This window comes from Coregonus clupeaformis, chromosome 31 (genome assembly GCF_020615455.1).
Source record: "Coregonus clupeaformis isolate EN_2021a chromosome 31, ASM2061545v1, whole genome shotgun sequence".
In the NCBI taxonomy this organism is placed as follows: domain Eukaryota; kingdom Metazoa; phylum Chordata; class Actinopteri; order Salmoniformes; family Salmonidae; genus Coregonus; species Coregonus clupeaformis.
Window position 1 is genome coordinate 10,831,447 of NC_059222.1, and position 58,845 is coordinate 10,890,291.

Sequence of the window (58,845 nt, forward strand, 5' to 3'; positions counted from 1 at the left end):
GGAGTGCCAAGTCTAGGTCCAAAATACTTCTCAACAGCTTCTACCCCCAATCCATAAGACTCCTGAACAGCTAATCATGGCTACCCGGACCATCCTTTTTACGCTGCTGCTACTCTGTTAATTATTTATGCATAGTCACTTTAACTCTACCCACATGTACATATTACTTCAACTAGCCGGTGCCCCCGCACATTGACTCTGCACCGGTACCCCCCTGTATATATAACCTCCCTACTGTTATTTTATTTTACTTCTGCTCTTTTTTTCTCAACACTTTTTTTGTTGTTGTTTTATTTTTACTTTTTTTGTTAAAAATAAATGCACTGTTGGTTAAGGGCTGTAAGTAAGCATTTCACTGTAATGTCTGCACCTGTTGTATTCGGCGCATGTGACCAATAAAATTTGATTTGATTTAATGCCTCATCCAGTACCCAACCGACCCTTCTACAAAGTTGGAGTTGACCTTTTTGACTGCAATGGCAAAAGTCACATTGTTGTTACCGACTACTACTCAAACTACCCTGAAGTAGCAACACTACCATCTACCTTCAGCAAAGCTGTAATCACCTACCTGAAATCAGTCTTCGCAAGACATGGGGTTGCATCTGAACTGTACTCCAATAATGGCCTGCAGTTCTCAGGTTCTGAATTCCGATCGTTCGCTAACGACTGGGGATTCCGACACAACACCTCCAGCCCCAACTACCCAAGGTCCAACAGCTTAGCAGAGAGTTCAGACAAAATTGTCAAAGGTCTGATGAAAAAGGCACATGATGGAAAGGAGGACTTCCTAAAAAATCTTATGATCTACCGCAGCGCACCGCTGCAGAACGGACTTTCACCTGCACAAATGTTGATGGGATGTCGCATCAGAACCAACCTACCCATCCATGAGGTCTTGCTAATACCGAGAGGTGCTCACAAAGTCAAACTCGCAAAGGAAAAACAGAAAGACAAACACAGCGACACGACAAAAGTGCAAGACACTTACCTGAACTGAAACCTGGAGATCATGTACGACTCCGAGACATCACTACAGGAACCTGGATGCAGCAGGGTGCGTGCAGAGAGAAGTTGCACCGCGATCCTATGAGATCCAAACGGAGCATGGATCACAACTGAGACGAAACGGAGTGGATCTAAGGCTTCAGCCATTCACTCAAGGGATTGAGGATCATCAGGAGGATACTGCTGAAGCGTCAAATGCCTTTAGCAATGGACAATTCAGTCAGAACACCCTGACTGACAACGAACGCTGTCCAACTGCTTCAGTAAGGACTTCAGCAGAACGACCAAAAATGACTGTCAGAGCCCCTGAAAGGCTAATTGAGAATTGCAACAACAAAAACACAAATGGGCACCTGGACTGAATGTTTTTGTTTATGTGAAAACAAATAGAGTCACAATAGAGTATTGTTGGACAGAGACTGCATTTAGTTGAAAAAACAAACACTCAAAATATGTGTATTGCCTCTTAAGTGATGAGAGCGATGTAAAAAAAAAAAAAAAATGTATAAAAGGGAAAGAAATATGTTACTGAAAATTGCATGTTATGCAGGTTGAGAAAACAAATGTGAGATTTGATATGTGACGTTTAGTTACAGAGAAAAAGTAGTTTTCTTTTAAAGGAAGGAAGATGTGTTGTTATGTGTTAATAACATTAAGACTACGTTACCCAGCAAGCTATGCGAGGGTGGGGGAGTTGAAGTATGCCTTGCATGGCTCCACAAGGGGATTGCTAGTTGAAGTATCTGTTTATTAAAAGTAGTAAAAACCTACGCCCCGGTTAGTCATTATACAAGGAACAAACGTAACACTTGGCATTGCAAATGGTGAACTTAGGCTTGTGTGCGGCTGCTCGGCCATGAAAACCCATTTCATGAAGCTCTTGACGAACAGTTCTTGTGCTGACATTGCTTCCAGAGGCAGTTTGGAACTCGGTAGTGAGTGTTGTAACCGAGGACAGATGCTGCCTGCCTGTCTGTGTCGTCCCGACTCCCAACCCCTACACGTTCATTACTATGGGACAGCTGGAGATCGAATTTGAATATTGAAACAATGTTGCAAATGACAGACAGCAAGGTTTATACAAATCTCCGCTGTTGAAAACTAAATTTTAGTCTAAATGAAATGTGAGATAATGTCTAGATGCTTTTTATAATGGAGATCAGCACTTACAGTTGACAGGGCAGCTCTAGCAGGGCAGACATTTGACAACTGACTTGTTGGAAAGGTGGCATCCTATGACGGTGCCACGTTGAAAGTCACTGAGCTCTTCAGTAAGGCCATTCTACTGCCAATGTTTGTCTATGGAGATTGCATGGCTGGGTGCTCGATTTTATACACCTGTCAGCAACTGGTGAAAACGCTAATTTCTGCCATACCTAGAATTCTATGCAATTCAACTTCGGGTTTCCAGTAACCTAGGAATATGCTTATGATTGAATGAAGCTATGAATATGAATGTTGCATAAATGTGATTTGTTTTCTCTGATTTAGTAACTTTGACCATATCAGCCTAAAACTAACACAAAACAAAAGCAATGTAAAGGAGAAAAACAACAAGGAATGCAGTCAAAGAAGGTGAACTTACCTTAGGAAGGAGTCAAGGTAGGAAGGGGAAGTTATGACGCTGTCATGGTGAAATATGCACGTTTACTTTTCTCTTTCAACTTCCAAATATTTACAGTGGCTTGCGAAAGTATTCACCCCCCTTAGCATTTTTCCTATTTTGTTGCCTTACAACCTGGAATTAAAATAGATTTTTGGGGGGGTTTGTATCATTTGATTTACACAACATTCCTACCACTTTGAAGATGCAACATTTTTTTTTGTGTTAAACTAACAAGAAATAAGACAAACTGAACTTGAGTGTGCATAACTATTAACCCCCCAATCACAGCTGCAAGTCTCTTGGGGTATGTCTCCATAAGCTTGGCACATCAAGCCACTGGGATTCTTGCCCATTCTTCAAGGCAAAACTGCTCCAGCTCCTTCAAGTTGGATGGGTTCCGCTGGTGTACAGCAATCTTTAAGTCATACCAAAGATTCTCAATTGGATTGAGGTCTGGGCTTTGACTAGGCCATTCCAAGACATTTCAATGTTTCCCCTTAAACCACTCGATTGTTGCTTTAGCTGTATGCTTAGGGTCATTGTCCTGCTGGAAGGTGAACCTCCGTCCCAGTCTCAAATCTCTGGAAGACTGAAACAGGTTTCCCTCAAGAATGTCCCTGTATTTAGCGCCATCCATCATTCCTTCAATTCTGACCAGTTTCCCAGTCCCTGCCAATGAAAAACATCCCACAGCATGATGCTGCCACCACCATGCTTCACTGTGGGGGATGGTGTTCTCGGGGTGATGAGAGGTGTTGGGTTTGCACCAGACATAGCGTTTTCCTTGATGGCCAAAAAGCTCAATTTTAGTCTCATCTGACCAGAGTACCTTCTTCCATATGTTTGGGGAGTCTCCCACATGCCTTTTGGCGAACACCAAACGTGTTTGCTTATTTTTTTTCTTTAAGCAATGGCTTTTTTCTGGCCACTCTTCTGTAAAGCCCAGCTCTGCGGAGTGTACGGCTTAAAGTGGTCCTATGGACAGATACTCCAATCTCCGCTGTGGAGCTTTGCAGCTCCTTCAGGGTTATCTTTGGTGTCTTTGTTGCCTCTGATTAATGCCCTCCTTGCCTGGTCCGTGAGTTTTTGTGGGCGGTTCTCTCTTGGCAGGTTTGTTGTGGTGCCATATTCTTTCAATTTTTTTATAATAGATTTAATGGTGCTCCGTGGGATGTTCAAAGTTTCAGATATTTTTTCATAACCCAACCCTGATCTGTACTTCTCCACAACTTTGTCCCTGAACTGTTTGGAGAGCTCATTGGTCTTCATGGTGCCGCTTGCTTGGTGGTGCCCCTTGCTTAGTGGTGTTGCAGACTCTGGGGCCTTTCAGAACAGGTGTGTATATATACTGAGATCATGTGACACTAAGATTGCACACAGGTGGACTTTATTTAACTAATTCAATGACTTCTGAAGGTAATTGGTTGCACCAGATCTTATTTAGGGGCTTCATAGCAAAGGGGGTGAATACATATGCACGCACCACTTTTCCGTTATTTATTTTTTAGAATTATTTGAAACAAGTTAATTTTTTCATTTCACTTCACCAATTTGGACTATGTTCTGTATGTCCATTACATGAAATCCAAATAAAAATCCATTTAAATTACAGGTTGTAATGCAACAAAATAGGAAAAACGCCAAAAGGGGGATGAATACTTTTGCAAGGCACTGTACCAAACACTACATAACAATTAGCATTCATTATGGTCCAGATGAAATCAGTAGCGGCAGGGTTGACTCGTCATTTTAAGTTCTGACGAGGGCACTTTCCCTTTTGAGACTACAGAACAGCCCAGAGCTAGGTAGAACCGCCTGTCTCCCAAGCCCCGCCCATTCCGCGTGCCTTTATAAAGTAAGACTGTGAAACCTATTTGAGACTCAAAACAACACACTATTCTATTTATTTAATTACCTATATTTGCCTATGAACACAAACAATGTAGAGTTCCGTTTTTATGTCTATACATATAAGACATTGAGGTGTACACAGTTCATTAAAAGTAACTGTCCAGTTTTTCCAGATTTCTATGAAATATTACTTATAATTAATTACAATATGAGTGAATTAGTTTTCCTTCCGAAAATGTTTAATTAACTATGTTAAAAAGCAGCTTCTCTGTGTTGTAATGGTGTGGGCGTACCCCAACAACATAATGGTGTGGGCATATACCGGTCATTAAAACTATTCATGCGATTAAACTGCTGATTGGCCAGCTCAACCTGCTCAGGAGGATGACATGTTCCTCTATGAGTAAATAGCAAGTCTGTTTGAAATACAAGTTTGAGGTGCGTTTTTTTTAAAAAGAGGAACTGCACCCACTGATTTGGCCTCATTTTTTGGCTTGCTCCTCAAGAAATGCTGGCGGCCATAACAGAAGCCAAACAAACATCAGTTGGCTTGGGGGTGTGGTTTGATATGGGTGTTTCTTCTTTCTTCATCTGTCAGAACCTTGCCCGAAACTGTTTCCCCTGACTCAATCACAACAAACAAACCTCCTGCAGGTTGAGTTCAATAACTACAGGCGGTTGTATGATGAGATGCCGGAGAAAAGTCAATAGCCTACAGAGTAATATGAGAAGAATGCAATTGATGTAGATATTCTAAACTAAGTTTTTTTTATAACTTTCAAATGTAGTAACAGGTTCATGTAGAATAAACAACCCTTTACATAATACCATAGAAGCAGTGTTCTGCTAATATAACAATGTGCACCTTGCAAGTCCATGTGCTTGCTTAAAACAGTTTTTAATTGCATATCTGAAGAAGTGTAAGCTATTGTTAATCACTCCCTGTTCACAGGCACTTTCCCCACTGCACTAAAAACTGCTATGGTGAAACCCTTCTGAAGAAAAGTAATCTATTTTTTTCAGCTCTTAGCAATTTTTGGCTCATCTCCAACCTTCCATTCTTAAGCAAAATTCTGGAGAAATTGGTGTTCAAACAGCTAAATGTTTTTTTAAGTGCCAACTGTATTTTTGAAAAATTCTAATCTGGTTTTCGTGCCAAACCACAGCACAGAGACAGCCTTATTTAAAGTGGTAAATGATCTTAGAACCAACACAGATGCCAAACAGCTCTCTGTCCTTGTACTCTTAGATTTAAGTGCTGCAATCAACACTGTTGACTATGATGTCCTAAAGAAAACTGGGGAGGTGGGTTGGCCTCAGTTTAGGACCTATTTAACCGGTCAAGATATTTTTTGTCACCCTTGGTGAACATAACTCAGAGAAAATACATATCACATGTGGTGTTCCACAAGGTTAGATTTTGGGTCCGGTACTATTTGGTTTATCAGAAAGCACAGCATTGATTTTCACTGCTACGCAGACGATACACAACTTTACATTTCTGTGTCTCCAGAGGATTTCAGCGCCACGGATAAATTATTAGACTGTATTAGTGATTTAAATACTGAGGTACTTATTGTTGGAGCCAAAGCACAGAGAGAGAATATAGCCGCACATTTTAATTCACAGGCAATAAAGATAAAACACCAGGTAAAAAACCTAGGTGTTATTTTAGATTCTGAACTATATTTCGATTCACACATTAGCAATGTGACCAAAATAGCTTTTTACCACCTGAGGAACATTGCCAAGTTGTGGCCGTTTCTCTCTCAGGCTTATACAGAGAGACTCATCCATGCTTTTATTACAAGCAGGCTTGACTACTGTAATGCTCTCCTGTCTGGTCTACCCAAGAAAGCCATTGGTCAACTGCAAAACATACAGAATGCTGCAGCACTGGTACTGACCAAGACCAGAGGGAGAGCACACATTACATGGGTTTTAAGGTCTGTGCACTGGCTTCCTGTGAGTTTTAGAATTAATTTTAAGATTATTCTATTGGTTTTTAAATCAATCCACGATTGTGCACCCCAATAGATGTCACAAATGCTTTTAAGTTAAGTTATGTACCCAGTAGGTCCCTCAGGTCCTCTGGCACTGGTCTTTTAACTATCCCAAAGCCTAGGACCAAGAGGCATGGAGAGGCAGCCTTTAGTTATTATGCCCTCAGCCTCTGGAATAGCCTGCCAGAGAACCTGAGGGGGGCCAAAACTGTGGACATACTTAAAATAGATCTTAAAACACACCTTTTTAGCTTTGCTTTTCCTTGGGATGCTTTTTTAGTTGTTCAGTTTGCGTCATTCTTTTATTTTATCTTATATTTGTTGTGTAGTAAATATTTCAGCTTTTTTTTTTTTTTTGTAAAGCACATTGCATTCCATGTCTGAAATGTGCTGTATGAATAAAGCTTGATTTTAGATTTGCTTCATACAGTGGGGAAAAAAAGTATTTAGTCAGCCACCAATTGTGCAAGTTCTCCCACTTAAAAAGATGAGGCCTGTAATTTTCATCATAGGTACACGTCAACTATGACAGACAAAATGAGAAAAAAAATCCAGAAAATCACATTATAGGATTTTTAATGAATTTATTTGCAAATTATGGTGGAAAATAAGTATTTGGTCAATAACAAAAGTTTCTCAATACTTTGTTATATACCCTTTGTTGGCAATGACACAGGTCAAACGTTTTCTGTAAGTCTTCACAAGGTTTTCACACACTGTTGCTGGTATTTTGGCCCATTCCTCCATGCAGATCTCCTCTAGAGCAGTGATGTTTTGGGGCTGTCACTGGGCAACACGGACTTTCAACTCCCTCCAAAGATTTTCTATGGGGTTGAGATCTGGAGACTGGCTAGGCCACTCCAGGACCTTGAAATGCTTCTTACGAAGCCACTCCTTCGTTGCCCGGGCGGTGTGTTTGGGATCATTGTCATGCTGAAAGACCCAGCCACGTTTCATCTTCAATGCCCTTGCTGATGGAAGGAGGTTTTCACTCAAAATCTCACGATACATTCATTCTTTCCTTTACACGGATCGGTCGTCTTGGTCCCTTTGCAGAAAAACAGCCCCAAAGCATGATGTTTCCACCCCCATGCTTCACAGTAGGTATGGTGTTCTTTGGATGCAACTCAGCATTCTTTGTCCTCCAAACACAAAAAGTTATATTTTGGTTTCATCTGACCATATGACATTCTCCCAATCCTCTTCTGGATCATCCAAATGCACTCTAGCAAACTTCAGACGGGCCTGGACATGTACTGGCTTAAGCAGGGGGACACGTCTGGCACTGCAGGATTTGAGTCCCTGGCGGCGTAGTGTGTTACTGATGGTAGGCTTTGTTACTTTGGTCCCAGCTCTCTGCAGGTCATTCACTAGGTCCCCCCGTGTGGTTCTGGGATTTTTGCTCACCGTTCTTGTGATCATTTTGACCCCACGGGGTGAGATCTTGCGTGGAGCCCCAGATCGAGGGAGATTATCAGTGGTCTTGTATGTCTTCCATTTCCTAATAATTGCCCTCATAGGTGATTTCTTCAAACCAAGCTGCTTACCAATTGCAGATTCAGTCTTCCCAGCCTGGTGCAGGTCTACAATTTTGTTTCTGGTGTCCTTTGACAGCTCTTTGGTCTTGGCCATAGTGGAGTTTGGAGTGTGACTGTTTGAGGTTGTGGACAGGTGTCTTTTATACTGATAACAAGTTCAAACAGGTGCCATTAATACAGGTAACGAGTGGAGGACAGAGGAGCCTCTTAAAGAAGAAGTTACAGGTCTGTGAGAGCCAGAAATATTGCTTGTTTGTAGGTGACCAAATACTTATTTTCCACCATAATTTGCAAATAAACTCATTAAAAATCCTACAATGTGATTTTCTGGAAAAAAATGTCTCAATTTGTCTGTCATAGTTGACGTGTACCTATGATGAACATTACAGGCCTCTCTCATCTTTTTAAGTGGGAGAACTTGCACAATTGGTGGCTGACTAAATACTTTTTTCCCCCACTGTACATGTTTCTGTGAACACATACATACATAGTCACTGTTCTATTACCAAAGGCAGTTAGGATAGGTAATATTAGACACACAAACGGGTACTATGTTGATGTTTGAACAGGTCAGATAAAACCTACCCAATTATGGTCTCTCCATCAAACGACTGAGGCTGCCGTCTGGCAAAAGCATCTACAGTCCATCTGTAGAAAAAGGCAGAGTTGAGGCAGAGTTCATCAGTGACACATGGAATGAAAAGAGTGTTGCAAATACTGGACATTTCTGCTGTACTGTATTATTAGTAATCCCCTTCAGTCCCACGTTGTGGATGTGTTGAGTACAAGGTCTCTCTCCATTCAGAGACATCAGTATCAAGCCTGTCTGTTCGTCAGGACTCCATCACATCATCTTGCAAGTCTCCCAGTGCTGGCTCCATAGATGCATCTGAACACATACAGTCACTGTTCTATTACTAATGTCAGTTAGGATATGTGATATCTGACAAACAAACATATACTATGTTGAAGTTTGAACAGGTCAGACTTAACCTACCTAAATCTGGTCTCATCAACATTGGTGAGCAGGCAAGAGGTGAGGCTGGAGGTAAGGTCTTTGCCAGCGCCCCATTGATGGGCATGGCAGCATAGATCCTCCTGGCCCCTCATCAAAGATACTGGTTGGTCACAGACAAACACATACACAGAGCACTGATTAAATTATCAATGGTGGTTATGATTAGCCTGGTGGAACCAACCTGATCGCTGCATTCACCTTTCTATTTCACTTCAGATATCATGATATGTGAATTGAAATAGAATGGTAAAAACAGCGATCAGACTGGTTCCACCAGGCTAGGTTATGAAGGTGAATTGGGACAAAACTCGAAACTGTTTTGACCAGGTCAAATGTCACCAACCTGACTCAAGTGTCCTCCCTGTTCCATTTATAGTAATGCTCGCAGCGAGGCCATGTCTGCGTGATGCTGAGGGTCCCCTTACTGGTCTTCTCTATGTTGCATGTTCGGTTGCAAACTGGACATCTCTCAAACTGCAGCAGGCAATCCTCATAACCAATGTACTTCCTCATCTTATGAGGTGGTGTTGACTGGGAGGGCCTGTGACAGGGTGATACAATAGACAGCTTTTTGATAATGCACTTCACAACCAAAATGACTGTACTACTTGTATCTGCTTGGTTGGGTAATTACCCTAATAGTTTATCAAACCATGTATTTTTTAATACAACTTTTCACATAACACACATTACCGTTGTTGATAAAGCCGTCTGTGTCATCAGGGCAGTAACTCAGGTCAAGCTAATTCTAGGTTGTCACTAGTTACCACAGCCACAAAGTCATATAACCTGGCTATTTCTAAAATGTATCTTCTTAAAATGTGATTTTAAACATAACCGTTGCCCACCAAGCTAGAGTTACTGTTGCAGAGTTGGTGACCGACTGTCTTGAGCATGGTTCCACTGCATGTGCCTTTGCTAAATGTTTTTTGTAGCTGGCTTTGTGAATGGCTTTGTGAATGGCTTTTTAATTAGTCTGAATGTACAATCACATCTGTTTTAGTGCAGCAGAGGAGGCCTCTGACTCAGCATACAGGCTTCAAATGGACTTCAGTTCAGGATCCATTCAGCACTCTTCCAGGCTTGGATGGCTGTCGGTGCACAGAGAAAAAAGTGAGTGTGAACCATAGGGCCTAATTTGGTTTTATGTAACATTGCAAACTTTAACAGGGATGTCGACCTGTAACGATCTTTGACTGAAGCTCATTGTGGTGTTGTGCTCAGCTCATCTCATAATGAGACTTGTTGTGAAGGCTCTAACCTACCTGGAGTGGGTGATTCAATAGCTCTCTGTCCATCTGCTCTCAAAAAACATGTATCACTCCATTACATTAGTGCCCCTTTTCAGTGTGCAATAGCCTATATACCCTCTGTTGAGTAGGCCTACAGTATAACCTTGTAGCAGTCTCTCTTATTGAGACTCCACTCAGCTTCGATCCCCTGAGTGATATCATCCTGAAAGGCTTCTTGTGTGCTCGTTCATTCATGTTCACTGTGCACATCTCATACAGATATGGCAGTGTCTACACTGGATTTCTTATGTGTGGTTTTTCTGAATAACTTTTTCCTAAAGGCTTTTCTTTTCTCTCCATCTCTGAGGTGTTATTTTTCTATCCATAAATGATTGGCAGAAGGCAGCTGGTGCCCGCCTCACCCCATAAGTAGCTGTTGGGTGTCGACTGTGCAGTGACTAGGTGTGGAGGACAGAGGAGAGACTCATAACAGGAGTGATAATTGGTCAGCAGCCAATCCCGAGTTCCTAGAACTAGGCCTATACCTACGTGAATGTCTCTTCCTCACCTTGTGAAGCAAAGGTGTTTATGACGGACCACTGTAGCTATAGCAAGGTCCTCCTGCACTTCCTCTGCCAATCACTTCACTGTGTAATTTTCTTGATATTTTCTCAGTGCTTTTTGGCAGATAAGACATTTTATAAAATATATTTCCATTTATCGTGATATCACACTGAATACACAAGTTTGTTGAATAGAATAGCCAAACAAAAAGGAGGACATTGATAGAATACAGTTGTGTTTGAGTCAATGCAGGCTGATTGCCTGTCTTTGTCACTGATAGTTGGGAGAGTGCCTTCGGAAAGTATGCAGACCCCTTGTCTTTTTCCACATTTTGTTACGTTACAGCCTTATTCTAAAATTGATTAAATAAAACAAATCTTCAGCAATCTACACACAATACCCCATAATGACAAAGCGAAAACCGTTTTTTTGAAATGTTTGCACATTTATTTAAAATAAAAATCAGAAATACCTTATTTACAAAAGTATTCAGACCCTTTGCTATGACACTCGAAATTGAGCTCAGGTGCATTCTGTTTCCATTGATCATGCTTGAGATGTTTCTACAACTTGATTCAATTGATTGGACATGATTTGGAAAGGAACATACCTGTCTATTTAAGGTCCCACAGTTGACAGTGCATGTTAGAGCAAAAACCAAGCCATGAGGTTGAAGGAATTGTCCGTAGAGCTCCGAGACAGGATTGTGTCGAGGCACAGATCTGGGGAAGGGTACCAAAACATTTCTGCAGCATTGAAGGTCCCCAAGAACACAATGGCCTCCATCATTCTTAAATGGAAGAAGTTTCGAACCACCAAGACTCTTCCTAGAGCTGGACGCCCGGCCAAACTGAGCAATCGGGGGGAGAATGGCCTTAGTCAGGGAGGTGACCAAGAACCCGATGGTCACTCTGACAGAGCTCTAGAGTTCCTCTGTGGAGATGGGAGAACCTTCCAGAAGGACAACCATCTCTGCAGCACTCCACCAATCAGGCCTTTATGGTAGAGTGACCAGACGGAAGCCACTCCTCAGTAAAAGGCACATGACAGCCCGCTTGGAGTTTGCCAAAGGCACCTAAAGACTCTCAGACCATAAGAAACAAGATTCTCTGGTCTGATGAAACCAAGATTGAACTCTTTGGCCTGAATGCCAAGCGTCACGTCTGGAGGAAACCTGGCACCATCCCTACGGTGAAGCATGGTGGTGGCAGCATCATGCTGTGGGGATGTTTTTCAGCAGCAGGGACTGGGAGACTAGTCAGGATCGAGGCAAAAATGAACAGAGCAATGTACAGAGAGATCCTTGATGAAAACCTGCTCCAAAGCGCTCAGGACCTCAGACTGGGGCAAAGGTTCACCTTCCAACAGGACATCGACCCTAAGCACACAGCCAAGACAACGCAGGAGTGGCTTCGGGACAAGTCTCTGAATGTCCTTGAGTGGCCCAGCCAGAGCCCAGACTTGGGCTAACATCTCTGGAGAGACCTGAAAATAGCTGTGCAGCAACGCTCCCCATCCAACCTGACAGAGCTTGAGAGGATCTGCAGAGAAGAATGGGAGAAACTCCTCAAATACAGGTGTGCCAAGCTTGTAGCGTCATACCCAAGAAGACTCAAGGCTGTAATCGCTGCCAAAGGTGCTTCAACAAAGTACTGAGTAAAGGGTCTGAATACTTATGTAAATGTAATATTTCCGTTTTTTTAAATATATATTAGCAAACATTTCTAAAAACCAGTTTTTGCTTTGACATGAGGTATTGTGTGTAGATTGATGAGGGAAAAACTATTTAATCAATTTTAGAATAAGGCTGTAACCTAACAAAGTGTGGAAAAAGTCAAGGGGTCTGAATACTTTCTGAAGGCACTATATATATTGGGTGGTGGGCAGTCAACAAGAATGATGATATCTACTTCATGAGTCTGAATCACGACTGCCACAACAACTGGTGGAGTCACATTGACGGCAAGCTTTCCATGATTGAGGTGGCAACTGATGGTAGTGTCTTTACAAAAATATAAACACAACATGCAACAATTTCAAAGATTTTACTGAGTTACAGTTCTTATAAGGAAATCAGTCCATTGAAATGAATGAATTAGGCCCTAATCTATGGATTTCACATGACTGGGAATACCGATATGCATCTGTTGGTCACAGACACCTTTAAAAAAAAAAAGGTAGGAATGTGGATCAGAAAACCAGCCAATATCTGGTGTGACCACCATTTGCCTCATACAACGTGACACATCCTTCGCATAGAGTTGTTCAGGCTGTTGATTGTGGCCTGTGGAATGTTGTCCCACTCCTCTTTAAAGGCTGTGCGAAGTTGCTGGATATTGGTGGGAACTGGAACACGGTGTCGTACACGTCGATCCAGAGCATCACAAACATGCTCAATGGGTGACATGTCTGGTGAGAATGCAGAACATGGAACTGGGACATTTTCAGCTTCCAGGAATTGTGTACAGATCCTGCGACATGGGGCTGTGCATTATCATGCTGAAACATGAGGCGATGGCGGCGGATGGACGGCACGACAATGGGCCTCAGGATCTCGTCACGGTATCTCTGTGCATTCAAATTGCCATTGATAAAATGCAATTGTGTTCGTTGTCCATAGCTTATGCCTGCCCATACCATAACCCCACCGTCACCATGGGGCACTCTGTTTACACAATCCACTGGCCCACACAACGTCTGCCATCTGCCCGGTACAGTTGAAACCGTGATTAATCCATGAAGAGCAAACTTCTCCAGCGTGCCAGTGGCCATTGAAGGTGAGCATTTGCCCACTGAAGTCGGTTACGATGCTGAACTGCAGTCAGGTCAAGACCCTGTTGAGCACGACGAGAAACCCTGAAACGGTTTCTGACAGTTTGTGCAAACCCAGAGTTTCATCGGGTGGCTGGTCTCAGATGATCCCGCTGAAGAAGCCGGATGTGGAGGTCCTGGGCTGGCGTGAGTGGCCTTTTATTAGAGTGGCCTTTTATTGTCCCAAGCACAAGGTGCACCTGTGTAATGATCATGCTGTTTAATCAGCTTCTTGATATGCCACACCTGTCAGGTGGATGGATTATCTTGGCAAAGGAGAAATGCTCACTAACAGGGATGTAAACAAATTTGTGCACAAAATTTGATATAAATAATATTTTTATGTGTATGGAAAATGTCCTGGTTCTTTTATTTCAGCTTATGAAACATGGGACCAACACTTTACATGTTGTGTTTATATTTTTGTTCAGTATATTTACAAAGATATTCTATCTTCACGAGCTGAGCTCTGAGCTCTAATGTCAGTATGCCACATTAGATCACTAATTGGCTGCTTAGTGACTGTTTTGGATGCCACATCCAAAGCCAATCTCACCTGTGGTACTTAGCTTCCTGTCTTCCTGTCCGTGCTCCTCTCTTGCTGTTTAGATGCGATTGCCTTTCAGATTTCACAGTCAAACCACGCAAGTGATGCTGTTAATGGTAGTCCTGTGTAGCTCAGTTGGTAGCGTATGGCGCTTACAGAGTCAGGATTGGTGGTTCTATTCCTACAGTGGACCAGTACCAAAAGAATATTAAAATGAATGCACTCATTACTGTAAATCGCTCTTGATAAGAGCTTTTGCTAAATGACGTAATGGTTTTCCCCCACATCCTTTGTCATGAACAATGGTAGATGCCCAGTGTTCTTAAGGCAGGCTGACATAATCAGTGTGCGTGGTGGCAATGCTAAAAGAGCAACAATTTATATCCTTATATGGTCCGGTTAGACATCTGTTTCCTTGTCAACGCTACTCACCTCCTTTTACATCATTCCATCAACTTTCCTATCCTCCTTTCCATCATCTTTCCGTCAGTGTCTAGTTTTATCACACCAGGCGGTTCTTGATTTTTCCATGGGTTGTATCAAGATTATTCATAACCCTCCCACCGTGCCTGTCTGTATAACAAACTACCTATCCTTTCACCCGTGGCCCCAACAGCATGTAAGGCAAAAACTTTCCTCCAATCAGGAACTGGAAGAAGTAACCATCTATGCGCAGGTTTGATGAAACTGAACCATATGTGTGAAGCCTTTCCCTAATTTATTTAATACTATTGTTTTTCTAAGGATATAGAATTTTGGACTGTTTTAGCTCATCTATTCACATTTGCATTTTACATTTGAGTCATTTAGCAGACGCTTTTATCCAGAGCGACTTACAGGAGCAATTAGGGTTAAGTGCCTTGCTCAAGGGCACATCGACAGATTTTTCACCTAGTCGGCTCGGGGATTAGAACCAGCGACCTTTCGGTTACTGGCACAACGCTCTTAACCACTATCCAATTGATTGGTCAATGATAATCTATTACCTGGTAAACACACAACTAAAAAATGACTTGTCCATCATACAGACCCTACCTTTATGGAATGTACAGTGGGGAGAACAAGTATTTGATACACTGCCGATTTTGCAGGTTTTCCTACTTACAAAGCATGTAGAGGTCTGTAATTTTTATCATAGGTACACTTCAACTGTGAGAGACGGAATCTAAAACAAAAATCCAGAACATCACATTGTATGATTTTTAAGTAATTAATTTGCATTTTATTGCATGACATAAGTATTTGATCACCTACCAATCAGTAAGAATTCCGGCTCTCACAGACCTGTTAGTTTTTCTTTAAGAAGCCCTCCTGTTCTCCACTCATTACCTGTATTAACTGCATCTGTTTGTACTCGTTACCTGTATAAAAGACACCTGTCCACACACTCAATCAAACAGACTCCAACCTCTCCACAATGGCCAAGACCAGAGAGCTGTGTAAGGACATCAGGGATAAAATTGTAGACCTGCACAAGGCTGGGATGGGCTACAGGACAATAGGCAAGCAGCTTGGTGAGAAGGCAACAACTGTTGGCGCAATTATTAGAAAATGGAAGATGTTCAAGATGACGGTCAATCACCCTCGGTCTGGGGCTCCATGCAAGATCTCACCTCGTGGGGCATCAACGATCATGAGGAAGGTGAGGGATCATCCCAGAACTACACGGCAGGACCTGGTCAATGACCTGAAGAGAGCTGGGACCACAGTCGCAAAGAAAACCATTAGTAACACACTATGCCGTCATGGATTAAAATCCTTCAGCGCACGCAAGGTCCCCCTGCTCAAGCCAGCGCATGTCCAGGCCCGTCTGAAGGTTGCCAATGACCATCTGGATGATCCAGAGGAGGAATGGGAGAAGATCATGTGGTCTGATGAGACAAAAATAGAGCTTTTTGGTCTAAACTCCACTCGCCGTGTTTGGAGGAAGAAGAAGGATGAGTACAACCCCAAGAACACCATCCCAACCGTGAAGCATGGAGGTGGAAACATCATTCTTTGGGGATGCTTTTCTGCAAAGGGGACAGGACGACTGCACCGTATTGAGGGGAGGATGGATGGGGCCATGTTTGGCGAGATCTTGGCCAACAACCTCCTTCCCTCAGTAAGAGCATTGAAGATGGGTCGTGGCTGGGTCTTCCAGCATGACAACGACCCAAAACAGACAGCCAGGGCAACTAAGGAGTGGCTCCGTAAGAAGCATCTCAAGGTCCTGGAGTGGCCTAGCCAGTCTCCAGACCTGAACCCAATAGAAAATCTTTGGAGGGAGCTGAAAGTCCGTATTGCCCAGCGACAGCCCCGAAACCTGAAGGATCTGGAGAAGGTCTGTATGGAGGAGTGGGCCAAAATCCCTGCTGCAGTGTGTGCAAACCTGGTCAAGACCTACAGGAAACGTATGATCTCTGTAATTGCAAACAAAGCTTTCTGTACCAAATATTAAGTTCTGCTTTTCTGATGTATCAAATACTTATGTCATGCAATAAAATGCAAATGAATTACTTAAAAATCATACAATGTGATATTCTGGATTTTTGTTTTAGATTCCGTCTCTCACAGTTGAAGTGTACCTATGGTAAAAATTACAGACCTCTACATGCTTTGTAAGTAGGAAAACCTGCAAAATCGGCAGTGTATCAAATACTTGTTCTCCCCACTGTAGTTACGTCAACATGCTACAACAAATCCAATCGCGCCATACGTCTGACAGTAATCTTCTTAGCTCATGGTCGCTGTCCTTTCAGCACCAAAGTGCGTAAAGCCAGGCATACTTAGCGTTAACCCAGACTCTTAAGGTGGTTTTACCATTTCCTAAGAGTTTATTTACTTTTCAGAATTTTCTTTCGTATGGAATGAGAACGTTTTAAAACAAAATATATCGGTTAATCCGAGATTGACTATGGTATTCCGAGTAGATTATGGCTTTCTCGGTGTGCTTTACGCACCATATTTGAAAGGCTTAATCATCGGTTAGGGGCCATCCCTTATTTCACTAAAGCTTAACGACCAAAATACTGCCGCGGGTATGTTCTCTCTTTTGAGATTGTTGTGTTTTTACGCACTGGGACTGGGCTATGGGAAGCTTGTAGGCGGACAGGATGACACCCCGGGCAAGGTAGACCGGCTCCTATGCCGAGTCATCCCCGTCGGCGCCGACAAGTGTTTGGTCCCAGTAAGTACCGAACCTAACGTAGCGGCTCAGGAGGAAGAGTTGAGGAACACAGTCATGCAGCTCCGTGAAACGATTCTCCAACAGAAAGAGACGATAGTCAACCAACTTGGGACCATAAACGAGCTGACCGCAAAGCTCTCCCTTTGCGAGTCAGCCTCCGAGGGAGGGAAGTATGATAGTGGTGGATCTTGGAGTAAAGACAAAGATAATCAGAACACAATGGGAGATTTACCCAGAGATCCCAATGATACAATCGACAACCTTGGGAAGACCATGCAGAGTCTGAAGGACCGACTAGAGAACCTAGAGGTAAGGCGCAGGAGTGGATAGTAACCACATTAATATTTCGTTCCTAAATCATTGAAAGGGAGTGCTGAAAAGGATCGTTATCAGTGTGACTTAAATCCATCTGAAATAGGCCTAATGTTTGTTTTACATTGTTGGCCCTTGCTTGATTGTCTGCTTATTAAGCCATTGAATCCAAAGTGAACACCGGTTCCTGTGGTCAACGTTGAGTAGCCATTAACTTTGCTCCTATTTTGGTCTGTAGCCTATATCCATCTATTTTTGCCACCATGTGGAGGCGTACCCTAAATGGATTAGCCTTCTATCTCGTTTACCCTCCAGTGATTAAGTTCCCTATGTCACCTTAATCAACAAATGTTGTATTTCCTCTTAATAGCACAGTAACAGCTACACTGAACAAAATACATAAACGCAACATATGAAGTGTTGGTCCCATGTTTCATGAGCTGCAATAAAATATGGAAAACAGAAAGGAAAATGTCGCACAATGCTGCTCATGCTCCCAGGTGATATTTATTTGTACAGTGCCTTGCAAAAGTATTCATCCCCCTTGGCGTTTTTCCTATTTTGTTGCATTACAACCTGCAATTTAAATGGATTTTTATTTGGATTTCATGTAATGGACATACACAAAATAGTCCAAATTGGTGAAGTGAAATGAAAAAAATAACTTGTTTCAAAAAATTCTAACAAATAAATAACAGAAAAGTGGTGCATGCATATGTATTCATCCCCGTTGCTATGAAGCCCCTAAATAAGATCTGGTGCAACGAATTACCTTCAGAAGTCAGATAATTAGTTAAATAAAGTCCACCTGCGTGCAATCTAAGTGTCATATGATCTGTCACATGATCTCAATATATATACACCTGTTCTGAAAGGCCCCAGAGTCTGCAACACCACTAAGCAAGGAGCTCTCCAAACAGGTCAGGGACAAAGTTGTGGAGAAGTACAGATCAGGGTTGGGTTATAAAAATATCAGAAACTTTGAACATCCCATGTAGCACCATTAAATCCATTATTTAAAAATGGAAAGAATCTGGCACCACAACAAACCTGCCAAGAGAGGGCCGCACACCAAAACTCATGGACCAGGCAAGGAGGGCATTAATCAGAGAGGCAACAAAGAGACCAAAGATAACCCTGAAGGAGCAGCAAAGCTCCACAGCGAAGATTTGAGTATCTGTCCGTAGGACCACTAAGCCGTACACTCCACAGAGCTGGGCTTTAAGGAGGAGTGGCCAGAAAAAAGCCATTGCTTAAAGAAAAAAATAAGCAAACACGTATGGTGTTCGCCAAAAGTCATGTGGGAGACTCCCCAAACATATGGAAGGTACTCTGGTCAGATGAGACTAAAATTTAGCTTTTTGTCCATCAAGGAAAACACAATGTCTGGCACAAACCCAACACCTCTCATCACCCCGAGAACACCATCCCCACAGTGAAGCATGGTGGTGGCAGCATCATGCTGTGGGGATGTTTTTCATCGGTAGGGACTGGAAACTGGTCAGAATTGAAGGAATGATGGATGGCGCTAAATACAGGGAAATTATTGAGGGAAACCTGTTTCAGTCTTCCAGAGATTTGAGACTGGGACGGAGGTACACCTTCCAGCAGGACAATGACCCTAATCATACTGCTAAAGCAACACTCGAGTGGTTTAAGGGGAAACATTTGAATGTGTTGGAATGGCCTAGTCAAAGCCCAGACCTCAATCCAATTGAGAATCTGTGGTATGACGTATTGCTGTACACCAGCAGAACCCATCCAACTTGAAGGAGCTGGAGCAGTTTGCCTTGAAGAATGGGCAAAAATCCCAGTGGCTAGATGTGCCAAGCTTATGGAGACATACCCCAAGAGACTTGCAGCTGTAATTGCTGTTACAAACCCCCCAAAAATCCATTTTAATTCCAGGTTGTAAGGCAACAAAATAGGAAAAATGCCAAGGTGGGTGAATACATTCGCAAGCCACTGTAACAACGTTTCGATCCTTAGGTCTTCATGCATCCATATCCCAGGTGGGGGGTGGAAGGTCCTATATATATGGGCAGCACTCAGTGACATCACTTCCTGGAACAGGAGGGAAGAAATATATAATATAGGTTCACAATATTAACATTCAATGTATCATACACAAGGAATGTGATCAATATTTACAGTAATATATACAGTGGGGGAAAAAAGTATTTAGTCAGCCACCAATTGTGCAAGTTCTCCCACTTAAAAAGATGAGAGAGGCCTGTAATTTTCATCATAGGTACACGTCAACTATGACAGACAAATTGAGAATTTTTCTTCCAGAAAATCACATTGTAGGATTTTTAATGAATTTATTTGCAAATTATGGTGGAAAATAAGTATTTGGTCACCTACAAACAAGCAAGATTTCTGGCTCTCACAGACCTGTAACTTCTTATTTAAGAGGCTCCTCTGTCCTCCACTCGTTACCTGTATTAATGGCACCTGTTTGAACTTGTTATCAGTATAAAAGACACCTGTCCACAACCTCAAACAGTCACACTCCAAACTCCACTATGGCCAAGACCAAAGAGCTGTCAAAGGACACCAGAAACAAAATTGTAGACCTGTACCAGGCTGGGAAGACTGAATCTGCAATAGGTAAGCAGCTTGGTTTGAAGAAATCAACTGTGGGAGCAATTATTAGGAAATGGAAGACATACAAGACCACTGATAATCTCCCTCGATCTGGGGCTCCATGCAAGATCTCACCCCGTGGGGTCAAAATGATCACAAGAACGGTGAGCAAAAATCCCAGAACCACATGGGGGGACCTAGTGAATGACCTGCAGAGAGCTGGGACCAAAGTAACAAAACCTACCATCAGTAACACACTACGCCGCCAGGGACTCAAATCCTGCAGTGCCAGACGTGTCCCCCTGCTTAAGCCAGTACATGTCCAGGCCCGTCTGAAGTTTGCTAGAGTGCATTTGGATGATCCAGAAGAGGATTGGGAGAATTTCATATGGTCAGATGAAACCAAAATAGAACTTTTTGGTGAAAACTCAACTCGTCGTGTTTGGAGGACAAAGAATGATGAGTTGCATCCAAAGAACACCATACCTACTGTGAAGCATGGGGGTGGAAACATCATGCTTTGGGGCTGTTTTTCTGCAAAGGGACCAGGACGACTGATCCGTGTAAAGGAAAGAATGAATGGGGCTATGTATCGTGAGATTTATGGTGAAAACCTCCTTCCATCAGCAAGGGCATTGAAGATGAAACGTGGCTGGGTCTTTCAGCATGACAATGATCCCAAACACACCGCCCGGGCAACGAAGGAGTGGCTTCGTAAGAAGCATTTTGTCACGGATTCTGCCGAGGCTGCTCCTCCTCCTTGCTCGGGCAGGCTTCGGCGTTCGCCGTCCCCGGAGTACTAGCTGCCACCGTTAGATGTTTCAGTGTTTGATTGCTTTTGTCTGTCTATTGCACCTGTGTCCGTTTGTGTCTGATTATGTGTCCTATAAGTTGCCTGTTTTGTGTTGGTTAGTTTGTGTGTTGTTATTCGCCTGTCCGTTAGTGCTGCGTGTTTTCTCTGTTTGTTGTTTTTGTAGTTTACGCAGAGTGTGCGTAATCGCTCGCCTCTGGTTTATGTTGAGGCCGTTCATTTGTATTGTGCCTTGTGTTGCACTAGTAAACTTTGTTGGACTAAGCTTCGGTGTCCTGCGCCTGACTCCCACACCACATTCACCTCAGCCTTTGACACATTTCAAGGTCCTGGAGTGGTCTAGCCAGTCTCCAGATCTCAACCCCATAGAAAATCTTTGGAGGGAGTTGAAAGTCTGTGTTGCCCAGCGACAGCCCCAAAACATCACTGCTCTAGAGGAGATCTGCATGGAGGAATGGGCCAAAATACCAGCAACAGTGTGTGAAAACCTTGTGAAGACTTACAGAAAACGTTTGACCTGTGTCATTGCCAACAAAGGGTATATAACAAAGTATTGAGAAACTTTTGTTATTGACCAAATACTTATTTTCTCCAGCACCTGAGGAAAGTACCCGGATGTGCGTATGTTCTTCAGCTTTTGTAACTGAAATAAAATATCCCAGAAATTCTCCATACACACAAAAAGCTTATTTCTCTACATTTTATTTGCACAAATTTGTTTACATCCCTGTTAGTGAGCATTTCTCCTTTGCCAAGATAATCCATCTACCTGACAGGTGTGGCATGTCAAGAAGCTGAATAAACAGCATGATCATTACACAGGTGCACCTTGTGCTGGGGACAATAAAAGGCCACTCAAAATTTTACAGTTTTGTCACACAACACAATGCCACAGATGTCTCAAGTTTTGTGGGAGCGTGCAATTGGCATGCTGACTGCAGGAATGTCCATCAGAGATGTTGCCAGAGAATGTAATGTTCATTTTTCTACCATAAGTTGCCTCCAACGTCATTTTAGAGAATTTGGCAGTACGTCCAACCGGCCTCACAACCGCAGACCACGTGTAACCACGTCAGCCCAGGACCTTCACATTCGGCGTCTTCACCTGAGGGATCGTCTGAGACCAGCCACCCGGACAGCTGATGAAACTCTGGGTTTGCACAACCGAAGGATTTCTGCACAAACTGTCAGAAACTGTCACAGGGAAGCTCATCTGTGTGTTTGTTGTCCTCACCAGGGTCTTGACCTGAAGGCAGTTCGGCGTCGTAACTGACTTCAGTGGGCAAATGCTCACCTTCGATGGCCACTGGCACGCTGGAGAAGTGTGCTCTTCACGGATGAATCCCAGTTTCAACTGTACCGGGCAGATGGCAGACAGCGTGTATGGCGTTGTGTGGGCTAGCGGTTTCCTGATGTCAACGTTGTGAAAAGTGTGCCCCATGGTGGCGGTGGGGTTATGGTATGGGCAGGCATAAGCTACGGACAACAAACACAATTGCATTTTATCGATGCCAATTGGAATGCACAGAGATACCTTGACGAGATCCTGAGGCCCACTGTCGTTCCATTCATCCGCCGCCATCACCTCATGTTTCAGCATGATAATGCACGGCCCCATGTCGCAAGGATCTGTACACAATTCCTGGAAGCTGAAAATGTCCCAGTTCTTCTGGCCTGCATACTCACCAGACATGTCACCCATTGAGCATGTTTGGGATGCTCTGGTTCGATGTGTATGACAGCTTGTTCCAGTTCCTGTCAATATCCAGCAACTTCGCACAGCCATTGAAGAGGAGTGGGACAACATTCCACAGGCCACAATCAACAGCCTGATCAACTCTATGCGAAGTAGATGTGTCGAGCTGCATGAGGCAAATGGTTGTCACACCAGATACTTACTGGTTTTCTGATCCACGCCCCTACCTTTTTTTTTAAGGTGTCTGTGACCAACAGATGCATATCTGTATTCCCAGTCATGTGAAATCCATAGATTAGGGGCAAATTAATTTATTTATATTGACTGATTATGAACTGTAACTCAGTCAAATCTTTGAAATTGTTGCATATTGCGTTTATATTTTGTCAAATGACCAAGGATATAATGTGTTTCTTGGGATATTTAGCTTTCTTAGAGAGCTATGTTTCATTTCAGATAAAACGGTGTGTAAGATCATTCTGCATTAACAGACGTAGGAAACTGGTGTGAGACAATTGGAGAGATCCAATGTTCTCCATTAGTTACAACAGGGGCCCAGAGTTTTCCCTTGTCAGGTCATGTGGCCCTTCTGAAGACATACTAATCTACACATGTCACGATCGTCGTAATGAGTGGACCAAGGCGCAGCGTGAAATGCGTACATATTTTATTGAGTACTATTAACAATAACAAAACAACAAAACGATACGTGAAGTCCTCGGTCATAAACACAAACCTACACGGAACAAGATCCCACAAATGACAAGTGCACAACAGGCTGCCTAAGTATGGTTCCCAATCAGAGACAACAAGACACAGCTGCCTCCGATTGGGAACCACCCCGGCCAACACAGAAATACACGATCTAGAAAAGAACACATAGAAAACAAAACATAGACACTACACATAGAAACTAACACCCTGGCTCAACATATAAGAGTCCCCAGAGCCAGGGCGTGACAACACACAGTGCACCCGATTTCCACTCAGCCAATGATCTTTAAAAATTACACTCTTTGCGTAAACCTGTACTGATTTTATTTGACCATCTTGCGTTGCCTCCACTTATTTAATTGTTTTGTGATGTCTTCATCTCCCCCCACAGCAACAGCAGCAGAGAGCCAACACGTCGGGAGCGTTGTTCCCCAGTGAGCTGAGAGACCTCCTGCAGAGCAGGCTGGGAGACCTGGAGAAACAGCTGCTCAGTAAGGTCAACAACCTGGAGGAAGAGAAGTCTCTGCTCTACAACGAGACTGCAGATCACAGGCAAAAGACAGAGAGCACCCTCAACTCCCTGCTGACCAGGATTAACGAGCTGGAGAAAGGTAAATAACTGGAAAAATTAAGATTTGACAGAGACACACAAGGGCACACACAGACGTGCACACCCACTCACACATGCCTGGCAGCAAACCACCCTGCATCCCACTGGTGGCTTGCCCCTGAAGCTAAGCAGGATTGGTCCTGGTTGGTCCCTGGATGGGAGACCAGATGCTGATGGAAGTGGTATTGGAGGGCAAGTAGGGGACATTGCCCTGAGTAGGGTGCCGTCTTTCGGATGGGATGATAAACGGGTATCCTGACTCTCTGTGGTCACTAATGATCCCATTACACTTTTCGTAAGAGTGTCCTGTCTAAATTCCCAATCTGGCCCTCATACCATCATGACCACCGAATCATTCCCAGTTTCCAATTGGCTCATTCATTCCTCCTCTCCCCTGTAACTATTGCTCAGGTCATTGCTGTAAACGAGAATGTGTTCTCAGTCAACTTACTGGGTAAAATAAATAATAAAACGCACAAACGTCTGTGTACACTCATATGACAGTAGTACACACGTAACACAAACAGGGAGACTCACATTGTAAACACAACGAGTCATTCAATCTACTATCAACTTACCTGCTTACTAACTGTCACTCACTTACTACACTACATTGTACTAAAAGACTGAGGCTTTAGATAAAATCTGACAAACATTGGCTTATCATTTTGTTCTCTTATACCAGCATTTCCCAAACTCGGTCCCCGGGACCCCAAGGGGTGCACGTTTTGGTTTTTGCCCTAACTACACAGCTGAATTAAATTATCAAAGCATGATGACTAGTTGATTATTTGAATCAGCTGTGTAGTGCTAGGGCAAAAAACAAAACGGGGTCCCGAGGACCGAGTTTGGGAAACCCTGTCTTATACTGTCTTACTACATGCATACTGCGTATAGAGTATAGAGGTGACTTCATAGACAGCTCTCCCATTGCTTTCTCTGTAGGTGATGGTGGGTTCAAGTCCCCTGAGCAGTTTAAGTTGGTCCTCCCCCTGCGTACTAACTACTTGTATGGCCGCATGATCAAGAGCCTTCCTGAGATGTACGCCTTCACACTCTGCATGTGGCTCCGGTCCAGCGCCGGCCCTGGCATAGGCACCCCCTTCTCCTACGGAGTGCCAGGACAGGCCAATGAGATTGTACTCATCGAGTGGGGCAACAATCCCATAGAGCTGCTCATCAATGACAAGGTAAGGGCACTCTAAATGACTCAATAACTCTCTGTGTTTCTCAGTAGTGCTGATCTTTGAGGGGGAGCTTACCTTGCTTGACAGGAGTCTTGGTTCTTAGTTTTAAATTAGATCTGGCTTTAATGAGGTTGCAGATTTTTTGTTTTTGCATGCACGGCCTAAAACAGTGTCTGGTGTTTTATACCAGCTTTACCAAACCCTAACCTTCCTCCCTCTAATATGCATTTCTTCTTTCTGTTTGTAAGCATCGTTACCTTCCTTACACTCCTCTTCTATGTTGTTACCTGTCCAGGTGGCTCAGCTGCCTCTGTCGGTGCGTGACGGTAGGTGGCACCACATCTGTATCACCTGGACCACCAGGGATGGTCTGTGGGAAGCCTACCAGGATGGTCAGAGGCTGGGGGCAGGGGACAACCTGGCCCCATGGCACCCCATCAAGCCTGGAGGAGCCATCATACTGGGGCAAGAACAGGTGAGTCTGCTGGCTAGTGACCCCTATCTGTAGTATACACAATTGCATATATTATTTGTATGGAAAATATTTAAACCTATTTTACTCTTGCTTTACTAAACTGCATCATCAGGTTTTCACAGATTGTAATTGTACAGTAGCTTAGCCATGACCATGAGTACTGTGCTATAGGCTCTAGAGCAGTGGTTACCAACCGGTCGATCGCGATCGACTGGTCGATCTCCAAGGCTTTCGTAGTCGATCACCAAACATTTCTGTAAAAGACAACGGTGCACTTGATTCAGCAGCCCTAGCGCCGGGAAATCAAAGTGTTCCCAATTTGAACCATTTCATTAGTCTGAAGGTAGAACGCCGCATACCCAGCAGGCCCAGAGAGCAAAGCAAGTGCCCCAATAGGTCTACCACTGGCCAATCAGATAGCTCAGACCAACGTGTCTGCACAGTTTCCTCAAGCCATAGGCTGTAAAAAGAAACCTTGAGTGCACAGAAATGTTGATACTGTGAGATTTCAAAACGTTTAAAACCATGACTAGAGAGAGACTCAATGAATATAGCAAAGAGCTGGTGTTTTTATAAGTTCATTTTTAAGTTGTTATTCAGCACTGTCAACACCTTGTTCATAACTTTTATTAGCCATAAAATGTGTGTTCTCCCTACTTCCACTCACGCTACAACCAGCACTGCAGCAGCAATGAATGAGTATAGTAAAGTGTTTCGATAAGCTTGTGTTGTTATTATTAGGCGGCTTGTGTCTTTTTTTAAATCGAGGAATATTTCACTTTCTCTGGTCATAGGAGTAACAACATGAATTGGTGCATGAGGCAGAAATAAAGCAGTGCGACTTGAGTTTTGCCATCAGCTGGAAGACTGTGTCCCCTTTGCTCAGTGGAGGGAGGGAGAGCAGAGGGACGGTGAGTTAGGTGACAGGCAGCCTCACCGCTGCTCTCTCCCTCCCTCCCCTCAGACTGACCATCAGATGCAGGCCATCAGTCCAATAAAATAAAATAAAGCAAATGATTATGCTCACTCAGTTGTGCCTCACAAGTAATACAACAAATGATCTATTACCTGTGTGGTCACATACCTAACATGTTAAAATATAATTTCAAAATGGTCAGAGAAGAACAACATTGGCAGGGCAATTCAAGCATAGCCAATATGTAGTGATAATGTATTGGGCCTATAGCCTACTGAACAAACATCATCGCTACAGAACTGTTTTGAATAGGTTAATGTTGCATAGGCTTATGTTTTTTAAGTCACGTTTAAAAAAAAATCTGAGCGGTAGATATCAGCTTGCTTTTGGACTCAGAACGTGATCTTGACTCATAAAAGGTTGGAGACCACTGCTCTAGAGCAACCCTTGAGCGGATGATCGGGGGGGCCACCTATTGGGAAACCATGCTGTAGAGTGTAGACCAAATATGAATAGCCCAATCGCTAATAAAACGCTAATAACCATCAATGACTTGAGAAAGCAAAACATTGTTTAGAGAGAGTACAGCATCCTTGAGTGTGACAGGCTGAGCCTGGTGGTCAACAGCGAATAGGAGGATGATGTTATTGTTGTTGTTTTTAACGAGGCCTGTCGTTTATGGCCTCAACAGGACATGGTGGGCGGGCGCTTTGACGCCACGCAGGCCTTTGTGGGTGAACTGAGCCAGGTTAACATCTGGGACAAGGTCCTGAAGCCAGCCGACATCCTCACCATGGCCAACTGTTCCTGCTACACCCCCGGGAACGTGGTGTCCTGGCTGGACAGTGATGTGGAGGTGTTTGGAGGAGGAGCAGCCAAACAGCCTCTAGAACTATGCCAGGACCGGCTGTCTGAGACTGAGTCTTAGGATGGGTGTCTCAGTCTGTCTGTGACTTGTTGAGATTCATGTTCTTGATCTTGACGCATACTGTACATGTTACGTGTAATGCTTGTCATGTTTTGTTTGGCTGTCTGTGTAAGTAAAGGCTTTGATTTACCTAATTCGAGATGATTCTACTACACCGAGACACAGTTATACACACACACGTGTTGACACACACATACAGACTTACACACCGGCAGACACAGACTTAATGACACCGGATTTGACATGTGAAGCTGGCTAAGGCTTGCGTGTGGCGTGGGCGGTGTAAGGCACAGATTAGCTGTCCCAGGACTCACATACAGTAGCCTAAGGTCTCCTGGTCTCCTGTTGGAGGTCATTAAAGCCTCTCCACCTTGACCGGAGACAGCCTGAGCAGATATCAAATCAAACATGGAAGCCAGGTTTTCATGGTACAACTGACAGATATGTTGTAGATTTATACTATCCTATAGCAGAGATGATCAGTGACTAGCTTTGATCTTTGCATTAGTATTGGTAAACATTCCATAGTTATGTGTGGAAATTGGTGTTCTTGTACTTGTGGCATGTCTGTTGTCCTATAATGTTAATAAGGTTTTATTATCCATTATTACCCATACTGTTTTCAATATCCCAAGTCCACCTCAATGCATGCAGCAGTATATGTTGTTGTCTCACAAAACTATTCCAGAATTATGGTCTTCTTGTTTGGGACACGTTGGTTTGTTTAGGCCTACAATGTCTGTGCAGTGCATAGTTCAGAACAAACAAAGAGGCATTTATATGGGAGCATTGTTACTGTTAAATGTGTCCATTTCATTTGTTAAGCAGATAAGAACAATTTGTTATGTATGATATGAACAATACGTTCATGTGTACGAGGGTCTCTTTACATGAAAACAATGTTGGGTGTGTAATGTTGTTATTACATTGCTTACTTTTTATGTGGCCTTCTTTCAAGGATTTTGTGCCAGATGTGCTTTACGAACCTAACCTTTGCTTTGCCAATGAATATTAACAATAATGTGAAAATGTAAGGACAAATAAAACACTATTGAAAAGCAGTCTGTTTATATAGCAGTTACATTTCATAGACCAGTAGCTTTAAACAACAAGTGACCAAAGCCTAGGTGGCATTAGTAATGCTTAATTAAGACATGAGAGCAGCTCAAAGGTCAACGGTGACATCAGTCATTTAGGTACACTCCTACAAACTAGTGTGAAAACATCTCCCTGACTCTTTAGCTCCCTGACTCTTTAAATAAATGGAATATGGTTGTGAATAGAAGTGGGACAGGGTGTCCACATGTTCATGCAATGCAGTCGTGTATTACTTACACTACCGTTCAAAAGTTTGGGGTCACTTTGAAATGTCCTTGTTTTCGAAAGAAAAGCACTTTTTTTGTCCATTAAAATAACATAAAATTGATGAGAAATACAGTGTAGACATTGTTAATGTTGTAAATGGCTATTGTAGCTGGAAACAGCTGATTTTTTATGGAATATCTACATAGGCGTACAGAGGCCCATTATCAGCAACCATCAGTCCCGTGTTCCAATGGCACGTTGTGTTTGCTAATCCAAGTTTATTATTTTAAAAGGCTAATTGATCATTAGAAAACCATTTTGCAATTATGTTAGCACAGCTGAAAGCTGTTGTGCTGATTAAAGAAGCAATAAAACTGGCCTTCTTGAGACTAGTTGAGTATCTGGAGCATCAGCAATTGTGGGTTCGATTACAGGCTCAAAATGGCCAGAAACAAATAACTTTCTTCTGAAACTCGTCAGTCTATTCTTGTTCTGAGAAATGAAGGCTATTCCATGCGAGAAATTGCCAAGAAACTGAAAATCTCATACAACACTCTGTACTACTCCCTTCACAGAACAGCGCAATCTGGCTCTAACTTGGATTAGCAAACACAACGTGCCATTGAACACAGGACTGATGGTTGCTGATAATGGGCCTCTGTATGCCTATGTAGATATTTCTTTAAAAATCAGCCGTTTCCAGTTACAATAGCCATTCACAACATTAACAATGTCTACACTGTATTTCTGATCAATTTGATGTTATTTTAATGGGCAAAAAGATTGCTTTTCTTTCGAAAACAAGGACATTTCTAAGTGACCCCAAACTTTTGAACAGTAGTGTATAAAAACGTTTTATTCTATTCTACAAGAGACTATTTAGTTGAAGGCCAGTTTCTGTCTGGAATTCAAAGTCAGGGTAAGTAGCATTACTGAAGTACAAATCAAGTTACTCGATCGTATTGTAAGATACAATTCAAATACATAAGTTTTGGTACAGTCGTGAGCAGCAAGTCAAATTGTGAGCAGCAAGATACATATAAAGAAATAACAGCCACAGAGGTCTATTGCCTAACAAATACATACATTTTGGGGAACATAACCAGTGTTTATGCGTGTAAATATAACAAGATTTAGTTACTAACAAAGACAATTTATTTATTTAGATGTTCTACTCCATAAAAACATTTCTTATTGTGTTGGTGAGTCACACCCAACCCCAAATTCGAATTTAGTTTCTGCAAGAAAATGCTACATGTCAATCAAGTCCATGTCTTTCAGCTCAAGGTCATTAGTCATGTGACTGATGAATTCATCTCTGGTGCTCTGTAGGCCAGACAGAGAGGTGGCTGGCTACTGTGCTGGTGGGGCCTTTAGGTAACAGCCATTAGGACTGTTCCCTACAGTGTTACTGGCAGCTCTCATCTATCACCATAGGTGGATCCAATCCTCTAAAATACCCTGGATGGATACTTAGTTTTAGAGGTCAGACTTCTGTCTGGGTCTGGGGATCATCAAGGCAAATAGTCAAATGGTAGAATGCACACAAACAGAGGAAATGTAAATTGCAGCACACAAACAGAGGAAATGTAAATTGCAGCAGTATGAAGTTATACTGAATTAATCAATAGTTATTATTCATCCTGAACTATCCATTTCTAACAAATGATCAATATTTGACTTGAATCAGACAAACAAGAAGCCCAAATCAAAAGAGTGTGAGTTAAAGATAGTTGCAGTATGTCCCGTGCTGCAACAGAAGGGCTTGGACCTCTCCTTTCTCTGCCCTGGACACATACAGATCACTACTGATATCAGGGATGTCCTGATGGGGCTGCAGTTCCACATTCATGCTGGAGTAAGTGGCGTTATTGTACCCAGACATCTGTAACATAATAAAATAAAATATACAGCTACATTGTCGAATAGAAATTGTGTCACTTGACAGGGCTGCTGCTTGCAGCCATCATTTGTTGATTGTTCATCGTTAGGTATAGATTGCCCCCTTGTGGACATAGTGTAGAACAGCCTCCTAAGTAATCAAGTAGTGACTTTACTTAAAAAGAGGAAGAAATTATGTTTTTTCAAAGTTTTCAAACAGGGCCAAAAAAAAATCAACAAGACCAGAGATGTTGTCTGTCAGTCTCCCACCTGTGTTTTGTTTCCTTTCCTAGGGTGACAGGCTATAACAGTGATGAAGGTAAGCGTTGCCAAGATGATCCCAGCACAGGGAAGTATGAAGAGCAGGTTATTGGATTCTGTAGGAAAACACAAACTCAAAGGCCCCTGCAACTCAATATTTCTGATGGCATCTGGAAAATAGCAGAGGTATGGCAAAATGTGGCAATGCCACCTTCCATATGGTAGATTGTGTCTCGTTACAGTGAACCCACTGGCCTTCCCACAGACTGACCCATACCCCTGGGTCTGAGGCTTATACTGTTGAGTGGTGTGTGTTGCGTTAAACAATGTTGTAGAGAGAAACAAAAAAATACAATTTCCATTGGAACATTCTGTAACGTTCAATTCACTCCCCTGAACAATGGAGAATTTGGCCTGTTATAGTCACAGAGAACTGTATTCTGTGCGAGTGAGTGTACTCATGGTTCCCTCTTAATTTTTTCGTGGGAGGATGAGCAGTCGATGCTCACTGCAGCTGCTGGAAATGCCAAGATACAAGAACAAACCCAAACTTCAGCCTTTAGTCTGCAAAGCACCTCGCCTTATCAGTACAAGAAGCTTGGCAGTGTGGCTTGAAATTCTCTTTCTGGATAACCTCTAGGCCAATGTGACAATCATAGAAAGTAACTAGAGACTAATCAACACCAACTCACACTCAGCTTTGCATACGAAACAGCACAATGAGTGCTGGCCTGGACAAGAAAATAACAGGCATGATAAAGTGCTTCTCTTTATTAATTAGGCTACAGCAAGCACTTTAGACACTCATACAGATGTCTGTCTGTAGTAGATAGCACCAGTGGCGATGAGAATGTCCAACAACAACTCACTCATGTAAGGAGACCAACACAGAGTAGTAGACCCCTCAGTAAAGTGCTGGAGTACATACACTACATTTAGTCAAAGGACTGGACACACCTACTCATTCAAGGATTTGTCTTTATTTTTACTATTTTCTACATTGTAGAATAATAGTGAAGACATCAGAACTATGAAATAACACATATGGAATCATGTAACCAAAAAAAGTGTTAAACAAATCAAAATATATGTTATATTTGAGATTCTTCAAAGTAGCCACCCTTTGCCTTGAGGTCAGCTTTGCACACTCTTGGCATTCTCTCAACCAGCTTCATGAGGAATGCTTTTCCAACAGTCTTGAAGGAGTTCCCACATATGCAGACCACTTGTTGGCTGCTTTTCCTCCACTCTGCGGTCCAACTCATCCCAAACCATCTCAATTGGGTTGAGGTCGGGTGATTGTGGAGGCCAGGTCATCTGATGCAGCACTCCATCACTCTCCTTGGTCAAATAGCCCTTACACAGCCTGGAGGTGTGTTGGGTGATTGTCCTGTTGAAAAACAAATGATAGTCCCACAAAGCGCAAACCAGATGGGATAGCGTATCGCTGCAGAATGCTGTGGTAGCCATGCTGGTTAAGTGTGTCTTGAATTCTAAATAAATCACTGACAGTGTCACCAGCAAAGCACCCCCACACCACCTCCTCAATGCTTCACCTTGGAACCACACATGCGGAGATCATCCGTTCACTTACTCTGCGTGTCACAAAGACACAGCGGTTGGAACCAAAAATCTCAAATTTGGACTCATCAGACCAAAGGACAGATTTCCACCGGTCTAATGTCCATTGCTTGTGTTTCTTGGCCCAAGCAAGTCTCTTCTTCTTATTGGTGTCCTTTAGTAGTGGTTTCTTTGCAGCAATTTGACCATGAAGGCCTGATTCACACAGTCTCCTCTGAACCGTTGATGTTGAACTGTGTCTGTTACTTGAACTCTGTGCATTTATTTGGGCTGCAATCTGAGGTGCAGTTAACTCTAATTAACTTATCCTCTGCAGTAGAGGTAACTCTGGGTTTTCCTTTCCTGTGGCGGTCCTCATGAGAGCCAGTTTCATCAAAGCGCTTGATGGTTTTTGCGAATGCACTTGAAGAAACGTTCAAAGTTCTTGAAATTTTCCGGATTGACTGACCTTCATGTCTTAAAGTAATGATGGACTGTCGTTTCTCTTTGCTTATTTGAGCTCGTCTTGCCCTAATATGGACTTGGTCTTTTACCAAATAGGGCCATCTTCTGTATACCATCCCTACCTTGTCACAACACAACTGATTGGCTCAAACACATTAAGAAGGAAAGAAATTCCACATATGAACTTTTAACAAGGCACACCTGTTAATTGAAATGCATTCCAGGTGACTACCTCATGAAGCTGGTTGAGAGAATACCAAGAGAGTGCAAAGCTGTCATCAAGGCAAAGGGTGACTACTTTGAAGAATCTCAAATACAAAATATATTTTGATTTGTTTAACCCTTTTTTGGTTACTACATGATTCCATGTGTTATTTCATCGTTTTGATGACTTCACTATTATTCTACAATGTAGAAAATAGTAAAAATAAAGAAAAACCCTGGAATGAGTAGGTGTGTCCAAACATTTGACTGGTACTGTACATACTGCATATAGTAGTACCACAGTGGGTGGGCCATTGGATATGTAGGTGTGCTTTATGTATGGCACATTACAAGGTGTACAGCACAGGGACAATGGTATGGATTGGGTCCAGAGCCCAAAGGATGTATACCCACTTCTGCCACATCCTGAATCCCAGTAGGATGAAGTTGCTCCTAGACACAAATCTGGGGTAAATTGATTCTAGATTTGAGTTTATGGGCAACTTCTTCCTGGATCCTACCCATGGGCTTTTTCCAGTGGGGTAACAAGGGTCAGGGGTGAGGTGAGGTCACGTAGATCCTGGTTCTCTGGTCTGCAGACTGCTGAAGTGGGCCTCCCTCAGGACACTGTTGATGTGGTCATAGGGGGTGCCGTTGCCATAAAGACTCAACGAGGATATGGAAGGGTCTTCTGGCGAGGGTCTGAGGAGACCCTGGGACGTGCGGTTCTTCTGGCTCTGTGTATATGTGCTGGCTCCTCCCGCTGCCCTCTCAGGACTACTGATACCACTACTGCTGTCACTGCTGGACGACTGGAGCACAGAGAGAGAAGAACAGGTATGACTTAGAGAAAATACTTGTTGCACAAACCATCACAAGTATATGTGTGTGTTCTGTTACCTCAGAGTCCCAGACGTCTTGGCCCAGCTTGGACACCATGGCGTGACCCTCCTGCCCCCCTCCTGACCTTTTGGCCTGGGGGTTCAGCTGGTCCCCCTCATTGTCTCCACCACGCCGCCGCTTCCTGTACACAGTGAGTGAGAGAGAGAGATAGGCAGGAAGTAAAAGTGTGAGAGTGACCGTCTTAGAGAGAAAAATATAATTTGTTTGTGGTCTGTGTGGCTCAGTCGGTAGATCATGGTGCTTGCAACACCAAAGGCCATTGGTTTGATTCATTTACATTTTACATGTATGGGACCACCCATACATAAAATATATACTATAAGTCGCTTTGGATAAAGGCGTCTGCTAAATGGCATATATTATTAGGCCTATTTTGAGAGTGGGTGTATGTGTGAGAGAACACCAAGTACCCAAAATAGAGAGATAGGCGATCTCAGGCACAGCCTAGTTACAGGAGCAGACGTGTTCAAATTATCAGCCACGGGTATGACAACATATTGATCAGAACTCTGGGAAGAAAACAACCAAGTGAGATAATAAACTGATACGCTGAGATCAATTAGCATACAAGAGATACAAATACAGCTAACAGTCACTGAGGTCGATAGTAATTAAATAAGGCATTATTGTAAGAAATAAACTCACCTGTTTTCTGTCAACATTTGGGAGACGATTGTCTATGGCTTATTTTTAGTGAGAAAGACGTTCGTTAAGGCCCCTGGACACGTCTGAATGAAAACGACTCCTCTCCCTCGAAGCTTTTAGCCCCGCAGAAAATCTATTATCGTACGTACAGCAGCTCTCCCCAAACTTACCGCACGAGCTCAGTCAAGGCATTCTGATCTATCTGAATGCTAAAGTTAGCTTGTTGAATAGCCTCCCTGCCCTGGTTAGCAAGGCAACAACTATTGACTGGTTAGTCTTGAGAATTGAGCATTCACTGTCACTTTCCCAGAATATGGATGCTAATTATGTCAGTAAACTAGCTTATCTCTCAGTTAACGTTATGCAATGAAGTCTATTTCCAGTCTCTCTCTGCTGGAGTTAGCTGCCGTTGTTAGCTAGCTAACTTATAGCCTACGCTACTTTGCTAACAAGCTAGCATGGACAACTGGCTATACTTATAACGAAACAAGCGAGAGATTTCTTCAACTCGTCAATTTAACTCGAGTGTTGATAGTCTTATCTGAGAGCAGTCAAACTATCATTCCGTCTTGGTGAAATGACAGATCCGAAATAAGTACAGTACTACGAATCCAAACTATCGAGTGCGCTGCTGCTAGGAAAAAGAGCCAGCTGATAGTATTTACATGACGTTCGATGACGTAACGATCCACTGAAGCAGAAATAGACCGAATGCCATCTGCAAAATCTACAGCATCACATGTAATACCAAATATTTTTTATAACTAACCCTCATTGTTCAATCTGTGGTAATACTATCTACCTGGGTCACTGAAGGAAAATAATGACTATGTGTCATTGTGTGTTGTATGTGTTACTGGTGGTTGCAAGAGTTGGCATTTAGAAGTTATTTTTATTCCTCCACCAGTTCTGGAATTATAGGGACCATAACTCGATTTATGCATATCTGAATTATATGGACTACTATTTGATTTCTGCATAGTGCATCTTTAAAGACAATAGACAAAAAAAAAAGTATAATTATTATTATTATTAGGAGGCTTTCCCAGCTAGCACATTTGGTTCCTTGGAAGTTGTGGGAATGTATGTTTTTGGTTTCACATTGGTTGTGGGAACGGAGTCATACGTTTCCTGACTGGTAAAATATAACGTTTTTTAAACGTTCTGAGAACACAAGTGAACATTTTGCAGGGAGGTTCTGAGATTGTTTGCCTTGGATGTTTTATTAGCGCTCTGAGAACTGGAATTATAGGTTCTTTGGAGGTTTTTTAATAACTTCCCTAAACATTTGACTGAATGTTTCAATAAGCCTTTTAATAACACTACTAGCTTATTTTGGGCTAACTGTTTTGAACTCCAAGCATAGATAGGACACATGGACATTCATTTCCTTATGCATGAATCATGCAAACACATTTATTGCAACACTGCATCAATCTTCTGTTCTCTATCCCTGGAATTAGTCCACTGGTTCACCAGGATGGAACAAGCATGCCATGTTTTTTTTACGCATATATAGCTGTTCATTTTAGTCTATTCAACCATAACCCATTTCAAAGGAAACAAGCATTCATTAAGAGCAGCTGTGCCAACAGCAGCCAACACACCTGAACACACTTAACAATATAGAGGACAGAGAGAGTTTTGTTGATAAAGAGAGTTTTGTTGTTAAATTAAACGTTGTCATGGTCTCTCCTATCATTGCTATGCGGATGACACTCACCTACTCTACTCCTTCCCCCCTTCTGACAACCAGGTGGCGACATGCATCCCTGCGTGCCTGGCAGACATCTCAGCTTGGATGTCAGCCCACCACCTCAAGCTCAACCTCAACAAAATGGAGCTGCTCTTCCTCCCGGGAAAGGCCTGCCCACTCCAAGACCTCTCCATCACGGTTGATAACTCCGCATAGTGATGGGGAAACAAAGCTTCCTGAAGCATTGACGTTTTCCAGCCAATTGTGTCGAAAATGGGTTCATTACTCAAGGCTTTGATCAACACAGTGTACACTACTGGCACCTGCTGGTCAAAAGGATTAAACATTTTAGAATTATTATAGATGACTTCCTACACCCCGTAGCGTGTGCGCAGCGTAGCCTTTTTCTCTTCTACCAAACCAATACCAAACCAATCAGGTGGTTGTTCGACTAATCAAAGCTTTGCACGTCATTGATCACATGCTTCTGATAAAGTGATACAGGCATCGGAACATTGCTTCGGTATTCAACTCTTACCTTACGAGGTCCGGAGCCTGCTGATTTTATTTTCTACCTGATACTTAATTGCACCCAGGTCCCAGGTCAAAATAAGTCCCTGATTAGAGGTGAACAATGAAAAAATGCAGTGGAACTGGCTTTGAGGTCCAGAGTTGAGTTTGAGGGCTTTGCAACATCTGTAGAGTACGACCTTTCCTCACACAGGAAGCGGCGCAGGTCCTAATCCTGGCATTTGTCATCTCTCATCTAGACTACTGCAACTCTCTGTTGGCTGGGCTCCCTGCTTGTGCCATCAAACCCCTGCAACATATCCAGAATGCCACAGCCTGCCTGGTGTTCAACCTTCCTAAGATCTCCCAAATCACTCCTTTCCTTCGCACACTCCACTGGCTTCCAGTCAAAGCTCGCATCATCTTCAAGACCCTGGTGCTTGTGTAGCCGGCGCGGTCTGCTCGTTGCCGACTACTGCGTTGTGTTCCGGTGCACTGAAGACAAGACACTGGCGTACTTGAAGGCACTTTATTGTGTACAACTCTCTCAATCTGTTCAACATCAAGGAGAGAAAATGTTCAAAACTCTACCCTCGACCAGAATCCGCCTCTCTCAGTCGAGTACAATGCAGACTCAGTATAATCACATTCAAAAATACAAGGAATAAAATACAACATAATTGGAAAATAATGTATGTGTCATATTGCATGTTCTCTGCCAAAAACTCTGAGCTTTTAGCCTTTACATTAATACTGTGAACATGACATAAACCATCTTTCAAATAGGTAATACATACAGTAATATGCACGAAGCAACATGTAATCCTTCACATTTGAGCTTTTCAGTGCCATTAAACACTAATCAATACATGAAAACATTTTAAATGAACACATATTTTTAACCTGATATAGGGAATACATACCTGTTCAACATCAAGGAGAGAAAATGTTCAAAACTCTACCCTCGACCAGAATCCGCCTAACATAAAAAGAACAACGTGGGCTTCAACACAAGAGGATAGAATGACGATTGCTAACTTACAGCTAAACAAAACACGAGGTTAGCTAAGTTAGCAATTTCTCAAACTCTCAAAAATAACTAAATTCACAACACGGCTTGATTAAATGTACGTACACTCATCATATTATATACATACAAGTTACTATGTGCACTGAAACGTTTTAGTTTTAACAGGTATATCAAGTTTATATCACGCCGAAGTGAACACATACCTCTCTCAGTCGAGTACAATGCAGACTGAGAAAAGCATGAGACCCCTCCGCATATAACCAAACCAACACTCTAGAGGGCGCACTTACACAACTAACTCTCCCAATATCTGTAAACTACACGAAATGCTGAACAATACAATATTTTGGTGAAATCAACTCACAAAATAAAATAAAAAATAGAAAATGAACGGTTGCAAAAATCTGTAATTCTTTGACCTGTTACACTTGCCTATGGAGCAGCAAGGGGAACTGCACCTGCTTACCTTCAGGCTTTGCTCAAACCCTACATCCCAACCCAAGCACTCCGTTCCGCCACCTCTGGTCTCTTGGCCCTCCCACCCCTATGGGAGGACAGCTCCCGCTCAGCCCAGTCAAAACTCTTCTCTGTCCCAAGTAATCTTCAATTCAGAGCGCAGCTGCAAGTGACCTGATCATAATGCCCATGGTCAATTTGGTTTGACATTCGATATCCCTATGGAGCTAGTTAGGGACCATCAGTAAATTACACAGTGTACATGAGACAATATTTTAAAAGGTCAATAGCTCCAGATTTCAATGACTTAAAAACCTCAAACCAACTATAAATTGTAGAAATTCATATACAAATATTGAAAGCATTTCATGAGACAACAAAATATGTGCAACATGAAAATATTGTCCCATTTACATTGTGTAATTTACTGACAATCCTTAACTATCCCCAGAGATAGGCTATCCAAAGTCAAACCAATATTGCTATGGTCGCACACCAACCGGTTGAAGCTAATTGGCAAAATAATTTGTCTAACTCTTCCCACCTGTGAACACAATCACAAAAGACACCCATGTCAAATCATGTCCCGAAACCATCTCACGTTTCAGTCATGGCCGCTAGCATTTCTTAAATAACCAAATCTAAAATAAGGCCAAATCAGGAAGCGCAGTCGCCCTTTATTCACTCAACAAACTCTGCTCGAAGTGAGCTGAATTTTTAAAAAGCTTTTTGAGTAAAATGTCAAATTCATGTTTGCCTTTGGAATGTTTGGTATGTTGGCTCAGCTATATGCCCAAATGTTGAGCAAACTTCCAATCCTATTGCAGCTGGTTGCCTTACAATTGTACGTTGAATCAACAAACTCTCCTCGAAGTGAGATGAATTTGAACAAGCTTGTTGAGTAAAATTACAAATGTATGTTCGTTCAAAATCACTCATAACCACGCCCATCATTACCATATTTCACAGCGTGCTCTATTGCAGGTTGATTTTCAGAATTGTTTGTTTCAATAACTGTGTTTTTGCATGTACATTTATTGGTTGATTCATCTTATGATACACAAACATAAATAACATACATTTTCTAAACTAATCCAATCTGTTAGTGGTGGAATTTTTGGACCCATTACTGAGGTGGCTGTTCCAGTTTATATGATTAAGGTAGTCTCAATAATCAATCTTCCTTATACTGGAAGTCATTCTCAATGTAGGTTGCAGGTGATTAATAATAATAATAAATAATATGCCATTTAGCAGACGCTTTTATCCAAAGCGACTTACAGTCATGTGTGCATACATTTTTACGTATGGGTGGTCCCGGGGATCGAACCCACTACCCTGGCGTTACAAGCGCCATGCTCTACCAATTGAGCTACAGAGGACCACAATTAAAAGTTCCAGTTGTTGGCTATCCTCCAATAGGAATTACACATCACTTTGCAAGTCAGCATAATGTGAATTGCAGACCACTGCGTTAGTGTGTAATTAGGCCCTCAAAGAAAGGCCTTATGATATATGTAATGTATTGTCATAGTTTAATTTTACACTAGGAAATATGAAAATAGGATAGAATACATTCTCAAGTTGAATTGTATACTGAACAAAAATATAAAATATTTTATTGAGTTACAGTTTATATAAGGAAATCAGTCAATTGAAATAAATTTGTTAGGCCCTAATCTATGGATTTCACATGACTGGGAATACCTGTATATCTGTTGGTCACAGACACCTTAAAAAAAAATGTGGGGATGTGGATCAGAAAACCAGTCAGTATCTGGTGTGACAACCATTTGCCTGATCAGCGCGACACATCTCCTTCACGTAGAGTTGATCAGGCTGTTGATTGTGGCCTGTTGAATGTTCTCCCACTCCTCTTCAATGGCTGTGCAAAGTTATATTGGATATTGGCTGGAACTCGAACACGCTGTCGCACACGTCGATCCAGCGCATCCAAAACATGCTCAATGGGTGACATGTCTGGTGAGTATGCAGGCCATGGAAGAACTGGGACATTTTCAGCTTCCAGGAATTGTATACAGATCCTTGCGACATGGGGCTGTGCATTATCATACTGAAACATGAGGTGATGACGGCGGATGAATGGCACGACAATGGGCCTCAGGATCTCGTCACGGTATCTCTGTGCATTCAAATAGCCATCGATAAAATGCAATTGTGTTCGTTGTCTGTAGCTTGTGCCTGCCCATACCATAACCCCACCGGCACCATGGGGCACTCTGTTTACAACATTGACATCAGCAAACCGCTCGCCCACATGACGCCATACACATGGTCTGCGGTTGTGAGGCCGGTTGGACGTACTGACAAATTCTCTAAAACGAAGTTGGAGGCGGCTTATGGTGGAGAAATTGACATTACATTCTCTGGCAACAGTTCTGGTGGACATTCCTGCAGTCAGCATGCCAATTGCACGCTCCCTCAAAACTTGAGACATCTGTGGCATTGTGTTGTGTGACAAAACATTTTAGAGTGGCCTTTTATTGTTCCCAGCACAAAGTGCACCTGTGTAATGATCATGCTGTTTAATCAGCTTCTTGATATGCCACACCTGTCAGGTGGATGAATTATATTGGCAAAGGAGAAATGCTCACTAACAGGGATGTAAACAAACTTGTGCACAACATTTTAGAGAAATAAGCTTTTTGTGCGTATGGAAAATGTAGGGGATCTTTTATTTCAGCTCATGAAACATGGGACCAACACTTTACATGTTGCGTTTATATTTTTGTTCAGTGTATGTTCACTCAACCTAAAATTCAAAGTTGAGTGAACATACAATTCAACTTGAGAATGTATGTTGGTTCAGCTTTATGCCCAAATGAGCTACAATTGTACTTTGAATCAACTTTAATGTAATTTTTTTAGAGCAAACTCACAATCTTATTGCAGCTGGTTGCCTTACAATTGTACTTTGAAATCAAGTGTGAGCATAATAAGGTTTCCCAGCTGACTTCATAAATCTAATAACCGGCCTCTACATATTGTTTGTATATCCTCTCTAACAGTACCATGAGCTAAAACACAGTGTTTTGATGTTCATGGAAGCCTTAATAACATTGTTGTCCCAGTTTACAACAAAGGTTGAAGTGTTAATTTCACCCCTTACATCCAGGATGTTCAGTATGCCCTTTCCATTGTTCAGTGTGAGTCACTGGAGGTATGAAACCTCTCCAGACTCCCGAAACCAGATCTGAAATCACAGGATAGAGATTCCTTATCCGTCCGTGGCAGTCTTTATTCACATATTTGTCTGATTTGTTTCTATCAGCACTAGCTTAACCGAGACTTCAGTTCAGACTCTTATGGGGTTTCCTTCTGACCTGTGTGATGTCTTTTCAAGTAGAGATTGTCATCGGTTGGCCTTTTTCAGTAACGATTTCATGTTTCTGGTCCAAATCAAGGTCGACTTCTAGGAAGTCCTGAAGACTGTTTCTGTCCAAGGCCTCCTTCCCCTCTCGCTGAGGTACAGGGTTCCCCAGCCCAACCTGCAGGGGTTCTGGGCAGTTCTGATGCCCCCTCCTGCTGCAGCAGGGCAGGCCTCTCTTGGCTGGTCGTATCAGTCCAAGGAACACAGCTCCCAGACCCATACCCACCGCACAGGAGTAGAACGCTGAGCCGTAGTTCAGAGTCAGGTCCACCAAAACACCTGAGAGAGTACAATAACATTTTTACAAGTTAAACAAAATCATTCATTAAAATTATGCACAAATGAATCAAGTTATTTCCTTTGATGATAATGAAAATAAAACTGATGGTAAATCTATCATCAGTGAGAGAGAGAGAGCAAAAGAGACATGACATGACAGAGAGCTGTGAATAAATGTGAGACCTGAATGCATCACTTACCTCCAAGAGGTGGTCCGGCCAGCCCAGCAAAGCTCTGTATAAACACATAGACCCCCACGGCTGACGACATCCTCTCTATGCCCACCACATCTTTCTCTGCCAGCATGGGTATATGCGTTGATGACACAGTGCCCATAAAAAAACCATAGAACCCACAACACATCGCCAGGCCCCAGAACTCCCACACCAGGGTAAAGGCCACCAGCACCAGGCACAGCAGGACTACACATCCCAGCAGCACCAGGGGCTTCCTGCCTCTAAACAGCTTCCTGCCTAGCACCCAACCAATGGAGAGGCGGCCGAAGATCTCAGCAATGGCCATGGTGGAAAGCATGTAGGCGGCGCGGTCGCGCTCCACGCCGCGGCTCACGCTCAGCTCGATGATGTAGAGCTGAGGGGCGAAGAAACCCAAAGTGGCGAAGAGGCCGAAGAGAGCGTAGCAAATGAAGCTGCCTTCTCTCAGCACAGAGAAGTCAAGGAGTTTGTGCTTCTGGGCGGATACTGTCTGTGTCTGCTCCTCGTCCTTCTCCATCTCCTTCTTGCTTCCTAAGCACCGCTGTGAAGACGCCTCCTTCTTCTCTCTTCCCTCTTTTTCCCCCTTTTCTCCCTTCTCCTCTTTCCCCTTCAGAGGAATATCCTCCCCTGCCTTGCTACCATCGTCCAGGACCTGGTGATGGAGGGACTGGACCCCAGAGTCCTCAGACTCTCCAGAGCTCAGGGAGTAACAATGAGTCAGCTTGTTATCCTGAAAGTAGGAACTCTGTGGTGTGTAAGAGCTATCCTTAGCATATGAACTGTCCTTAGTGTACAATCTCTCCTTACTGTAGGACTCCTCCTGTGTGTTCAGAGTATCCAGAGCCTTCAGCTCTTTGTCAGCCAGTCCACCTGTCTCTGTTTCCGTGGCTGGTCCAGGTCTGATGATGATGGGTCTTAGCAAAACACCACAGATGATGATGATGCCCTGCAGAGCTCCGATCACCACCAGGGTGTAACGCCAGCCGATACAGTCCCTCAGAGCAGAGAACGCTGAGGAGCAGAGGGGGGAGAACAGAGAGGAGAGTATTTTAAATACAAGACTATAGTGGTCAGGGTTTGCAATCCAACCTAAAATTAAATGTGGGTTAATTTGAAAAGAAAAAGCAATTGAGAAAAGTGAGATTAAGGTAATGGGAAGGTTGGTAAACTGAAACATTGCCTTTTTTAAAGAGAAACTTTGCTAGTAAGCAGAAGTTTTTAGTCCCCCTGTGACCTCTTACCTGGGGCGAGGGCGAACACAGAGATGGACTCTCCCGTGGAGGCAACAGCTGTGACCAGGGAGCGTCGCTGGGAGAAGTACTGAGACAGGAGGGTGACGGTGGGCAGGAAGGTCAGACTGTACCCCAGACCTGTGGAGGGGAGAGGACACACACGCACATACACTGGTGACAACACTGGTGCCACTGTGACAGTTGTGATGGTCAATCGTGTGTGTGTGTGTTTGTTTGTCATACCTGCAACGAGTCCGATGGTGATGTACATCTCGTTGATGGAGTTGGTGAAGCCACTGGCGATGGTTCCTATGGAGACGAGGAGTCCACCAATCATAACAACTGGCCGGAACCCAAATCGGTTGGTCATTACAGAAGCAAGAGGAGCTGTGAGGAGAGAGGGGATAGGTATCTCTTGTTAGCACTAAGATATGGCACACTATAGAGCATCTGAACTTTTTCAGTTAATATCGCCCTAAAAACATTATTATGAGGTCATGCAGTCTGGGCCAGTAACCCAAGCCTTCACACTCAACAGCTCTTCAGAACCAGAATTGCCCTAGACTAGGGTTTCTTAAACTATGGGTCTGGACCCAAAGTGGGCCCTGGGCATGTGAGAGGTGGGTCGCAAGTTATGAGAATACATCTATAATCACACACTATTTCTTCTTAATTTGGAGAACCATTTGGCTCACGGGAGGACAGTCAATTCCTCATTTGGGTCTTCAGCTGAAAAAGTTTAAGAACCCCTGCCCTAGACCCTCTCATCCCCCATCCCCAGTCTCACCAGTGAAGCTCAAAGTGAAGACGCAGATGGAGATGATCCAAGAGACTCGGCTGTTGCTCTCCCCGAACTCCCCCATCAGGTCCTGGAGGAAGATGCCCAAGCTCTTGATGACTCCGTAGGTGAACACTTCCACCAGGAAGAAGGAGACCGCCACCACCCAGCCCCAGCCACCGTCTGGTGGAGCCGTGTAGACGTTAGGCCCCATGTAGCGCTTTACTCTGGACCCCCACACTGTCATGGTTGGAGCAGGGGATGCTGTAGGAAAGGGGGCAATAGAGAACTTTTAGAAAAGGTATCTGGAAGTTCATAGAAAAGTAAAGTAAACTATGCTTGTGATTGGGAAGAAAATAAATACATAGTTAATAATGCAAATGTTATTATTATGTATAAGGTTAATATATTAATATTAATATTGTAAAAGTTTGACATATATAGGCTAGGATTAGCTGATTTATGAAGAGCAGTTTACGTGTGACTTTCTGAGACAGTCCCTCTCCCCACTGTAGCTAACCCTCTTTGGTAACTGTGGGTATATGTGAACGCGCATTGTTGGCGTGAACGTGCACGTTCTTCGAGGCTGCAATAACTGTGCAAGCAAGACTTCTTTGTAAAGCGGTAAATTAATCACTGATTTATAGTTAGTTACCTGTGGATTATGTGGCAAAATCTCAATACAAAGTATCCTTTATCAATTTCATATGTTAGGTACATAGTTGTAACTTGCTAACTATTCTCGTTTCAGGCAATGTTATGATGAAAGTTGTTGCTACTTGTTGTTGCTGCTTACATTGGAATCAATGTAGCTTTTCAGGACACGCTGCCTGCTATATCAACGCAACAGTTACTTTGTATCAAGGATCCTAATCAATGTTGCAGTGCTATTTAGCACACCTTCAATTACACAACAATAATGTATTCACACACACATAAACCTGTTTCACTCACCGCCTTTATTGACGCTCCACATATCCAGTTAGCCTTTTCTCAATGAATTAATGAGCAATGCCATCCCTTGATGTCATTGGTGAATAGCCTATGTCATTGGCAACTCATCCATCCCAACGGTCTTAACCTATGCTGCAGTGCTGTCTTATCTTCTCTGACTTGTCTGTCTTGTCGGTCTTTTAACCAAAAGTGTGTGTGCATAGATCTGTGTGGGTCGACCCACACCAATGTTTAATGGGCCAACATGTTATCTCCCCTTCAGCCAAAGGTGGTCAAAGGAAAGACAAACAGCAGATAAAGTTAAGCCCTCTATATACTTGACTTAGCCTAAAGTATAACACCAATACTACTTTACTTTTCTTAGCCCATGGCATCATGTTCTCTTACATTCTAGGGCCTTCTAGAGCCTTCAGATATTTTGCAACTAACCGATTTGGCTATAAGCTGTAAGCTATAAGCTGCCCAAGTATTTTAATCAGTAATTAATGTTAGACCACTATGAAAACTATTATTACATTATAACTAGGCTACAGAGGTGATTATTGGGCCTCTTGAAAAACCTGTTTTTGCAGTAGGAAAATGGGGGAGGGTCATGCTTCTTCAATTTCAGTCAAGGGGAGGGGTTAGTATTCTTTAAATCTAGTCCAGGGGAAGGGTCATGTAATTTGTAATTAATTACATTTCAATATTTCTCAGTGTTTTAGAAGGAGTTTCTTATTAGGCTACATATCGATGTGTGCCCGATGCTGCCCCTCATCTCTGATTCTCTGCTGGGTGCTCAATATCAATTGCGACTAAAGGCTGTTTAGTGTGTTCTCAATCAAACGATACATAGGCTATAGGCTACAAAGTGCATGCTCGGAGATGCACAGAGCAAAGTTATATTAGTAAGATAGTTGCTGGGATGGTGTAAATAAAACTAGGCAGCATTACACACAGCAATGGATATTCAAACCCTGAGTCCAGGCCTGCTCTGCTCTTGCTGAGCAAAAACTGTTTTGTGTGCTGCTTAACTAATACTGTGTAGGGCTAAGTGGCAGTTCACGAGGAGAGTCAAAATAATTTTTGATTAGGTCTAGTCCAAAAAATGCACTATCTTGCATGCGGACTAGCCTACAGCCCAGGGATCATCAACTAGATTCAGCTGCGGGCCGATTTATTATTGAGCGGATGGTCGGGGGTCCAGAACATAATTATAAATAATTTGTAGACTGCAAATTGACTGCAAGAAGCCCAAACATATATAATATTTGACTAAAACATAATAATTTCAAACCTTGCTTACATTTGTATATGATCATGTGTCTCTTTAATATGCATAGAACTACTTGGGAACAGATTTCCCAAATTAAAATTACTTGGAGCTGATTTCCTGGTATTTTTAAATTTTTACATGTCCAACAATGAAATGCAAAAAATATATATATATTTATATATATATAGAGTAGAAAAATTATATACAGTACCAGTCAAAGGTTTGGACGCACCTACTCATTCAAGGGTTAATCTCAAATCTATTTTGATTTGTTTAACACTTTTTTGGTTACTACATGATTCCATATGTGTTATTTCATAGGTTTGATGTGTTCACTATTATTCTACAATGTAGAAAATAGTAAAAATAAAGAAAAACCCTTGAATGAGTAGGTGTGTCCAAACTTTTGACTGGTACTGTATGTATATAGGCTATATATATATATATATGATTATTTTTTCTCCGAAAACATGGAGGAGGGGGGCAAATAAAACCACCAGCGGGGCAAATTCGGCCCACGGTCCGCCAGTTGGGGAACCCTGCTATAGCCTATGCTCTGTTCGGTTTGAGAAGGAGAGCACGAAGAAGATGAGAAGGAGGACCGGAGGTCAACTTTGATTGCTTGCTACTACTATAGCCTAATTGATTTTATTAAAAACAATATGTTTCTTGCCCATGGTGTACTTATCAGAGTTATTGACCTCACAACAGCCGGATTCGAGGAATTTACATTGTGGGGTTGAAACTTGTAGCCGTGGCATAATCAATCGGAAATGGACAGCTCATGGTGCTGAGAGTAGGCTTAGACATAATTCATTTCAACCATCTTCATTTTAATTAGACTTTAATAACAACAAGAGTTATTTGTGTTGGAGCCGGTCTAAGGCACTGCATCTCAGTGCTTGCCCCTGGTTCGATTCCAGGCTGTATCACAACCGGCGGTGATTGGGAGGCCCATTGGGAGGCCCATAGGGCGGCGCACAATTGGCCCAGCGTCGTCCGGGTTTGGCCGGTGTAAATAAGAATTTGTTCTTAACTGACTTGCCTAGGTAAATAAAGGTAAAATAAAAATAAAAATAATTCCTATTTAAGAAATAAGAGGTAGGCCTACATGTTTAGGCTATAGGCTGCTATATCCGTAGATTTGTCTGTCAATTCTTCCACACACCATGCAATCTTTAAATAGCCTGTGTCAGGTGAAGGGCTGTTAAATTAAAACTAAGACTCGAATTGAGGGGTATGAGAGGATATGCCACATGCCTACCTTTTATTAAAGAAAATGGCAAATGATTTTGAAGAAAATCAAATGTATCCGATTACATAAAGTGATCTATAATAGCGCTTTGGTCCGTGATGCTTTATGCTAGAAACAAGCTGTAAAATACCCGGGGAAAACGTGACTCAGATGCATATGGGGATATCATTGTTTCGTTTCGTTGACCTTCAGAGGCTGACTTTGCTTGGGAAGTAATCTAATTCTGTCACTATCAATTGATTAAGCTATTCACTTTCTGTACAATAGAAGATGTTTAAACCCAGACAGCTTTTAGGGAAACACTTGTGACCTTCGCTTGTTGGGTAATGCCACGGAAGAAGAGTAGCCAGCGGTTAAAGCTGACACTTTTCTGCGTCGGTAGGCCTACTCTGTCTGGGTTAGAAAGGTAGGCCTAACTTTTGAAAGTACAATGCTCAGATTCCTAATGACGTCTCAGATTGAATTATTTGCAAAGGGACAGTTTCGTTGCAAACAAGACACACTGATTTGGCATTGGAGAAATATGATAAGATGAACACATAGGCCTATTTCTCTGTCGATTCTTAGCCTGTAATTTCGGTAATTTGTGTGGTTAAAAAAATATATTTCTCTAATATATAAAATTAAGTAGAATTGCATGTAATGTTTATAAACGGCTATTTTCTCTCGGACCTGCAAATACGATGATCGATTCATGCAATGCTTTTACTATAAAGGATATCTTTCCACCCCTACTCATGTCCACGGTGGTCTGCGAACCCACAACCTTCTGATCCGCAGCCCTGTGTGCTATCAAAATTCCGGCTGTGCCATGTAGGCTACAGGACGAAGAACAGCTTCTAAAACGGCATATCTAAGGCTCTGCCTGGTCTCTCCAAGAAGTGCGGGTAAACGCTATCCACTTTGTTTTCATTATTATTTTGGGTATAGGAGAGGGTCTTCTTCTTGGTTTTTGTCTTTGTTTTTTAGCGTTCCGATAGGGTTTAGGTAAACTATATTTTGCTGAAGGGAGGGCCATCCATTTTCAGTTCAGAGAGGTCCGATTTTCTCCATGTGAACCTTATTATAAATAACGTTCACTCCCTAACTGAAAAATCTCACTAATTTGGAACTGTCCAAATAATTGTTATAATGAGAACAGAACTTTAGGCTCCTAGCCTTATTCCTCACCTTTAGTGGACTGATCTCGAAGAACCACCGGTGAAAGCAAATCTCTTGGGTGGGTCTTTCCCATATTGCTTCCACTTATCCAATATTTTGACAAATTAAGGAGAGGAGAGCTGAGGAGAGGAAAGCCCACAACTTGAATTTAAAGGTAGCACGAGTTTGTGAAGGACTGCATTGAACTACCCATAGTACAGGTCTTATTCATGCTGTTGGCAACGTGAATTGTAGATAACTAGGTTGACTCTTTGCCAGCTCACTTGTTGCTCCTTTTCAATCGATACTTCTCAGTCAGATACAGAACATTTACTTCAAGATAGTAAAATTTGTATTGCATAACTCTTACCTGTTTTTCAGTTTTAGAGGAAAAATGTAGTAATCCTGTGTGCTGTTCAGTTTATGACCGGTGAAACCAGTGACAACCTTACTGCGGCACTCTCTCTCTCTCTCTCTCTCTCTCTCTCTCTCTCTCTCTCTCTCTCTCTCTCTCTCTCTCTCTCTCTCTCTCCCTCTCTCACACACGAAACACAGGGGTTAAGGGGATCGAGTTACAGTCAGTCAACGCTGTCCTGTATCGGTCTACTGCAGCCCCCTGCACCTAATAACTATCAGAGTGCAGTCTGTGTGCAGTGCAGCAGTCTAACAGTGGGCCTGAGTCCTGTGCTGTTTTTGCAGTTGACCATGATCATTATAATAATTAATAATACATTATTCAAACCAAAGCTGCCATAAAAGTGTCTCTTGGGACCTTAGGTTTGATCAGTTCTTTGCCTTGTCTTACTCTGTCACTCTCCCAGGTCTTGAACCAGAATGGCAGGGAGTGTCTTCCTGCTCCTATTATATGGGACCCTGCTCTGTGGGCTACTGTTCCACACATTGAGCCAGAATGAAGATGGGGACAGGACCCGCACCAGGAGACCCAACTTCATCATCATTCTGGCGGATGATATTGGATGGGGAGACCTGGGAGCCAACCAGCAGGCAGGTCAGAGGTCAAGCCAAACCCCTCATCTGGACCTGATGGCCCAGCAAGGAATGAGGTACAGCTCTTGTTAGCCTGTTCACTAACCAACTAGCCTAACTTAAAGTAAGCTTTTTCTCACAGGTGTCATGGATAACTGCTACAGGAGGTGGAGGCTTTAGTTCCAGTCCTGGTGTCAAATACCTTTATTGAGTCATGAGCTACACATGTCTTACTTATGTCTTGTAACAAGTATTTGCACACCCTGTAACTCTCTAGTCCAGAACCAGGGTTGGTGACCTGCACCGTATTTGTTCAAAACCCATTTTGTCCTCCATAAGCCCTCTCATCTGTATCCATCCTCCAGGTTGACAGACTTCCACTCCCCAGCCTCCACCTGCTCCCCGTCCCGCGCTGCTCTCCTCACAGGCCGACACGGCCTGAGGAACGGGGTCACACACAACTTTGCTGTGGGGTCCATGGGGGGGCTACCCCTCTCTGAGACCACCCTGGCTGAGATACTGCACCAGGATGGATACTACACAGCCATGATCGGTGAGAGGCAAAGAGACCACTTCTATTCTATTTTATTATATATTGTATTATGTTCTGTTCTGTTCTATTCTGTCCTGTTCTGTTCTATTCTATTTTATTATGTTATAACCCGTTGTCTTTTCTCTGTTGTAAGTGCAGGTAAATGGCATCTAGGGCACAATGGTCCATACAGTCCCACCAACAGAGGTAAGAGGCATTGAGTTCTTGAGTTAAATGGTTGACATATTATATCTGCTATATCTATATCTATCTGCATGAAGCCACAGTAGTGCAGACGTTACAGTGAATTTGAGGTCTAAAACAATGAGAGTGTCTTATTGCTTTCTGTGGTTAGGTTTTGACTACTACCTGGGGATCCCCTACAGTAATGATATGGGTTGTACAGACCTGCCTGGTTACGACCTGCCCTCCTGCCCTCCCTGTGACCCTGGACCACAGATACTACACAACAGGTGGGGGTTGTATGCTCATAGGTAACTCTGTATACAAACATACACAGATGTAAGGGTTGGTGTGAGGTGTGACCCAGGTGCAGTGCAGGATAGACAGTAGGCAGTAGGCAGAGATGGTGAAACAAGGATCTTTACTGGTGGTCCCATCACCAGGATACAAAATAACAGACTTGTCATGAAAAAATAAAGGAGGAGCAAATTGGTCTCCAAAAACAAGCTGACAGCAAACATACGAAATACTAACTATGACTGAAAACAACAATGAAACAGGGAGAACACTTCTCAAGTACCTGTACATACGTCTCGTGATCAGACACTGATTTGTACTGTTTGGCATCGAGAACTAGCAGAAAAAACAGAGCAAGGGAACACAGGGAAGTGAGGGCATAAATACACAGGTGAACAGGTAGACACAGGTGACACCAATAAGATAATGATTAGTCCAGACTGTGAGTGAGGAGGTGCCTAAAGTTGTTGGAGGATGACAGTGGTTTGGGCTGATGAGTGGTCGGTGGAGACCGGAACAGGATGGAGGCGGCGCCTCCTTCCAGGATGAGCCGCCCCGTGGACCAGTCTATCCGGGGCTCCACCCTTGGGCCAGCCCCGTGTCCATCAGGTTTCCCACGGCCCCCGAATCCACCAGTGCATGCGCCCGACGCGCAGCGCGGGCCCACTGAACCCTAACGGGGAGGAAAGTCCGGGAGTCTCTGGGGTTGGGGTTTCGATTCCAGCTCGCTAGCACCCCTCCCGATATTAGCGAGCCCTCCCGTTTCCCGGCTTCTCCGGGCATGAGTCGCAGTGGTAACCTGCCTGGCCGCAGTACAGGCAACGTCCCTGGCACAGACGTCTCTGCTTCTCCATCCTGGACAGGTGCACATTGCGTCATCCCTCTCTCGTGCGCACTCTCACGACGCCGATTGTCTACCCACACTGAGAGGTCAACGAGGCCATCCAGTCGCTTAGGCAGCTCCCTGAAGGAGAGTTCGTCCTTCATCCCCTCCGATAGCCCCTGCGCGTAAAGGAAGACCAGGGCGGCCTCCTACCATCCTGCCTTTCGAGCCCCGGTCCGGAACTCCGCGGAGTAGTCCGCCACCGAACGGTCACTCTGCCAACAGGCCGTGAGCCGCCTCCCGGCCTCGTGCCCTGACACCACCCGAGAAGTGTCGAACACCTTGCGTAGCTCCCGGGTGATATGGTAGGAGTCGGAGCATGCCGGAATTTGGCTCTCCCACTCCATGGTAGCCCAGGAAAGGGCCCGACCCGTCAACAGAGTGATAATGTAGGCCACCCGGCCCTGCTTCGTCGGGAAGGAGGAGGGTTGTAGGCTGAATACCAGGGAACACTGGGTGAGGAATTCCCTGCAGCCCTCTGGACGTCCGTCGTACCTCTCCGGAGGTGGTAGGCGGGGTTCCCGCAATGTCGTAGGCGAGACTGGATACGCCGCTGCCGCGGCTTCCGCGGCTTCCGCTCCGCCGGCTGCCGGGGCTGGTCGGGTGTCCACCCGGTTCTGCATGGCAATCGTCAGCTGGCGGAGATTCTCTGTGATCTGCTGCAGGCGGCGGTCGTGCTGGGTCAGCATAGCTCCCTGCGTTGCCAATGCGCTGCGACACTGTGCTGCCTCCACTGGGTCCATATTGGCTCTGTTTTCTGTAAGGGTTGGTGTGAGGTGTGACCCAGGTGCGGTGCAGGATAGACAGTAGGCAGTAGGCAAAGATGGTGAAACAAGGATCTTTACTGGTGGTCTCAACACCAGGATACAAAATAACGGACTTGTCACGAAAAAATAAAGGAGGAGCAAATTGGTCTCCAAAAACAGGCTGACAGCAAACATATGAAATACTAACTATGACTAACAACAACAATGAAACAGGGAGAACACTTCTCAAGTACCTGTACATACGTCTCGCGATCAGACACTGATAAGTACTGTTTGGCATCGAGAACTAGCAGAGAAAACAGAGCAAGGGAACACAGGGAAGTGAGGGCATAAATACACAGGTGAACAGGTAGACACACGTGACACCAATAAGATAATGATTAGTCCAGACTGTGAGTGAGGAGGTGCCTAAGGTTGTCGGAGGATGACATCTAGTAGGTCGCTCCGGAACTGCAACCCCCTCCTGTAACACACAGAGGTCTTTGTTTGCTCTCATAGACAGATGAGTTTATATAGACTGGGCCGGATCCTAATTTGAGATCCAGCATTATAATTTTGACTGCATGAATCATACATTTAGCATCTCCTGGCTTCCACACATAGCCTACAAGCCACTGATGCAGACCTTTGGAACATCTACATTTTAAAAAGTCTAATAAATCCATGTAATATAGCCTACACCTTTACAATAAATCCATTATTTATTTGTAGACAGGTCTAAAGAAACATGATATGAAGAAAATGTAGTCTATTTCAGAAGAACAGAATAGCATACTCTGAGTTGTCCTTATGTTAGGTCCTGATCTGGCTATGCCATATGGCTGTGGGCTACACTAGCTCATTTAGCAGACAAGATTTGCCTGGAATTCCATGGGATTATTTTATAGTATTTTATAGCATGAAGAATACAATTTAACAAAGCTGAAAAAAATAGAAAGGATATTTTCTCCAAACAATTTGAGGGAGTGCATTGTGTTCTGCTTAGTTTTTTGCGCAGGCTGTACACACTTCATCAGCCTCTCATTCACAATTTGACAAGCACTTGATAATGCATTGCATTTCCCAGAGGCATCCCCTTTGTGTGGCTGTAATGCCCCCTAAAAAAATCCAGCATTTTGCAGCCAGTGGCCGTTATGCCCTTGGGCTGAATATAATCATTTTAATTCCCTTCTCCCTGCGTGCTGCGTGCTCCGAAGCACCTCTCACTCACATGGCTACAAGTGAAGACAGACACATCGGGGATGCAACTGCGCGCGTCCTTATCAAATTCCGAGGCGCATATTGAAGATATTGGAAGAACTGTCGACATTTACTTTTCGTCAGCCAACAAGATGAGTAGGCCTAACGAACAGCAAAAGCACTAGCCTATGTCAATCTACTATCCCCTATAGTACAAAAGTTGACCTATTCTATTCTGTGCGAGAAATAAATATTCCAAACATAGTCTGGGACAGCTGTGGGATGCGTTAGATCCCAAATTAATACAACCTCTAGCATCAAAAAACATGTTTTACGCAATGAGGCTGATGCAACAGGTCAGAACGTTTAGCTTAAAATGTTGATAAACTATTAGGCTATTTCTTCACATTATGAAGGCAGCTATGCACACACTGCAGTAGGCTATTAGCGGGAATGTTCCACTAAACGGTCACGTGGAATTTGACTGCCTTCATGACTCTTGACCGCTGGTGTGGCGGTAATACGGTCACCGTAACAGCCCTAGTCAGAACTCTGTATTCTCCTAATGCTGAAGATGTGGGTCGTCTACTTAACCAGATTGAAGAGGAGTGGCTACAGCAGCTGTTACACCAAGGTGGCTCTGCCTCTGTTTGAGAACGGGACCATCGTAGAGCAGCCTCTGGACCTGTGGAGGCTAACACAGCGATACACCTCCACTGCACTGAATGTCATACACACAGCCAGGTAAAATATGCCCATAAAAACCTAAATGTGACAGGAAAAAAGATACAGCTATTTAATAGACCACAACCCTCATATACAGTACTGTAACTTGGGTTGCTGCTGTTGATATAGCCTACATACTCAGTGAGACAGTTGTATGTTGGTAATGGTGTGATATGTTTACAGGTTAGTGCAAAGGGAACATATTTCTGAACGAATGTAGCCCCGATTGTTAGAACAGAAATGTCAACATGTTTTTGTTGGTGCACGTGCTGTTTATTTTCAGAACCCCATTTCACAATCTGTCCGTGCCAACATTCTGATTCCAAAAGCAAAGATGGTGTTCCATTCTCTCATGTCAGAGCATAGCTGCCTAGACAGTAAGACATGTGTGTTAAGAGGGGGTTATTTGGGCTGAACCATATACTGTAAGTCTGACCCTCTCTCATTTTATATCACACCTGTTTGAAGTGCCCATCGCTTACAGTATCAGGTCTCGTGACGGCTTAATACACTCTCACTCTGCCAAAGAGAAGAGCATGCCCTTTCTCTAGCAAGTAAAGTGGCTATCTATAGGCATATACAGTAGCCTACGATACTCGTAGCTCAAATATACCTTTCTTCTCAGTGCACAAATGTTTAAATATGTTTATTTTATGTTATCAATATCATGATGTCATGTTTCTTTATAGGGAACGGGGACAACCTTTTCTGCTCTATGTAGCTCTGGCACACATGCACGTCCCCCTTTTCCCTCCGTCCCACGCCCCCCTACCCCCTGCCCCTCACCCCTCAGAGGGAGGTGTGTACACTGCCAGTCTGCGGGAGATGGACGGTCTGGTGGGGGCAATAAAGAATGCCTCTGATGCCTTAGACAAGGAGAACACTCTGATCTGGTTCACTGGTGAGTGATCACTGACTACCAGCGATCATGTTTCCATTTGGATCATTGAACATCACTGTATTTTTCATGTGTTTTTCTCCAGGTGATAATGGACCCTGGGAGCAAAAGTGCCAGTATGCAGGAAGTGTGGGTCCATTCCAGGGGAAGTGGCAGACCAGCAGAGGTAAGTACTTCCTGGGTCAGCACTGAAATAATTGATTAACCTTATTGATATTGACATCAATGGTCCATGTATCGGTCTGTTACCTGTCTGTCAGGTGGGGGCTCTGCCAAGCGGACCACTTGGGAGGGGGGGCACAGGGTACCCACAGTGTGCTACTGGCCTGGCAGAGTACCAGCCAACAGCACCAGCTCTGCCCTGCTCAGGTATGGTCATTACAGTACAGATATATCTGAAGCTACACCCAGCTCTGATACAAAACACAGGTGTACATTATATTAAAATAACTGCTAAGGTATATTTACCAAGATAGATGGATGAATATGTTACACTTTTGTGTTATTCGTGCAAACTTGACCCCCTCTTTCTTCTCATCTCCCTCCCTCTCCCCTCTCCATTCTCCCAGTGGTCTGGATATCTTCCCCACCCTCCTCTCCCTGGCTGGAGTGAACCCCCCATCAGACAGACGCTATGACGGTATCGACGCCACAGACGTCCTCCTACACGGCAAAGAAACAGGAAATGAGGTATGACCCACTGAGCTAGTCATAACACAATTGTAGTGTTGTAGAACTTCTCTGAAACAGGAATATGATCAGATGGATTTCTGTAACGAATCTCTCTCATCTGTCTTCCTCTCCCTACCTGCAGTTCCTCTTCCACCCCAACAGTGGCGCTGCAGGGAAGTATGGGGACCTGCAGACTGTCAGACTGGGGCGCCACAAGGCCTTCTACATCACGGGTAAAACAGCCGCTAAATTAACGCCTAAAAGGGATCTGGATAAACTCCATTGGTATGCTTGGTCAGGTGTAGTGAGTGACTGACTGAGATTTGATTGGTCTACTGTAGTATTGATAGTTTAGTGAAATAGTAGTATTGATAGTTTAGTTTAGTTTACTGTAGTATATGTTGCCCCTACAGGTGCGGCTGAGGCATGTGGGGGGTCTACAGGGAGGCAGGAGCTCCACGACCCCCCTCTGATATTTGACCTGTCTGAGGACGAGGGCGAGGAGACAGCCCTGGACCCGACCACAGAGGAGTACAGGGAGGTGGATGAGAGGGTGAGGAAGTGGAGGGAGGCGCTGCTCTATGACATTGCCACTGACCAATCAGTGTCCACGGCCGACTACGCCACGGACCAATCAGCAACCCCCTGCTGTGACCCCCGACACACAGCCTGCCGCTGCCACACCCCGGGCTGAGGAGACACACACACACATTCAGTGTTACACACAGTTTGTCGCTGCTACACTGACATTCACAGAAAGAAAGACAGACTGATACGCAGACACACACACACTTTAGTTTTGGTCCAATAATTGTTTGCTCTTGGAGATGTGTGTGTGCCCATTGGAATGTAGAAATCACAGACCTGTAGCCTACATCTGGGTTCATGTAAACAACCCCAGAGACCAACCAGAAACATCTGCCAGAGTGAAGAAGAAAAGCAAATAGTAGAACTAGCACCAGCCTGTTGTGAGGAGGCTGGACTGTGCGTCATTCTGGAGGTCAGTACTGAGAATTGACTGAGACACTTTGCTCATTGCTGCTCTGAGGGGAAACATGGGAAGACAGCTGCTGTTGTGTAACAAGGTCAATTCGCCGTATTATTACCAATATTAACAGTGTTTTCCTGTACACAGGCTTTTTGTACAGTAATACCACTGAGGCTTCTGGGTTGCTCTAGCACTCTCTGGTGGGGAGTATATGACAATGCAATAAGTAGGATGAAGTTGCCAATACACTGATCTAAGACCAGTTTAGTTTGTCCCACGAATAGCTAGGTTAAATTTGACAAAACAAAGAGCTTTCTTCCAAGGTTAACTTCACTTTAACCGAATATATTTCAATGAGATGAAACGCAGGAGACTAGTTTGATTCACATTCTGTTTCACTTGTGGCTTAAAATCTTCTAAATCAAAATCAAAACTGCCAAAGAACATTTTTGTTCTTAAAGTGCCACCTTTTGGCAAATCAGTCACAGGATCGTAACAGTAGGCGTACTGTTTACATACTATATATAAATGTATATGTACACATTATACACAAACAATAAAAATCCACTTTCTGCCAAAACCACTTACAGTGAGGGAAAAAAGTATTTGATCCCCTGCTGATTTTGTACATTTGTCCACTGACAAAGAAATGATCAGTCTATAATTTTAATGGTAGGTTTATTTGAACAGTGAGAGACAGAATAACAACAACAAAAATCCAGAAAAACGCATGTCAAAAATGTTATAAATTGATTTGCATTTTAATGACGGAAATAAGTATTTGACCCCTCTGCAAAACATGACTTAGTACTTGGTGGCAAAACCCTTGTTGGCAATCACAGAGGTCAGAAGTTTCTTGTAGTTGGCCACCAGGTTTGCACACATCTCAGGAGGGATTTTGTCCCACTCCTCTTTGCAGATCTTCTCCAAGTCATTAAGGTTTCGAGGCTGGCGTTTGGCAACTCGAACCTTCAGCTCCCTCCACAGATTTTCTATGGGATTAAGGTCTGGAGACTGGCTAGGCCACTCCAGGACCTTAATGTGCTTCTTCTTGAGCCACTCCTTTGTTGCCTTGGCCGTGTGTTTTGGGTCATTGTCGTGCTGGAATACCCATCCACGACCCATTTTCAATGCCCTGGCTGAGGGAAGGAGGTTCTCACCCAAGATTTGACGGTACATGGGCCCGTCCATCGTCCCTTTGATGCGGTGAAGTTGTCCTGTCCCCTTAGCAGAAAAACACCCCCAAAGCATAATGTTTCCACCTCCATGTTTGACGGTGGGGATGGTGTTCTTGGGGTCATAGGCAGCATTCCTCCTCCTCCAAACACGGCGAGTTGAGTTGATGCCAAAGAGCTCCATTTTGGTCTCATCTGACCACAACACTTTCACCCAGTTCTCCTCTGAATCATTCAGATGTTCATTGGCAAACTTCAGACGGGCATATATATGTGCTTTCTTGAGCAGGGGGACCTTGCGGGTGCTGCAGGATTTCAGTCCTTCACGGCGTAGTGTGTTACCAATTGTTTTCTTGGTGACTATGGTCCCAGCTGCCTTGAGATCATTGACAAGATCCTCCCGTGTAGTTCTGGGCTGATTCCTCACCGTTCTCATGATCATTGCAACTCCACGAGGTGAGATCTTGCATGGAGCCCCAGGCCGAGGGAGATTGACAGTTATTTTGTGTTTCTTCCATTTGCGAATAATCGCACCAACTGTTGTCACCTTCTCACCAA

The 58,845-nt window shown here is 43.5% G+C and overlaps 4 protein-coding genes across 10 annotated transcripts; 2 read left to right on the plus strand and 2 right to left on the minus strand.

The window, feature by feature from the left end:
* Positions 1 to 16,922: 16,922 nt before the first annotated feature.
* Positions 16,923 to 28,636, plus strand: LOC121547544 (neuronal pentraxin-2-like). The gene is made up of 5 exons (XM_041858878.2): positions 16,923 to 17,656; positions 23,861 to 24,080; positions 25,025 to 25,269; positions 25,562 to 25,741; positions 27,349 to 28,636. Exons 1-5 carry the CDS (start codon positions 17,201 to 17,203, stop codon positions 27,583 to 27,585), a joined length of 1,338 nt encoding a protein of 445 aa, XP_041714812.2. The 5' UTR covers positions 16,923 to 17,200; the 3' UTR covers positions 27,586 to 28,636.
* Positions 28,637 to 33,470: 4,834 nt separating this feature from the next.
* Positions 33,471 to 35,468, minus strand: si:dkey-21c1.1 (uncharacterized protein LOC100150256 homolog). Its single transcript, XM_041858891.2, has 3 exons — positions 34,810 to 35,468; positions 34,162 to 34,285; positions 33,471 to 34,073 (listed from the first exon to the last, which is right to left on the minus strand). The coding sequence occupies exons 1-3, from the start codon at positions 34,824 to 34,826 to the stop codon at positions 33,831 to 33,833; spliced, it is 384 nt and encodes a 127-aa protein (XP_041714825.2). The 5' UTR covers positions 34,827 to 35,468; the 3' UTR covers positions 33,471 to 33,830.
* Positions 35,469 to 41,192: 5,724 nt separating this feature from the next.
* Positions 41,193 to 49,451, minus strand: LOC121547535 (monocarboxylate transporter 7). Of its 4 annotated transcripts, XM_041858868.2 has the most exons (8): positions 49,371 to 49,451; positions 49,031 to 49,140; positions 44,406 to 44,660; positions 43,862 to 44,005; positions 43,628 to 43,756; positions 42,372 to 43,397; positions 41,846 to 42,171; positions 41,193 to 41,715 (listed from the first exon to the last, which is right to left on the minus strand). In XM_041858868.2, the coding sequence occupies exons 2-7, from the start codon at positions 49,092 to 49,094 to the stop codon at positions 41,861 to 41,863; spliced, it is 1,929 nt and encodes a 642-aa protein (XP_041714802.1). In that variant the 5' UTR covers positions 49,095 to 49,140; positions 49,371 to 49,451; the 3' UTR covers positions 41,193 to 41,715; positions 41,846 to 41,860. The 4 variants fall into 4 exon arrangements, with proteins under 4 accessions (XP_041714802.1, XP_041714800.1, XP_041714803.1 ...); XM_041858866.2 differs by having other exon boundaries at positions 41,193 to 42,171; XM_041858869.2 differs by lacking the exon at positions 49,031 to 49,140 and having other exon boundaries at positions 41,193 to 42,171.
* Positions 44,856 to 57,695, plus strand: LOC121547537 (arylsulfatase G). Of its 4 annotated transcripts, none has more exons than XM_041858871.2 (13): positions 47,830 to 48,266; positions 48,641 to 48,747; positions 49,822 to 50,064; positions 50,353 to 50,540; positions 50,679 to 50,726; positions 50,875 to 50,992; positions 54,426 to 54,572; positions 55,244 to 55,455; positions 55,538 to 55,618; positions 55,713 to 55,821; positions 56,022 to 56,142; positions 56,267 to 56,357; positions 56,538 to 57,695. In XM_041858871.2, the coding sequence occupies exons 3-13, from the start codon at positions 49,835 to 49,837 to the stop codon at positions 56,816 to 56,818; spliced, it is 1,626 nt and encodes a 541-aa protein (XP_041714805.1). In that variant the 5' UTR covers positions 47,830 to 48,266; positions 48,641 to 48,747; positions 49,822 to 49,834; the 3' UTR covers positions 56,819 to 57,695. The 4 variants fall into 4 exon arrangements, with proteins under 4 accessions (XP_041714804.1, XP_041714805.1, XP_041714807.1 ...); XM_041858873.2 differs by having other exon boundaries at positions 48,641 to 48,741; XM_041858870.2 differs by lacking the exons at positions 47,830 to 48,266; positions 48,641 to 48,747 and adding an exon at positions 44,856 to 45,020.
* Positions 57,696 to 58,845: the final 1,150 nt, after the last annotated feature.

Coding starts and splice junctions, on each gene's coding strand:
- LOC121547537 (XM_041858870.2), top strand. CDS start 49,835: ATGGCAGGGAGTGTCTTCCTGCTCCTATTATATGGGACCCTGCTCTGT. Junction 50,541..50,678: donor ATACTACACAGCCATGATCG/GTGAGAGGCAAA, acceptor TTGTAAGTGCAG/GTAAATGGCATCTAGGGCAC. Junction 56,143..56,266: donor GCAAAGAAACAGGAAATGAG/GTATGACCCACT, acceptor CCCTACCTGCAG/TTCCTCTTCCACCCCAACAG.
- LOC121547544 (XM_041858878.2), top strand. CDS start 17,201: ATGTTCTCTCTTTTGAGATTGTTGTGTTTTTACGCACTGGGACTGGGC. Junction 24,081..25,024: donor GATTAACGAGCTGGAGAAAG/GTAAATAACTGG, acceptor CTTTCTCTGTAG/GTGATGGTGGGTTCAAGTCC. Junction 25,270..25,561: donor AGCTGCTCATCAATGACAAG/GTAAGGGCACTC, acceptor TTACCTGTCCAG/GTGGCTCAGCTGCCTCTGTC.
- LOC121547535 (XM_041858868.2), bottom strand. CDS start 49,094: ATGGGAAAGACCCACCCAAGAGATTTGCTTTCACCGGTGGTTCTTCGA. Junction 44,661..49,030: donor TCGAGATCAGTCCACTAAAG/GTGAGGAATAAG, acceptor CCTTTCCTACAG/CATCCCCTGCTCCAACCATG. Junction 43,398..43,627: donor TGTGTTCGCCCTCGCCCCAG/GTAAGAGGTCAC, acceptor TCTGCTCCTCAG/CGTTCTCTGCTCTGAGGGAC.
- si:dkey-21c1.1 (XM_041858891.2), bottom strand. Junction 34,074..34,161: donor AAGACGTCTGGGACTCTGAG/GTAACAGAACAC, acceptor TCTGTGCTCCAG/TCGTCCAGCAGTGACAGCAG.